The 72,089-nt window shown below is 35.6% G+C and overlaps 3 protein-coding genes across 4 annotated transcripts; 1 reads left to right on the top strand and 2 right to left on the bottom strand.

Moving 5' to 3' along the window:
• Positions 1–25,674: 25,674 nt before the first annotated feature.
• LOC141718497 (uncharacterized) lies at positions 25,675–26,292 on the bottom strand. Its single transcript, XM_074520879.1, has one exon. The coding sequence runs from the start codon at positions 26,290–26,292 to the stop codon at positions 25,675–25,677; it is 618 nt and encodes a 205-aa protein (XP_074376980.1).
• Positions 26,293–27,547: 1,255 nt separating this feature from the next.
• LOC141717943 (uncharacterized) lies at positions 27,548–42,285 on the top strand. 2 transcript variants are annotated; one of them, XR_012573860.1, is made up of 8 exons: positions 27,548–27,740; positions 27,894–27,992; positions 28,603–28,924; positions 29,014–29,148; positions 29,719–29,801; positions 39,635–40,147; positions 41,790–41,895; positions 41,967–41,984. XR_012573860.1 is itself a non-coding variant. In XM_074520219.1 (7 exons), exons 1-7 carry the CDS (start codon positions 27,604–27,606, stop codon positions 42,048–42,050), a joined length of 966 nt encoding a protein of 321 aa, XP_074376320.1. In that variant the 5' UTR covers positions 27,551–27,603; the 3' UTR covers positions 42,051–42,285. The 2 variants fall into 2 exon arrangements, 1 of the variants encoding a protein (XP_074376320.1); XM_074520219.1 differs by lacking the exon at positions 39,635–40,147 and having other exon boundaries at positions 27,551–27,740; positions 41,967–42,285.
• A 162-nt stretch (positions 42,286–42,447) lies between these two features.
• Positions 42,448–44,567, bottom strand: LOC141717942 (NAC domain-containing protein 54). The gene is made up of 3 exons (XM_074520218.1): positions 44,372–44,567; positions 43,807–44,087; positions 42,448–43,027 (listed from the first exon to the last, which is right to left on the bottom strand). The coding sequence occupies exons 1-3, from the start codon at positions 44,526–44,528 to the stop codon at positions 42,719–42,721; spliced, it is 747 nt and encodes a 248-aa protein (XP_074376319.1). The 5' UTR covers positions 44,529–44,567; the 3' UTR covers positions 42,448–42,718.
• Between the last annotated feature and the right edge of the window lie 27,522 nt (positions 44,568–72,089).

Below are 72,089 nucleotides of genomic sequence, written 5' to 3'. Positions count from 1 at the left end.
AGTTGAATTGGTGGAGCTTCCAAGTACAAAACCTCAGGCACAATCAAGTTATGAATATCAATTGCAACACTTGTACCTGGGTATGTAGTATGTACTTGTTCAATTATAGGTAACAGAGGAGGTGTAGGTACTTTGTCTTGAGCAGTTTCTAATTGTGCAGAAGGAAGTGATTCAATAACAATTGGTTCTGTTGGGATCAGAGATTCCTGACCCCCTTCCTTAGCTGCTTCCACATCTTCTGAATCTGACTCAACTATGTCCCTGTGAGCTCTCTGTTTTTTTAATTTCTTCAAAGGTGGAGACATTGTAGGAGCTTTATCATCAGAGTTTAACTTTCTAAGCCTTTTGAGGGGCCTAGAACTCCCAGTTATAGTATCTTTCTTAGAAGAAACCTTCTCAGCTTCTACAACAACAACATCTGATATTGGAACCTGTTCCTCAGTTATTTTCTCAAAACATCAAAATTTAATCAAAACATTCATCACAAATTAAAATTAAAAATCGATGAAGTAAAGATTAATAAATTACAATTAAACCTGCACAGTCACATAATTTAAGAAACAAAGAACAAATCTTGCAATTAAAGAAAATTTCATTGATATATCAGATGATTACATTTCATGAAATTTATCAATTACAAGTAAAAATAATGACCCCTCGACTCCTTAGACTGATGTGTAATAATAACAGTCAGTAAAAGATCTAAAGCCAGAGTTAATGGGCATGGGATATAATAACAATTACTGTGCGCATGCAGTTTTTCAAGACATACACTCTAACCACTAACCCATAATGATTATGACTGTTTTATCTCACATAAACCAATATTCTATAAAAATATTATCGTTCAAGTAATGACCAAAAATAAACCAAGTAAATAAATATTGCCACGTCAGCATCAGAACTTGATTATTATCAGGATTTAAAAGTCATTAGAATATGGCTCCTTAACTCGAAAAGTGAATGTTTATTCATGTAATTCTTCACACAAATACTGATATGGTTATATCAGAACTTAATCATCAGAACTTCCATCAGAACTTGTCCTCAGAATTTATGCAATCTGACACATAAACTGTTAATCTAAAACAACATTTATCACCACAGTAATTTTCATCATTCATATGGATTGTAAGTGTGTGCATTAAGCTAAATATCAGACAAAGAGTAAAGTCTGATTAACTTCAGTACGTCTTAGAAATATGGCATAACTAAGAACTTTGCTCAAAATCTGTCATTATATTTTACAGTGGCTTCTCAGTGTAAGTGAGTCACGACTGCTTATCAGAATTTATGCTATTATCAGAGTATTTCTTCAGTAATCATAGAGTGTGAAAAGTCACCAAGAATTTTTTTTTTTTTGTTTTTCTAATGCATATTACTTAATACCAGCAATGCACTTGGGTCTTCCCTTCCACATTTTTACTCTATATCTCAAAGGAGTACCTGATTTTTATTTCTTTTCTTTTTCTTTTGATAAGTGAGGCTTATCAGCACTTAGTACATTCATCAGATTTACTAACATCAGAGCTTAACAGATAAGAAGCACTATTCTAGTTTTTGACTTAGTAATAAGATACAAAAAGTAAACTTCAACTAAGCTCGATATCAGAATTTGCTTGTGTTAAAAGATTTCCACATAAACAATTACTTCATACATGGGATCTTTAGTATATTAAAGACTACTGGGTCAGTATCTAGCACAGTTATCCTCATTGGATTGAATAGTCACAGAAACATTCATATCACTATCAGAGTTTAGAAATTCACATCAGACAACAATCAGCACTTAGAAAATTTCAATTTAAGCACAGAATACACAAAGATAGTAATATCTGTAAATACTGATCATAAAGTCTGATGTATCATAACATAAACTAAGCAGATTTAGAGAAAGAGCCTGAAACCATTCCAAGTTCATTTACCAATCTTGTAAAAGTAGCTTCACATAGTGGTTTTGTGAAGATATCTGGTAGTTGTTGATCTGTTGGAACAAAATGCAATTCCACTGTACCTTCATCCACATGTTCCCTTATGAAGTGGTACCTAATGCTGATGTGCTTTGTCATTGAGTGTTGAACTGGATTACCTGTCATAGCAATAGCACTTTGATTATCACAGTAAATAGGGATTTTAGAAAATTCTAACCCATAATCCAGTAACTGATTCTTTATCCAAAGAATCTGTGCACAACAGCTTCCTGCAATAATGTATTTTGCTTCTGCAGTTGATGTGGAAATTGACTTCTGTTTCTTGCTAAACCAAGAAACCAATCTGCCTCCAAGAAATTGGCAGCTTCCACTTGTGTTTTTCCTGTCAATTTTGCATCCTGCAAAATCTGCATCTGAGTAACCTATTAGCTTAAAGTCTGATTCTCTAGGATACCACAATCCCAGATCAGATGTAGCCTTAAGGTACTTAAAAATTCTTTTCACATCTGTTAAGTGAGGTTCTCTTGGATCTGCTTGAAATCTTGCACAAAGACAGGTATCATACATGATATCAGGTCTACTTACAGTTAGATAGAGTAGTGAACCAATCATACCTCTGTAATCAGTAATATCTACTGATTTACCAGTATCCTTATTCAATTTTGTTGCAGTGGCCATAGGAGTGGATGCATTTGAACAATCTTGCATTCCAAACTTTTTCAACAAATTTCTGGTGTACTTAGATTGACAAATAAAAGTTCCTTCTTCATTCTGCTTGACTTGAATGCCCAGAAAATAGTTAAGTTCTCCCATCATACTCATTTGATATCTTGACTGCATCAGCTTGGCAAACTTCTTACAAAGTCTGTCATTTGTAGAACCAAAAATGATATCATCAACATATATCTGCACCAAAAGTAAGTCCTTTCCATGGTTGAGATAGAATAAGGTTTTGTCAATAGTCCCTCTGTTAAATCCACTTTCCAGAAGAAACTGAGCTAAAGTCTCATACCATGCTCTTGGAGCTTGCTTAAGGCCATAAAGTGCTTTATCAAGCCTGTAGACATGATTGGGAAATTTGGGATCTACAAAGCCTGGAGGTTGTTCAACATATACCTCTTCTTCCAATTTTCCATTGAGAAAAGCACTTTTCACATCCATTTGAAAGACTTTAAACTTCTTGTGAGCAGCATAAGCCAAAAATATCCTTATGGCTTCCAATTTAGCAATTGGTGCAAATGTTTCATCATAATCAATTCCCTCATGTTGAGAGTATCCTTTTGCAACCAGCCTTGCTTTATTCCTTGTAATTATGCCATCACTGTCAGTTTTGTTTTTGAACACCCACTTTGCACCAACAACGGACCTGTTCTTTGGTCTTGGCACTAGGGTCCATACTTTATTTCTTTCAAATTTATTTAACTCTTCCTGCATTGCTTGCACCGAATCAGCATCTTGAAGAACTTCTTCCACTTTCTTTGGTTCAGTCTGAGATAGAAAAGAATGATAGAGACATTCATTTGATGTAGTTGTTCTAGTTCTGACACCTGCATCAGGATTTCCAATAATTTAAGTCAGGTGTATGTGCTTTAGTCCACTTCCTTGTAGATGGAAGGTTATCTCTAGAACTGGATGCTCACCCATAATCCATGCTGTCTCCATCAACATTTTCTTATGCTCCCCCTGAAATTATGCTCTCTGAGTTGGATCCTTCAGAATTTGAGTTTCCAGAACTTGGCTTATCAAAACTTGATGAATCAAAACTTAAAAAGCCTGTTGTAGGTTTTGATGCTTCTTGAGATGTGGTTGGATCTTTAGTATGCTCCCCCTGCATAGGTGCATCTTCCTTTGGTGTAGTCACCACAATTTCAATAACATCAGAGTTTAATCCATCAGAGTTTGCAATATCAGGATTTAGACTGTCAGGATTTACAGAATCAGAATTTAACACTTCATTTTTGAATCTCAGTTGATCATGTTCATTGAAATCTTCAAGTCCAGTAATATTCTTATCATCAAAAGAGACATTGATAGATTCCATGACAACTCTTATTCTTAAATTGTAGACTCGGAAGGCTTTTATGGAAATTGATATCCAACAAAAATTCCTTCATCAGCTTTTAGATTAAATATGGATAGCTATTCGGGATGAGTCTTAAGAACAAAACACTTGCATCCAAATACATGAAAATACTTCAAATTTGGCTTCTTTTTCTTCACCATCTCATATGGTGTCTTTCCATGCTTGTTAATGAGTGTAGAATTCTGAGTAAAACAAGCAGTCTGCACAGCTTCAGCCCAAAAGTAGGTTGTCAACTTTGCTTCATCAAGCATAGTTCGTGCAGCTTCAATAAGAGTTCTATTCTTTCTTTCAACAACTCCATTTTGCTGTGGAGTCCCAGGAGCAGAAAATTCCTGCTTTATTCCATGGTCTTTGCAGAACTCTTCCATGATCAAATTTTTGAACTCAAAGCCATTATCACTTCTTATGATCTTCACAGAATCTTTGACCAATTTATCCAGTTGCTTGACATGATCAATCAAGATAGATGTAGTTTCACTTTTTGTGTGCAAGAAATACACCCATGTGTATCTGGTGAACTCATCCACTATGACCATAACATATTTCTTCTTTACAATAGACATGACATTCACTGGACCAAATAGATCAACATGTAGTAGGTGATAAGGCTCAAGAATTGATGATTCAGTTTTGCTCTTGAATGAAGATTTTCTTTGTTTTGCCTTCTGACAAGAATCACAAAGGCCATCAGGAGCAAATACTGATTTTGGCAGTCCTCTCACAAGATTTTTCTTGACTAGTTCATTTATATTGTTGAAATTTAAATGAGAGATTTCTTGTGCCAATTCCAGCTTTCTTCAATTGATGCTCTACTGAACAGACAGATTGCAGAACCATCAGTACTTGTTGAAAGCTTGGCTTCATAAATGTTACCATACTTCTATCCCTTCAGAACAACTTTGCCTGTAGATTTGCTTACAACTTCACAGTGTTCTTCAAAGAAATCCATATGATAACCTCTGTCACAGATTTGACTAACACTCAGCAGATTGTGTTTAAGTCCTGAGACCAGAGTTACTTTTTCAATGATGACATTCCCAAGATTGATATTGCCATATCCCAGAGTTTTTCCCATATTGCCATCTCCATAAGAAACACATGGGCCAGCTTTCTCCACAAAGTCTGATAGCAGGGCTTTATTTCCAGTCATATATCCTGAACATCCACTGTTTAGAACTCGGATGTTCTTCCTGTTGCCCTGCAATCACAAAGACCACTAATGATTAGTTTTAAGGACCCAGACTTGCTTGGATCCTTTGGCCTTATTAAGTTTTTTAACATTTACAGTGGATTTAGCATCAGAGTTTATGTTAACAGTTTTCTTATCAGAATTTGCAATATCAGACTTTGCATCAGAACTTACACTAGAAGGAATAATGCTAACTTTCTTTACAGAAGGTTTTATTTGATAATAATCATAGTACAAACTATGATATTCCTTACAAGTATAAATGGAATGCCATAAACTACCACAATAAAAACAAGGATTTTGTGGCATATATCTAACAGACTGACTCTTAACTCCTGACTTTGAGGGTAAGGAGTTTATGTTCTTATTCTTCCTGCAAAAAGAAGCCAGATGGTTAGAATTTCCACAGTTATGACATGTTTTTCTAGGAGCATTAGGAACAGGCTTATAATTGTTACTTTTGTTCACACCTTCCATTCCATTCCTTTTTTTCCTAGGTGGCTTTACCTTGTTTACATTTTTACCCTGTTGCAGCTTATGCTTAAGCTGCTTCTTAGTTATTAAGCCTATGTTAACTTCAGTTGGCTTATCATGTTTAGGTTTGTCAGAAGTTAATTTCTCCTTAACTTCTGATTTCTCAATATCAGTCTTTGCAGTTACAAATTTAACAGGATTTACCTTTGGTTTTTGTTTAACAACTATAGGCTCAGTTTTTACAGTTCCCTTACTGTTCTTATCATCTCCATAACCTAAGCCCTCTTTCCAGTTTCCACTACTAAGAATATCCTGAGTTGTTTTACCAGAGTTAGTCCAAGTCCTGATAATCTCTCTTTCCTTTTCTAACTCAGTTTTTAGAGATTCATTCATTTTTAGCACATCGTCCCTAACATAAAAGGCATCATCTCTATCTTTCTGAGTTTGATGGAACATGACTAACTCTTTTTCTAAATAATCATTCCTCTTTTTATAAGCAAGATTTTCAGAAGTTAATCCTTCACATGTTAAAGTTTGATCTTTATAACTAATGAACATGGTTTTAAGATATCTTCTCAACTCAGTAATATCATCGGTATGAAAGGCATAAGTAGTTGAGGTACCTTTAAGTCAGCAGTATCAGAACTGCTATTAGCATTTTCCATCAAGGCATAGTTTTCCTCATCCTCAGAATCTGAAGCATCTGACCAGCTTTTCTTCTTTGTGATAAGAGCCTTGCCTTTGTCACTCTTCCCTTTTCTGCAATCAGGAGATATGTGGCCTTTCTCACCACAGTTGTAGCATTTAACATTTGAGTAATCTCCTATGTCAGACTTTCCTCCTTTGCCTTCAAATTTTCTGAAACCTTTTTTATCAGAACTTGCACCTTTCCTGGAAAACTTCTTTCCTCTCCTAAATTTCCTGTATGCAATCTTTGTGATTCCTTTCACCATAAGAGCACACAGCTTCATCATCTCTTCATCAGGGTCCATCTCTGGTATACTTTCAGTTTCTGAGTCATCATCACTATCAGAACTTAATGACTCTGTATCAGACTTTGCGATGAGAGCCTTTCCCTTGCCTTTCCTTGAGGCAACTTCTTTGGGACTTTCCTCCTCAGCCACAAAGGCAACTGTCCTTGACTTTCTTCCATTCCTCTTGCTTTTTTGTTCCATCTCAAGTTCATGAGTCTTGAGCATCCCATAAATTTCATCAAGAGTTGTTTTATCAAGATTATAGTTGTCTCTTATTATTGTGGCCTTCAAATCCCATCTTTCAGGAAGAGCTAACAGGAATTTAAGATTTGAATTTTCAATATCATACTCTTTGTCAACTAGTGACAAATCATTCAAGAGTTTGACAAATCTGTCATATAAATCAGTTAATGACTCATCAGGCTTTGAGTCAAAGTGCTCATACTCTTGAGTGAGTATAGTCTTCCTGTTCTTCTTGATTGAATCAGTTCCCTGACACCTTATTTCCAAAGCATCCCATATCTCTTTTGCAGTCTTGCATTGAATTACCCTGTTTGACATGACATTATCAATGACACTATGCAGCAAGTGTCTTACCTTTGCCTCCTTTGCAATCGATTAGATATCTTCAGCAGTGTAATCATTTTTCTCCTTTGGTACAGACTTTTATGGCTGACCTACAACTTCCACAGAGAGTTTGGTTGGCATATATGGTCCTTCATTAATCCTGTCGAGATATTCAGGATCTGTAGCTTCCAGAAACATAGCCATCTTCACTTTCCATATGGAATACTCATAAGGTTTCAACATGGGAACTCTTATAGTCTCATATCGACTATGGGTTATGGTTTTTGGAGGTTCTTCAGTTTTGGTGGGCTTGGTTGGAGTTTCTTCTTCAGAAATGATTGTTTTTGGATCTTAAACTATATATGTGTGTTAACAAATTGCTCTGATACCACTTGTTAGGTCACACACACTGTAGAATGGGGTTGAATACAGTGTTTACTACAATCAAATCGAATATAAGAACTCAAGTAACAGAACACAGATTTTATTCAACACAATAAACTCTGTTACAATATGGAACTGCCCTCTCTCAGTGATGAACAAATTATCATGAGAGCTGCTAGGGTTATATTGAATAATAACTTCGATTAAGATAACACCTATAGTGTAAACCCTATGCCTGTGTTTATATACTACACAGTTACAAGATAATGTTCTAATTGATATGGAATATAATTCTGCTTCCTAAAATATATCAACTAGTTATCTTTTCTTCCAAGTATTCTATTCTTCATAGAATTCTTTCTTCATGCATATTTCTTTCTATCTTCGTCTCGATCTTCTTTCCTTTCAATCAGCCGCCTGCCTTATCTGAAAGTCTCCTTAAGTCCTGATATTATCTCCTGATAAATATCTTCTGATAACTTAAGTTCTGATATCTTAAGTTCTGTCTTCAGTATAAGTGTTGATTTCCAGTTAAGTACTGATTTGTCCTGTTAAGTAAGATCTGAAAACTTAAACATAAATCATATTAGACATGACATCACAAATATATCTAACACGACAAGTCATTTTAAGACTTCTCGAGTGAGTTATCGATAAGTCAATTTACTGACTTCTCGAGTGACTTCTCTATAAGCTTTATTATGACTTATCGATAAGTCATTGTAGAGTTCTCTGTAAGTGTTAACTCACAGAGTTCTCTACAACCATAATTTTAGACTTATAAATAACTCAGAACTGAAATAATTTAATCCAATAAATTATTTCAGTAAAATACTTTTGATAAAATTATTCTGATTCTATTTTGATTTATTCAAATAAAAAAATTTGGAAACAATTCAATCTATTTTTGGACAAACTGGGTATTTATTTGAAATCTCGATAAGTTATTTTTTAGTTCTCTAAAAGAGTAAATTAAAATGACTTCTCGATATGTAATTCACTTTCAAAATGACTTCTGGATAAGTATACTCCAAACGTCTATTTTTGATTTCGATAAGTCATCTGCTTTTACTATAAATACCCAGACATCTCGATACACATATACTTACGCCTTCGAGAACTCTAAGTGATCTAGCTTTTTCAATTCCAAACCTATTTCTCTCTTATTTCAAACTCTTTTTCACTAATTTTTCTTACCCATTAACTTTTACTCAACAACAATGGCACTCAACAATGTTAGAGTTGTAATCCCAGAGAAAGGAACCACTACATCGCTTTCACTAATGCTAACCAAGCCCCTTATAGTTTCAAGGGGTTTGTGAAATTCTTGTCTGAATCCTATCTTGAAGGTGCTTTAACTGCTAACCCAGTCCTGTACTTGGATGTTCTTCATGAGTTTTGGACAACAGCTGTGGTGAGAATTGTAATGAATGACAACTCTGTATCTTTGGTGATAACTTGCATAATTGGAGGCCAACAGATAGAGTTTAATAAGCAAGATGTGAATGCAGCTTTAGGTCTTCCAACTGCAAATCTAGTGGACGTGCCAACTCAGGATGAACTAACTGAGTTTATGGACTTCATCAACTATGGTCGAAGAATCAACTTGGCAAGTTTGAACAGAACAAACCTAAGGAAGGAGTGGTCCTTTGTGTTTGATTCTATAGTGAGGGCATGCAATAAGACAGGGTATAACAACATTTTAAGTATGGTGCAGAAGCTGGTGTTCTCAATAGCCCATAATAGGCACTTGAATGTTGGTCTATTGATCTTGGAAGAACTTGCAACCAGGCTGACCATGCCCCAATCTACTAGAGGTAAGGAAATTTTCTTTCCTAGATTTATTATGTCTACCTTAAATCATAAGGTATCAGACATACATTTGTTGAATGGTATAGACAACACTAAAATAGGTAATTGTAAGCAAGTGTCCAAAATTATATTTGGTTCACTTACTACAAAGAATAAGGTAAATGTGAGTCTAAAAATCACTCCATTCATGATGGAGAGGTTTAGGACTTACCCTTACCCTATGCCTGATATAAGATCAAATGCTCAACCTAGTACAACTATGGTCCCTGAACCTATAGAAGTTCAAATACAGGAAAACCAACATGGGCCTTCCCAAGCTGAGACCATTTCTTCAAAACAAATAGCAGCTAGGAAGCCAACCACTTCATTCTCTCAAAAGGATGAAGTGAGTAAAAAAAAGAGAAAGGAGATAACCCTTACAGTAATGAATGAGAGTGGTGAGGAACAAACACCAATTGAGTCACCTTTGGTCGGAAAAACAAAGAAGACTAAGAAAACTGAGTTGACAACTCAAGCCACCTCTGTATCATCCCCAAAGGATGCAGTTGTATAAATAGGGATATAACAGATTCTAGAGATATCCTCTCAACAGGGTGTTTCTATTGAAAAGAGCATTCTCCCCAATGCACCTTGTAAGGAGTCTATACAGTCAACACTTGAACAAATCCATGTATATGGTAGGAGAAATAAGGATGGAACACGCAAGGAGAGCACATCTCTGGAAGCTCCCTCGTCCATTCAGGGGGAGCTGCCAACACTCAGTCCTAAACTTCAAATTCTTATATCTAACATTTCTTCATCCTATACTAAAGCATTTGAATCAAATCCTCAAGTGTTGCCCCAATCAAGTGACTTGGTTCAAGAAACCTTGCTCACCACCCAGAAACCACAATTAGTTGGTGAGAGGCTACAAGCTCGGGTAGACCTTGATGACACCAACACAAACATTGGGGATTCATCATTTTTAATGAAGACCCCATAGAGATCATAAATGCACCTTCATGTGCAAATCAGTCTTCATAGACTGTTAGGTTTGAGGGTAGTAATCCTGAGGGGGAACTATCTAAATCCTCTCCAATTCAATTGGAGGTTCCTGTTTCAGGAACAACTCCCCTCAAAATCCTCGCTAAAATTGATTTGACAATTGAAGCTGGGAGTACAATTGCCAATAATCCTGTCATAGAGGAGGCAAAAATAGCACATTCAAGTGACAGTGTGGTGCAAGACACACAAGGGTTTGAGGCAGTTGCAAATAACAGTAACACAGTCAAATCCCCTCCAATTCAAATTAAGGTTCCCACGGCTGGTGAGGAACAACACCCTGTCATAAACACAGAGAAATCTGTGAGTCAAACTGTGACTCCTGTCACAGGTGGCTCTGACCCTACATGTAACTCCCCCAAATCCGGGGTCAGGGAATTTGGTCGTCACTATGAAACCTCAATCCAAATCAACCTGTTTAAATAATAAATAAATACCAACCGAAGATATTTAGCATCTATGACCCCAATTAATCCAAGATCTTTTAAGGTTACAGTTCTAGAAACAAGATATCCAGTTTCCATAAATAAATTTTCACTTTCTTTTAAAACTCTTTTCAATAGTTCCAAATCTAAAAACTCAACCCACTAGTATAACTTCGAAAATAAGTATACTAGACTAACAATTCAATACATAACTAATATATATATATATGTAAACACAACTTTAAACAATAAAACTTACACTAGTCCGCAAACCCTGGACCAACCACCTTCCAAAAGCTTCTCCCTTGCTTCCTTGAATTACGCGGCTAAACAGCGCAAGCTAATCCCCACTGGAGGTTAATTTAAAAATAGGCAAGTATGAGCGAAAGAAATGCTCAACAAGTTCATTATAACATATATAGGGTCTTTTTGGTATAAAACCGACGTCTACAATAGAGCAGAATCTTTAAAATCATAATTGCCGAATCAGAAAATTTTCGTTAATGAACCCCATAATTGGTTCTTTAAATGTATTCAAAACCCTTTTGATATTTTCGAGCGAAATGCTTCAGCAATACTTTGAATCTTGATGAGAATCAAACTCGTAAAACAGTGTTTACGGAAATATCCTAAACAACAATAACATGAAATAATGACTATGAATTGAATCATAAACTCGTTTAAAACTCAACTCTTGATATCAATACTTATTTTGGTGTCATATCAAATTAGATATCAATACGAACTTTGATGCTCACAACATCCCATACTGAAGTCAACATCAATCATCTCTATTAATACCACTTTTGATATTTAACAACAAATTAAGTATCAACATAAATCAGAAACTGAATCAAAAATGCATTTCACCTTTTATCCAAAACCCAAATACTTGACAATCATTTATTATAGAATTATAAAAATTAATATGATAATTTAGATTGAAATCTTTCTCCGACGGACGTACTATCACATGCTGATCAGCCCGTGTGATAGCACTTGATCATAATTCGTAGAAACATGTCCCAAAATACGAGTACTCAAACAAAAGGCAATATATCTTCCTGTGGCACAAGTTGTATCATAATATTTTATATAATACATAGCCATCCGCTGGACCGTCCGCCCCTGTCACTTACGCATTCATCCAATCTTAAAACCTTTAATTGGAAGGGGTCATAATAATCGACACCCTAAATAATTTTATTCCCCCATTCACTTGGGCAGGAATACTCGCAACCAAATCATTTTTCTCAAAAACTAAAACATTTATAAATCCATTAATTTTGATAAGTAAAACCACTTAACTATTCCAAACATAGAATAAACAAAAGGGTACTTGCATGATAAACATTTAATTCAGCGATATGTAAAATATTTATCTATTCTGAACTGAGAATAGGGAAAACAATACTTGCATAATCATAAGCAGTTGGATATGAAAAATATTGAACTATTTTGGAATTAGAATAGCGTAGAAAAGTTGCCTTTGGTTTTTAGCAGTTAGTCACACTCGCAATAACATAATTATTCTGTCATTTTGTCTAAAGACATCACCATCATTTACTTTGTCAATTCGCCGGTCTGCTGCTCATGCTGTTGGTACAAGATTGATATGCAATACCATTCCATTTCACTTTTTATCCAACGCCTAGTCCTGATCAACTCGAATGATCTGCATCTATAATTAAAAGATACATCTTAATCGCTTAAACAATAATTACTCGATGAACTGTGCGTCAAAACCCTATCATCTACCCATACGATAGCCCACACATAAAGGAAACAGTCAAACACAAGACTATTGACCCACGTACGCACGTAATTCACATAGCACATAAACACGTAACTCGCATATCATATAATTCATATAACACATGACTCGATTTGTTAAAAGATTCGACTCGGTATGTTTAAAACTGGAATCGGGTCAAAATATAATTTATCGATCAATGATCGACTAATAACCACTAGCAAAATAAGAAACCTTTTAAAACAAAAGAATTTGGGTCTCAAAAGTATTTTTAATGAAAGCAGAATAGTTTTCTGAGTCTAGACGCGTTCGCTTCGTATTAAACGGACAAATGGTCTATTTTCTACGAATAAAATAAGAATAAATTAATTAATAATAATGTTAATTGAATCTTCAATATCTTTATATAATTTTAAAAGCTCAAAATAATATTAGAATATTATTCGGCTCAATTATAAATATTTACACTTCATTCAACTATTTATAATTAAAATTAATCGATTAAATGAATTAATCGATCAATTACATGAATAAATTATTAATCAAAACAAATTATAAATAATTGAATCAAATTATGATTTTAGAAAAAAATAAAAGATAATAATTTGAAATTGAAATAAATATTCTAGAATTATTTTTTCGAAATAACGTCTTTGTAAAACAGACTTTTCCTATGGTCATAACCCCTCAAAATCACTCCCAAACAACACAATCCAACTATATTCTAATAAAATTTATAAATTTAAAATACATGATAATTTATATTTGCACGTATAAACACACCAGAAACAAAAAATATGGCCAAAAGCGACTTCTACAAAAACTTCTAAAAATTATGAAATAAATATGTAAATACCAACATGCTATAATATAACCAAATGCAAAAGCAGAATCTCAAAATCCTTACCCAAAATAAATTCTGATCACCTCAAGAGATTATTTGATGTTCGGAAAATATCTCCAGAAAAATCCGAAATTAATAGCCAAAGACATATACACGCTGAGATGCCATGTCGAGTAATCAACGCCGTCAAACTCCTTTTCTATGCCCCGAAAATAAATTAAAACGGAAAATATGCTCCGGAAATTTTCTTCTCAAAACCTTGCAATATATATACGTTTGCGTAGGTATCGAAGCGTTGATCATTTATATATATAATAATTGAAATTTGGACGGACGGTTGAGAATATATGAATTTTTGAAAATTAAAAGTATAAAATAGGAAGAGACATAAGGGAGACGGAGGGAAGAGGGGAGAGATGAGTGAATAAGGGTGGTGGTGTCAGGCGTGTATTTTTGTTTTATATATATATATTTTTAGCACCAGCTGCGTGTTCAACAAAGGAAGGAGGCAGTTGCCACGCGTTTCTTCCCCATTTGTAGCCTTAATTCTATCCCATATTTTAATTTCTAACGATACGATTTGCAGACGAAAATAATTTGAAAATTTCCCAAATATTCAAAAACTAGTAAAATATAAATTTAGTAATTTTTTTAAAATATTTTTGAATCTAACATCAGACCAGCATTTTACGATTTAACGAATAAATGCGCGGGTGAATTTAATCCGAAACAATTTTAAAAATTCTCGAAATACTCAAAATTTAAGAAAATATGAGTTTCATTATTTTTGAAACATTATTGAATCTAATATTGAATTTACACTTATATATCGGATCCAAAAATAGATTACTTAGCCGCTAAGTAACTATAAAAACGATACAATTTAATACCAGATTTAGATAATTATGAAAACCGAGCTTCTTTTAAAACACCCTATGAGAAAATAATGAAAAAATATCTCGTCTCTTGAGAATACGGGTTTTATTGATCTACCGAAATGATTATCGTATCGAAAATTTTGCGCCGGGACGCGCACGGGTCAAACCGTAATCCGGATCGAAAAAGTCAAAACACGGAAAATGTCCGGAATTATCAGATTAGGTTAAGAAGGAGTTTTTCAAAGAGTTTCGGGTCGTAAAAATGCAAAAACGGTTGAAGTTGGATGATTCCCGGCTTTATAAAATAGTTTTATAATTACTCAGAAAATAATTGTATAAAATAATATAATAATCCAAAAAATATCAGAAAATACCATAATTATCTATACTTTATTCTGGACATATAAAAATCAAAATACATACACTTTACCACATATAAACACCCAAATATAAATATCAATCATTAGATGATTCACCAAAATTCCCATAATAATCACATAATAATTATTTATTGATAAAAATAATTGCACGATATTTCTCGTATATTACAAAACAATTTCAATTTACCGATATCAATAAGATCGGCTTTCAAATAATTTTGAAAATAATATATTTAAGTAAATATTTTCAGAAATTAACAAGGATCGATACAAAACTAAACAATTAGCACATAACCATTTAATAACACAAACTCGTCAAACAGGAATAAAATATCCACCATTTTATTCCTTCCAAATTAGAAAATCACATAAATATATTCAAATATTAATAATAATAATTCCGAAAATACGGGATATCACACTACACTCCAACCCTCAACCTCACAACCTCAACAACCACACCTCATCTCACAATGGCTGCAATTAACTGATTCTCAACCTACATCTATAGATGATCTTCTTGTTGAGCAAATTTCTGGATTAGCAAACATCTCACAGCATCTACTTACTTCTAATATGAGTAATCAGGACTATCAAGCCATTCTGCTAACATATAATGAAGAAGTTGAAAAACAGAAGGATAAAATTGTGAATGATGCAGAACAAGATGGGAATGTAGATGCATGGCTATCTAAATACTTTGTTTTGGAGATGGATCAAGTCTTGGCTAGGTTTAGGGATGAATATGTCACTATTTTTGGAAGCAATGCCAAGGCCTTGACTCTACAGGATGTTTATGATGCAGTCACTGAAGTTTACAAAGCTCAGCTCAAGGCTTTTCACCTCTTTGGTAAAGCTCTAAAAGTAAAGATGACTGGTCATGAAGAAATGATAAGGAAGCTGGTGAGGGAGAAAATGGATGAGATCATACCATCTCAAGTCAAGATCACCTCCAAGAAACATTTTGATGATCAAATGGCAAGGCTTGATTAGACTTCTGTGGAAAAATATGTCAAAAATCTGAGACAATCCTTCATTGCTCTTCATGAAGTGGTCCAACAACAAATCACCAATTCAAATGACACAAAGATCAAGCTAGACCAGCTTCACCATACCAGATATGAGCCTTCTGCATTGCTTATGGATGGTATCAAACAAGATGTGGAAGCAACTTTTGGCTCTTCACTATCTACAAGCTCTCATCAACCTATCTCAACATCTACAAACCTTCAAATCAAGTCTCTTCAACAACAAGTCTTAAACTTGCAATCTTTAAATGACTCACTCACAGCACAAGTGAATGCTCTCACCTCATTGGTGCAAAGTCAACAGACAGATATACAAACCTTGAAAGACTCCCACAAGCACCTACAAATGCAAAATGTTGTGGCTTTGGGATCTATCATGGGCAAGCTTAACATTCCTCTGTCTACACTTCCATAAGCTGTGAGGCCTGAAATTCCTACTCCCCTTCTCATGCCATCCAACAAGACTAAGGGGAGATAGAGGCTAGGCTGTTAAGATCATCATCTACTCAAACTGTCCAAGCTGCTGAAAAGAGCAAATTCAAGAAGTTGATATTGGAATGGAGAGGCTTATTAGAGCAGCTGATGGTCCTAGTCCGAGCAGGAAATTTGATAAATTGCTCAAGGCTCTCAAGCTTTTCTCAATAACAATTTTTTCACCTACAAAAAGGCCTTGGACATGACAATAAACTCTATAAGGGTGGTCTTAGTGACTAAGGACAGTTTTCAGGAGAAAATAATTGTGATCAACATAAATGACTTAGGGGTAGACAGGTGTATGCAGGTGTCCCTTAATTATCTTATCTCTAGAAGGGCATCTGAGTTGGACATCTTGATAAACAAAGTCAAAAGGGTGATTCCTGAAGACACTTAATTGCTAACTGAATTAAAAATGCTCAAGTGGCTTCTTTTCTGCAACCAAGCAAGGGAGTGGCATACATCCGTCCTACCACCAAATATTGCAAACACTTTCAGATCCCTAAGCAATGTGTCATGTCCAATAAAAATCTAATCATGATTCTGGAGACTGGGTTGAAGGTCAAGCAAAACAAGACTGTTGAAGATGAAGAGATGATTAAGATGTTGGGGAGGTATTTGAGAAATTCTGAAGCCAACTCGCCTAAAATTCAAATCAATAAGAATAACTTAGATGATGATGAACAGAAGAAAGATGATCAAAAACCTTCTGGCTCAAATGCAAGTCAATCCTCTAAGGCAGCTGGAAGTAAAGATAAGAAGAAGGAGGAGAAGAGGAGAGGTGAGAAGAGAAGGAAAAGAAAGAGGACAATTCAGGACCACAACAACAAACCCTAAAAATCCAAATAACAAGCCAAAAAACTCATATACCGAACCTCATCCTACCTCAAAGCCTAAATTCTTATACAAACAAACTGCTAACACCTTTCTGAAAATACCAATCACCACAAGCCAAATATTTCTCCAAAAAATCACAAACCTACCTTCTATCAAGCCATCACTCAAAGTTAACTACAAGTCTGTTGGGAGGAAACATAAGAAAGCTAAACATACTGAAAAAGTACAAGTTACTAAGAGGCCCATCTGGAATTGTTTCAATCAAAGTAATTTTCTACCTCTAAATTGGTGCATCTCAGATAAGATTATTTTCAACAACTAGCTGAGAAAATAGTCAGAGTTTGGGTTGTAACACTAAGGGAAGTAAGAATCTACTATGAGGATGAGTCTTTCATATTTCGTGGTTGCAGCTTAATGGACTCCTTCTCTCCCACAGAATTCAAAAGAGTGATAAGTTTACTGAAGGATAAGGATACTACTACAAGAGCATAAAGATCTGTTTTAGTTGAATGGTTGATTGTAAGGGAAGAAAGAAGAGCAAGGAATAAAGCTGAATATGAGGATAGGAAGAGGAAGTATGATGAGGAGATTGAAATGTATATTAAAAGATCATAAGAACTCAAGGTAAAAGGGATGAGCAGAATTTCCAAGGATGGAAGATTTCTAAATGTCAAAGCTGACACATTCTCAAAGTTTAGGATTGATTTGCTAGATGGTTATCCAAAGCCAAACATACTCAAACTTGTGGAAGCTCTAAGAGGGACACCAATCATAGAAGAACTTGAAATTCTTGTTTACCTAAATGACCTCATTAGAGAAGAAACATAAGCAAAAACAGTCTTTGTCTGATGCATGTAACTATTTAAACTCAAGAAATCACCTAATGTATAAATGTTGTAATTGTGTCAATTTTTATGTATTAGTCTTATTTTCCATTGTAGCTTGGGGTTAGTCTTGTTAACAGGCATGAATTTGTGTTAAGCAATCTTCTCACAAATTGGGGGAGATTGTTGTGCAAGACATGCTTGTACAATAACATGACTAAGTCAAATTGAGAACCCTGAGTAAGTTGTATGATAATCTATGTTTACATTATGTATTGTAACACTTAAGTCTGTAAAAATGTTCAAGGGCAGACTGGAGTATTTTTCTGTAAACATTATCAAGCCTAAGAATTCTATATGGAAGAAGATGAAGAAGATCATTCCTCAAAAGAATTGTGAAGAAGTTTGGAGTTGAATAAATCTGTTTTGGGAAAAATACTCTAAGTCAAGTTCTCTACAAGTCACAGATTAAGTATTATAGAGAAGTCATTCAAGAACTCCAGAATGACTTATCGACTAGTCAGGAAAAGCTACTAGAGAACTCAGAGATATCGACAAACCAAATTGAAGACATGAAGATTGAAGATATCGATAAGTCATTTCTTCACCAGAGAACTCTGAGATATCGATAAGTCTATTTGTCATTAGAGAACTCAGAGTTATCGATAAGCCAACTTGTCATTAGAGAACTTCGAGTTAGCGATAAGCCAAAATGAATACATGAAGATGTGAGATCTCGACAAGCCAAATTCTCTTATAAAGAACTCAGAGACTTCGATAAGTCAAGACATCTATAGAGTGATTAGAGATCTTGGTAAGCCAATATACTTATCGAGATGTCAAGTTCTCTATATATTAAACTGGAGATCTCGAGGTAAAACTCAAAGTACAAAGTGCAGACCAGTTCAAAATCCAAGATTATCAAGTAACAAACAATCTAATCAGTTGGATTGACAAATCTACAAAAGCAGCTTGAAGAGTACAAGTTCAAAGGCCAAGATTAACCGGCAAAGTAAAGTCACAGGCGTGCAAGATTAGCAAAGATACACTAATCCAAAAATAGAAAGATTTGATTATCCAAAAATAGGGTTTAGTACATGCTAATGCATGCTGTGTAATTACCAGTGTTTACTGTTCTATAAAGTAAACACTGGATGCTTTGTTAGAAGTAACAATTTATATCTGAAAAATCTTGTATTCTCTCAAGGAAGAAGCTAAGCTCTTTATCAACAAAGAACCTAGAAATTTTGTAGCAAAACATTCTTAATTTTAATATAAAATTAAGTGAGTTTTGAAAGATTTATGTTCACTGTTTTATCTGTCTAAATTCTGTACTAACACACTTAACTACAAGATTTTAATTTACTTTTTCATAACCATAAACACTTCAAGAAAAGTAGAAAAATACCAAAACACATTCACAACCTCTGTGTATGATCTGAGGTGAGTAAAAGAATCTTTGAAAGAGAAAATCCTGGAGTTGATCTAGAACAGCTAAGGAAAATGGAAGAAGACTTTAAGAATTCCATGAAGACAACAAATGCTGATATTGTTGTTATCTCTCAAGAACTTTATGAAGGTGACCCTTCTAACATACCAATCAAATGTGTAGTTATAAAGGAGGTAAGTCAGGCAGAGGATGAAACAACTTTCAGATCTCAAGCTATTTTAACTGCTGACAGGAAGCATAAAGGAAAAGAGAAGATATGAGAGAAGTCAAAGATTTCAAAACCTAAAGCCAAAGCTGTTGTAAAGAAGAAATCAGTATCTAAAGCAACTAAATCACAAATATTGATAGATCCAATCTATACATTGCTCAATCTTTTGATACTGATGAAATTACTGAAGAAGAAGAAGAAATCAGCCAAACTCACCAAAGAAGGAAGATTTATGGAGCCGACTGGGCTGATAAATTGAAATTAACCTCTGACATTGCTCAAGTTAAAGAAGAAGATGTTATTGAAACCAATCACAACCTCTGATTCTACCCATGTTGTTGATTTCTCAAATCAAATTCAAGCAAATTTATCAAATTTTTGATTTTGAAGACATAGTCTCTAATAAGCCAGAACTTACTTTTGAAAAAAGAAGAAGCTACTATGGGGAAGCAAGAAACCAACACCTTGAAGAGATTCTTCTGAAACATTAAAGAAGATTTACAGTGGAAGTTCTCAATCTAGAAAACCTGGAAACACAAGTGGTCTTGGAAGACAAACTGCTGATCCATTTGTAGGAGATGCTTTGACTTTAAGAAAGCATTCTAACTTGACAGAAATTGGAGACAATATGATGCTTGAAGATTTACAGAAGATTATATCAGTGCAAATTGTTATTGATCATGCTGAAGAGAAAATAATCTATTTTCTGGAGTCTGGGAGAAACTTAAGGTTGAATCAAGAATAGTTTAGAGACAAACCATGGCAGTAATTGGAACTTATTGCTACAATTCTCAAGGTAACTAATTCTGTAACTTCTAGATGGTCTGTATTCATAAAGAACCTGATACAGTTAAAGAAAAAAGGAATACCTTACGAATTAAACTACATTCTAAAGTACATTGATCAAACTGAATATGTTGTTGATATGCCTATTGGAGGAGCCAAGATAGAAATGAGTCTAGGGACTAAAGTTTTAACCTTTAATCCTGATGGAAAGAAAATTGGGTTTCTGGAGCTGGATGATCTATCGCTTGGAAATTCAAAGTTACATAATCTCAGGGCTGCCATATATCAGAATAATGAATCAATGGACGAACTAAAGGAACATAAATAGAGGATGCAATGGTATTTTTATGTAATGGAAGAAAATCTAATTAGAAAGTTTCTTGAAGATTTTCCAGAGTACTGTATTAGAGTTCAGAATGAAGAGTAAAGTCTGATATTCACTAAAGTAAGAAAGAATATGCTTACTTGATTTATGTATTTAGATAGTTTTGACATCATCAAATTAGAACTTGTACATATTGTCATAATGAACAAGTTGTGGGAGATTGTTAGATATAATTGATGATATTAGCAGAAACCATCAGAAGTTCATATCAGTACTTATATCAGCATTTACTGAATAGTGACATCATCAGTACTTATATCAGTACTTGATGATCAGCAGATGATGTCATCAGGATTTGTCACTTCAGTAGATATTCAATATGGAAAAGGAAAGTAGGAATTCAAGGCGGTGAAGGACTTTATCTCAGAAGCAATCATACATGGATAGGTTTCCTTATTGTAATTGAATATGATTCCTTATTTGATTGTGTAGCTGTACTCTATATAAAACACATATTAAGTTCATGCTATATGCATTGCGAACATTGTCATATCATTCGCATAACTTAGAAATTCTCAAGGATATTTGTTCATCCTTTTGAGAGAGTACGTTTGTAAACAATTTTTATCAATTAATATAAAAACTATTTGAATATGTTGAAACTTTGTCGAATTGATCGCATAAACTGTATTCACCACCTCTACATTTGATTACGGGCCTAACATACCCCAACTAAAAATGCATATTTCTAGTAATTTTCTGACATAGCCAGTTTTGAGATGCGTATTACAGTTGACCAAATTAAGAAATGCATAAACCAAACGATATGCTAAGCCATATAATTTGAAAAGGGATATTTTTGTTATAAACCTTGACTAAAAATATGAGTTATGTTTAATGTAGAGGAAGTATAGGAGAATTGAAGATGGAGAGAAAGTTGTGTTTTATTTCACTAGCTAAATGAGCTATTTATAGTAGTTGGTTTACAAGGCTTACTAAGTAAGCTATTCAAATCTTCTTCATTAAGTATTACAAAACTTCCATAATAAGCTTTACAAGTCTTCTTCGATAAGCTTTACAAGTCTTCCTCGATAAGCTTTACAAGTCTTCCTCGGTAAGATTTGAGAGACTTCCTCGATACGCTTTGACAATTACTTTATTTTTATTTAAATATTTTAACACTCCCCCTTGATTGTCAAATGCGAGTTATTGTAAAGATTAACTGCCTCGTTAAAACCTTGCAAGGAAAAACCCAGTGGGATAAAAACCTTGACGAAGGAAAAAGAGTACAGCCTCCCCCTGAATAAAATGTCTCACATTTTGACATTTTGATGTAGCAAACTTTTTAACCTCCGTATACCCATATTATTTCTCAGCTTCTCAAATGTTGATGTAGGTAGTGACTTTGTAAGTATATCCGCCAGATTATCGCATGAGCGAACTTGTTGAACATCAATATCACCATTTTCTTGAAGTTCATGAGTGTAGAAGAATTTTGGCAATATGTGTTTTGTTCGATCCCCTTTAATATATCCTTCCTTAAGTTGTTTGATGCAGGCCGAGTTATCCTCGAATAAAACTGTAGGACTGTCTGAAATACTTGATAATCCACATGATTCTCGAATATGTTGAATGACCGACCTTAGCCAAATACATTCTTTGCTTGCTTCATGAATTTTTAGTAACTCTGCGTGGTTTGATGAAGTTGCAGCCATAGCCTGTTTTGTAGACTTCCAAGAGATAGCAGTATCACAATATGTAAATAGGTAACCTGTTTGTGATCGCCCAAAATGAGGATCTGACATGTATCCAGCATCTGCATATCCAACTAGCCGTGATCTTGAATTGTTTGAGAAGAATAGTCCAAGATCGATTGTCCCTCGAAGATATCTGAATATATGTTTTATTCCATCTCAATGCCTTTTAGTAGGGTCAGAACTAAATCTTGCCAACAGGTTCACTGCAAATGCAATATCAGGCCGTGTGTTGTTTGCAAGATACACGAGAGCGCCAATTGCACTGAGATATGGAACTTCAGGTCCAAGAGTCTCTTCATCTTGTTTTCTAGGACGGAAAGGATCCTTTTCAACCTCGAGTGATCGAACAACCATTGGTGTGGTTAGTGGATGAGCTTTGTCCATGTAGAACCGATCAAGAATTTTTTCAGTGTAGTTTGATTGATGAATAAATATTCCTGAAGATAAGTGCTCCACCTGTATACCTAAACAAAATCTTGTCCTTTCAAGATCTTTCATTTCAAACTCATTTTTCAAATAGTTAGCAGCATTAGTAATATCTTCAGTAGTACCGATAATATTCAAATCATCCACATATACAACAATAATAACAAAACCAGTTGATGATCGTTTAATAAAAATGCAAGGACACACTTGATTATTAACATATCCATCATTCAATAAGTATTCACTAAGCCTGTTGTACCACATACGACCAGATTGTTTCAAACCATACAATGATCGTTGTAATTTAACAGAATATAAATGTCGAGGCTTAGTGTCCTCAATATTTAACCCTTCAGGAATTTTCATATAAATATCACTATCAAGTGATCCATATAGGTATGTTGTCACAACGTCCATCAAACGTGTTTTCAGTTTTTCCATACAAGTTATACCCATTAGAAACGAAAAGTAACTCCATCCATCACAGGAGAGTATGTTTCCTGGTAATCAAAACCAGGTCTTTGAGAGAATCCCTGGGCTACTAGCCGGGCCTTATATATCACAATTTTATTTCTCTCATTTCATTTTCATACAAACACCCATCTATTCCCGACAGGGACTACACCAGCTGGTGTTGGACTGTAGGTCCAAATACATTTCTCTTGCACAAGGATTGTAATTCTTTTTGAATCGTAATTTTCCATTTTGGCCAATCATCTCGGTGTCGACACTCTTCCACACTTTGTGGTTCAGGATCGGAGTTCATAATAATATCATATGCCACGGAAAAAGCATATACATCATCAACCTCAATACTCCCACGATCCAGTAATTTTGCGTTATGGACATAATTCATTGAGATCTCATAATTTTCAGGTACATTTGCTTCTGTGGAAGCATTTGCCACTTCTGGGGCAACATTCTCTTCTGGAGGCAATCCCACGTCTGGGAGTTTTGTTATAGCCACTTCAGGGGCTTGAACCTCTTCAAGAGAAAATACCACTTCTGTGGTATTTTCTGAAACTTTTACCACTTCTGGGGCAATTCCAATCAATTTCCGTTTTCGTGGTATAATATCTTTTGCACCAATAGGTCTACCACGCTTCTAGCGTGACTTTGAATCACCAATCAATTCTTCAGGAATTGATTTCTTAGTAGGGATTTCAACTGTGCCGGAGCATTAACAGCAGGTATATGTGACCTTATAATATGTCTAGAGTCACTAAAGGCATCCGACATTTGATTAGCAATATTTTGCATATGAATAATTCTTTGAACTTCAGATTCACATTGATTAGTACGTGAATCATTAGAATTTAATCCTGATGCATTCCATGATATTTCAGAATTTAATTTATGCAAATCATTATCTCCCCCAAATTTAGGGAACATGGATTCATCAAAATGACAATCAGCATAGCGAGCAGTAAAAACATCACCAGTTAATGGTTCCAAATATCTTATAATAGATGGAGAATCAAAACCAACATATATACCAATTCTTCTTTGAGGCCCCGTTTTATTTCTTTGTGGTGGTGATATAGGAACATACACAGCACAACCAAATACTTTTAAATGAGATATATTAGGTACTTGACCAAAAACTAATTCTTGAGGGGATTGTTTGTGGTAAGCAGAAGGCCTTATTCTAATTATATTTGCAGCATGAAGTATTGCATGACCCCAAACAGATATAGGTAACTTTGCCCTCAAGAGTAAGGGACGGGCAATAAGTTGAAGTCTTTTAATTAAGGATTCTGCTAAACCATTTTGTGTATTTACGTGAGCCACCGGGTGTTCGACTGAGATTCCTACTGACATACAATATTCATTAAAAGTTGCAGATGTAAATTCAGCAGCATTATCTAGTAGGATTGATTTAATGGGGTGGTCAGGAAATTGAGCTCGGAGTTTAATTATTTGGGCAAGTAATTTGGCAAAGGCTGTATTTTGGGTTGTAAGCAGACATACATGAGACCATCGAGTTGACGCATCAATTAAAATCATAAAGTACCTAAATGGGCCAGAAGATGGATGAATAAGACCACAAATGCCACCTTGAATTCTTTCTAAGAATTTCGGGTGCTCAGTTTGAGGCTTAATTGGGGATGGTCGGATAATCAGTTTTCCTAAGGAACATGCTGAATAATGAAGTTCATCTTGGGATATTATCTTTTGAGTTTTAAGAGGATGTCCCACATAATTTTCAACGATACGACGCATCATAGATACTCCTGGATGACCGAGTCTTTCGTGCCAAAGGGAAAGTAGTTTTGGGTCTATGACTTTGGGGATGTTGACACTATGAGATTCAAGAACTCGTATACTCGTAACATATAATCCTGAAGAAACTAAGTGGAATTTTTGTAGGACCCTTTTATTGTCAACGATGTTTGAGGTGATGAGAAGGTATTCTTTTTCATTCTCATTAGTAGTTTCAACGTGAAACCCGTTAAGACGGATATCTTTAAAACTCAATAGGTTTCTAGTTGACTTGCTAGAGTATAGAGCCTCTTGTATGTGTATGTGTGTCTTATTTGGTAGAAGAAAACTAGCTTTCCCAAAACCTTCTATTATATTTGATGTACCCGATACCGTCCAGACATGTGAGTTGGTTTTAGTCAACTATGAGAAGTATTTCTGACTCTGTAAAATAGTGTGTGTGGTTGCGCAGTCAACAATACATATATCTTCCATCTCTATACATATATAAACGAAAAACATCTTAATTAAATATACACCGAGTACATAGAACAACAACATGAAATAAGTACATAAGTAAAACACAAAGAAAATAAGTAAAGCAAGACAATACATATGAAGTCTAGTCGTCTAAACCATAATAAAAATTATCACCAAAGTCTATTTCATTTGAGGCCTTATTGACTGGTTCATTAACTAGATTATAATTAGCGAAGTTGGTTTCTACTCTCTTTCCATTATTTCTTTTGGATGACTCGTAGAGATCAACAAGATGTTTGGGTGTGCGACAAGTACGTTGCCAGTACCCCTCAGATCCGCACCTATGACAGATGCCTCGGTTCTCTCCTTCTTGGGGTGCCTTTCTTTTATTTGGAACTTCATGTTGCCATTTCTGGTGGCCAGAGTTGTAACCATCATGTTGCCACTTCAGGTGGCCAGAATAATATTGATTGTGAAACCGACCACGAAAATTTCCACGTCCACAGTTTCGTCCATAACCCTGTCCTCCTCTATGCTCTTTCCCACGTTCATTCTTCAAGAATGACGTGTTATGTACTTCAGGTAACTGGGCAGAGCCCGTGGGACGTATATGATGATTTTTCAGTAGCAACTCATTATTCTTTTCATCCACAAGAAGGAGAGATATCAGCTCGCCATATTTCTGAAAATTACGCTCCCTATATTGTTGAGCCAGGATCATAATGTTGGGGTGAAAGGTTGAGAGGGTCTTTTCAATCATTTCAGCATCAGTAATATTCACCACATAAAATTAATTTTGAGCTTATCTTGAAAAGAGCAGAATCATATTCAGCTACAGATTTGAAATCTTGTAACCTCAAATTAATCCAGTCATATCGGGTAGATGGCAAGTGAACAAGTTTCTGGTGATCAAATCTATCCTTGAGATTATTCCAAAGGGTGAGTGGATTTTTGATAGTGAGGTATATTCGCGGATGTGATGCCTAAGAAAGATAATCGCTTTTGCATTTTGTTCAACAGTTGGGATTTTTTCTGGGTCAATAGTATCTTTTAGGCCATTAGCACTAAGGTGTAATTCCGCATCAACGACCCATGACAAATAATTATTCCCCGAAACATCCAAGGCAACAAACTCTAATTTTGCAAGATTCGCCATTCTAAATAGATTTTAAATAAGATATAATATGTCACAAAATATTTAGGCAAGTTGAAATAATAACTTTATACAAAAGTTATGACGGCATAGCCGACCAGAAAACTTTTGATTATTACTTGACGGCAGTGCCATCTTTATAGTAGTATTACTTGACGGCAGAGCCATTTTTATATTATTATTTGACGGCATAGCCATCTTTATATATTTCAATCAGTAACATAAATATGTAATAATATTTAGAAGAAAATGAGGAAAAGAAAACGTACCTCTTTTATAAAATAGTTTTAGTTGATAGGGACTCGTGGGTCAGAATAAGTCGTAACTTTTTCGAGAATAAAGCTTTAGTTGGCAGAGACTCGTGCTGATAACATGTTATAAACCTTTGTTATAAACCTTGACTGAAAATATGAGTTATGTTTAATGTAGAGGAAGTATAGGAGAATAGAAGATGGAGAGAAAGTTGTGATTTATTTCATTAGCTAAATGAGCTATTTATAGTAGTTGGTTTACGATGCTTACTAAGTAAGCTATTCAAATCTTTTTCATTAAGTATTATAAAACTTCCTTAATAAGCTTTATTCAAATCTTTTTCATTAAGTATTACAAAACTTCCTCAATAAGCTTTACAAGTCTTTTTCGATAAGTTTTACAAGTCTTTCTTGATAAGTTTTACAAGTCTTCTTCGATAAGATTCGAGAAACTTCCTCGATACGCTTTGACAATCAATTTTATTTTTATTCAAATATTTTAACAATTTTAAACAATTTTATAAAAAAAGAGAGTATTTTTTACCGTGAAGCCTCTTAGAAATGGGTAAAAATTGCGAGAGCTGTTCTAAAATTTTTAAAACCTCCCTTCCTTTCTTAAAAAGAGAAAAATAAAAAACAAGCTGTAATTGTTCCTGTTTGTTCTGGTATGATGAAGAAATCGGCGGTGTTGTATCACTATCCATGCCCTGATGGCGCATTTGCTGCTTTGGCCGCTCATCTCTATTTCTCTGCTACTTCCACTCCTGCCCTTTTCTTTCCTAATACCGTCTATACCCCACTAAGGTAGCTCTCTCTCTCTCTCTCTCTCTCTCTCTCTCTCTCTCCCCCCCTCTCTCCCTCTCTCTCTCTCTCCCCCCTCCCTCCCTCCCTCCCTCGCTCCCTCGCTCTCTTTCTCTCTCTCTCTCTCTCTACTTACAAGTGTAGGTCCTTTCTCAGGGTTGAACAGCTTCCTTTGCCTGATATTGACATTGCTTATCTTCTTGATTTTGTGGGCCCCCCTGGTTTTCTCAGCGACCTCTCTTCCAAACTTCAATGGTTTGTTCACCCCCTATTTGCATATTTTGATTAAAAAATTGAGATAAATTGTCTTTGCTCCTTACTTTCAAAGGATGAGAGCAACATATGGATTTACTTAATACTGCATTATAATTTTTATATAAGTCCACAATGCCATACAATCTTAACTTCTTTCTGATTTTTATAATAATTTTATTCACATCGTATTTTATGTTTTGGACATTTTATAGAGATATCACTGAACAAGCGCTATTTGTATCTAGGATCTTAATCCCTAACAGTCTGTGTGCTAAACAAGCCTTATTTAACACACTGTTCCACAACCCTTAGATCTTTATTTTAAGGACCCAGATTAAAGTATTTCTTTTTTACCTTCCGTAAATCTCCGAGGAAAGGACTTTCCGTTCCACGGATATTTATAGCGGCAAGGAATTTTTTTTTTTAATTTGGGCCATTGAAATATAGATCCGACGCCCCTGAAACACAGTGTGTTGTTTAAAGCTTAACTAGCCCCCAGATGCCAGGGAACAAGACCCTTGTATCTATAGTGTGAACTACATGTATTGTTTAGTCGTCTGCTATGTGTATCTATTGATTACTTGATTTATGTTTTTTCTACACTATGTAGCGTTATTGTGTTAGATCATCATAAAACTGCATTGGAGACATTGAAGCTAGAAACTTCTGTGGGGGAGAATGTAACCAAGGTGATCGATATGAATAGGAGTGGCGCTACAATCGCTTACGATTTTTTTAAGGAGAAGCTTCTTGCCATAGGTGATAATGGCAAAACTATCCGCAAATTTGAATGTGCCCGACCATTGTTTGACTATATTGAAGATGCTGATTTGTGGAAGTGGAATCTTCGTAATAGCAAAGCTTTTAGCAGTGGTTTGAAAGATTTGGATATTGAATTTAGTGCCAGCCTGAATTCATCATTGTTTCAACAGGTAATGTAATCTATCATTATAAGTAATATTATAATTTTCGTGCTTTTCGGTGTTATCTAATATCATGATAAACGACGGACCCTTTGCAGTTACTTTCGTTGGATCTGGATACTGTCATTAAGCAAGGCATGTTGAGCTTATCACACAAGCAGAAGTTGATAGATGAATTTCTTAATCAGTCATATGAGATAGCGCTTGGAGGGGGAGACTTTGGACGATGCTTGGTAAATTTTATATCTGGTTAAAAAAATCTTTTTTTAATTAATTTAGTTTTAAATAACTTGTTTGACACATAAATCACAGCTAGATGTAGTCTCTTCAGCAGTAGGATAATGACTAGAAATTTTTAAATTTTTCATAATGTGCTTAGCTAATGGTCTTCTAACCTCCTGATGTGTTTTAACACCAAAATACGTTGTATAAATACCGTCCAAATTTTTTGTATAACTATAGATATAAATTCTCTCAATAATAGAAAATAGAAAATTAGATACTCAATATGAATTTCAAATAGAGAAACAATATATTTAGATTAAGAACTTCGTGTATGCAAATTTACCTATTTTCGATATAATTTTGTTTCAGTTATGATGAATTTGGGCAACACCTATAACAAATAATAACAGATTGACATCTACACTGGAACTTTAACAAGAATATAATGGATTAGTTTCTTGAGAAAGTTGATGCATTTTTCAAATCATCGCAGTTTACTGGTACACGGGCTTGGAAAGTCTGAATTATCTAGTGCTTGTATAATTTAAAAAAGAAGAAGAATGTTCTAATAATTGCAGGCTGTCAATGCTGATTCTGTTACTGAGTTGAGGAGTGAACTTGGACACCAGCTAGCTAATAAAAGCTGCAAAATGAATTTGAGGTATGTATAATGTCTTAATTCTATATTACATGATAGAGACATCATGGAATCTTGAACTCTAAGTTTGTATCTCTAGTTCAAGTTTCCTTTTCAAACTGCTGATGTAGTTTTTAGCACATGTTATATAAACACATGACTAAAAATAACTTTTTTAGCTAAAAGGCCGACTTAACATCTATTCCATGCATATATTGTTCAAGCACTTAAAATCGCATCGATTAGCAAATTGGATCAGCGGCAGCGAAGTCGCCGAGAAACAGTTTTCTAGATCTATGTAGTTTCTCTTGTATTCATGAAGAAGAAACAGAAACATAGATGATATAAGTAGGGAAAAGAATGCCGTGGGCTACATATGTAGACTTTTAGATTGCAATGCGACCGTATGAACTATTAACTACAAAACTGAAATGGTGAATAAAGCTGAAGCCTTATCAGTATTATTTATATAAGCTGCATTCCTGTGAACTTTTCATCACTCTAGGTCTCAGGTCTTTTAGCCTCTCATTTGTGATAGTAATTCCTTCAAGCTAAGAGAAAATGTAGGTGCTGATGGATAGGCTTAATTGGGAATTGAATTTGACCGAGTATTGGGCCAGTAGTAAGACTATAGTTCCTCTGAAAATCTGTATTGTTCAACAATTAGTCATTTTTACATTTTATTAGTGCAAAATGAGATAAGGTGCTCAAGTACCTCATCATAGTTTCATTATAACAATATAATAATTCCTTTTCGGGATGTGGGATAAAAAAAGTATGAAAGTTACAAGCCAAGTAGTTCCATTATGTTAATTCTAGTAACTCCTTCAATACAGGTAAAACTCTGCTAATATGATACTACTTCACCAGCCTTAACAAAATTGTTAACATTATTTGACATCTTAAATATGTTTGAAGCCCTTGAACTTCCAAAGATGTTTCCAGTTTCTTTCCCACTCAACCTCAAAGTAAAGTTTGTGACATAAAATAATAACAAATTTCCACCTTTACATAACTGTTCTCCCATCTTCTAAATGTTATCTGAATCTCTTTAGTTTGACTTCTAAATCATGATTTTACCCGGTATAAAGGTAAAGGTAGGCTGTGGACGGACGAGGAAGGTCGGGATAGGTTGTTAATGATGTATTTACTCTGTACTCTAATATGGTACTACTAATATGATACTACTTCACCAGCCTTAAAAAACTCTGCTAATATGATACTACTTCACCAGCCTTAAAAAAATTGTTAACATTATTTGACATCTTAAATATGTTTGAAGCCCTTGAACTTCCAAAGATGTTTCCAGTTTCTTTCCCACTCAACCTCAAAGTAAAAGTTTGTGACATAAAATAATAACAAATTTCCACCTTTACATAACTGTTCTCCCATCTTCTAAATGTTATCTGAATCTCTTTAGTTTGACTTCTAAATCATGATTTTACCCGGTAGAAAGGTAAAGGTAGGCTGTGGACGGACGAGGAAGGTCGGGATAGGTTGTTAATGATGTATCTGTACTCAATGTAATAGCAAAATCACATGCCTCTTTATATCAGTTCGTTTCTTTGCTCTTTAAGTGCACAATGCCTTGGGAGAGACAAGAGATATGGCCTTGGAACCTCACACTACATATCTGGTTTTCAAGTGAGAATGGTGCCATCTTTAACTAGTGAAGCTTTACAAAGTCGGAGAGAATAGAAAATTTTGTATTGATAGATGAACCAACTGGTTCAATATATACATAACAATCTGCATCGGATCCCTGTAATTAAGGGATTGACTTGCACTAAATCAGGTTAGTATTTACAGCTGTATACAGAGAGAGGATGTTCTTTTCCTAATTGTGATCTCCTCTACTACAACTAGGAAACAATATATTCTAATACATGTGACTAGTTTGACTTCCTACACTCCCCCTCAAACTAGCTATTGTAGATACTCATAAGACCAAGCTTTGAAATCAGCTGAATAAAGTTTGATCGAAATAATGCTTTTGTGAGTATATCTGCTGTTTGTAATCGGGATGGTACATAGGACAGAGTTATGGTCTTGTATTCTATCTTCTCTTTGATAAAATGTTTATCAATTTCAATGTGTTTTGTTCGATCGTGATGGGCGGGGTTCTTTGCAATGGCAATTGTTGATTGGCTGTCACACATCATATTAACGGGAGCAGAATATTTTATCCGCAATTCCCTCATCAGTCTTCTTAACCATATCCATTCACAAGTGCCTTGAGCTAAAGCACGTAATTCTGCCTCAGCACTACTGCACTTGCTGCTTTTTACTCCGCCATATCACTAAATTTCCCCATAAATATGAGCAATACCATGAGGTAGATCTTCGATCAATAGGTGATCCAGCCCAGTCTGCATCTGTATACACTTCTAAATCACGGCTTAAAAACTTGGTAAATAACAACCCTTTTCTAGGATTTCTTTTGATATATCTAAGGATACGATATACAACTTCGAAATGATCTTCTGAAGGATTGCTTAGAAATTGACTCACGACGCTTACTGCAAAGCTGATGTCTGGACGAGTATGTGTGTAAATGAGTTTCCCCACTAGCCGTTGATATCGGCCCAAATTTGTAGCTGGTTCCTCTGTTCTAAGCTTTAATTTAGTATTGGGATCCATTGGTGTTTCAGCTGGTCTGCATCCACTCATTCCAGTTTCATCCAGAAGATCTAGTACATATTTTCTTTGAGATACAAAAATTCCCTGTTTGGATCTTGCTACTTCCATCCCCAAGAAATATCGTAAAGGACCTAGATCTTTTATTTCAAATTCCCTGGACAACAAATGTTTAAGCCTTTCTATTTCCTCATCATGATTTCCAGTGAGAACGATATCATCAACATATACTATCAACATTGCGACCTTGCCATGATCAAAGTGTTTGATGAACAACGTATCATCTACTTGTGATTGTATGTACTTATCACGTTTCAACACCTTTGTAAACTTTTCGAACCAAGTACGTGGAGATTGCCTAAGTCCGTATATAGTTTTTTGCAATTTGCAAACCTTCCCTTTTGTGAGATTTGTTTCAAAACCTGGAGGGATGTCCATATAAACTTCTTCCGATAAATCCCCATTCAAGAAAACATTTTTTACGTCAAGTTGGTATAAAGGCCAATCCAGATTAGCACCAATAGACATTAGAGCATTTACGGTCTTTAGTTTAGCTACTGGGGCAAATGTTTCTTGATAATCAATTCCGTAAGTCTGACTATAGCCCTTGGCGACCAGCCGTGCTTTATATTTATCAATGCTACCATCTGGCTTTTGTTTAACTGAAAAGATCCATTTGCAACCAACTGTTCGTTTTCCTGGTGGAAGAGTGGCCAGTTCCCATGTACCATTTTCCAGAAGAGCTTGATATTCATCTAGAGCGGCAGCCTTCCACTCTGGGATTTCTAATGCTTCAAACACCGTTTTAGGAATTTGGACATTGTCAAGAGTACTCACACATGTTCGAAGTCTCTGAGATAGCTTTGAATATGACACAAAATTTTTAATAGGATGCTGAGTACATGATCGAGTACCTTTTCTCAGTGCAATTGGCAGATTAATAACTGGAACATAATTTGTTGTGACACCACCACCTAATTCCAAGTTTGTTTGTGTCTCACCTTGTGTAATTTCAGGATTAACTTGCTTTTGAGTTGAATCATGCCTTTGCTGATCTTGTGCAGATTGTTGGACATGTCTTCTCCTACTGTATACCTGAATAGCATCAACAGGAAGGCTGAGATGTTTAGGGTACACTAAGGACTGGGGAGATGAAGGTTTGGAGGCGTATTATCATCAACTTGTGATGGTATATTTGGAATGGTGGGATTTGAGGTGGCTGGCCAATCTAGATTTGAAGTACCGGATGGAATAAAAGAAGAAATATAGGGTAAAGTATTGGATTGATTCAAGATCAGATGTGGTTCGATTAAAGAATCCCAATCCCAATTAATTTTGTTCTGAATCGTTTGCATCCGTCTCTCCCTCGACGGTAGAATTAGAAAAAAGTGGTTTGTTTTCAAAGAATGGGACATCCATGGTGTGATATATTTTCTTGGTGTCAGGAGAAAAACATTTATATCCTTTCTTATTCGGGGAATACCCGATCAGGATGCATCGAAAAGCTCTTTTATCAAGTTTGTTGCGGTTCTGAGAGTGGACGTGAACAAAAGCTGTGCATCCAAACATTTTAATGGAATTTCGGTAATTAGGTGAGTGTTGGGAAAATTTTTGGTAAGTAGCTGCACTGGGGAATGATAGTTAAGGACACGTGAAGGCATACCATTGATTAAAAAAGTTGCAGTGAGGACAGCTTCACCCCAAAACTGTTTTGGCACATGATTTTGAAAGAGTATTGCTCGAGCAACTTCAAGAATGTGTCTATTTTTGCATTCTACCACACCGTTCTGTTGTGGGGTATCTACGCACGAACTTTGATGAACAATACCATTTGATTGAAGATATGTGCCAAGGATTTAATTGAAAAAATCTCTTGCATTATCCGTTTTGAGTACTTGAATGGATGTTTCGAATTGATTTTGGATCATGGAATGGAAGTTTTTAAAACATTGCATAGTTTCAGATTTGTCTTTCATGAGGAATAACCAACTCAAACGAGTGTGATCATCAACTAATAATATAAACCACCGTGTCCCCGATATGTTAGAAATCCTACTTGGTCCCCATATGTCCCCATGGATTTAAGAAATGGAGTTGTTGGTTTGTATGGTCGAGGTGAATAAGTGGTGCGAGTGTGCTTTGCAAATTGACAAGTTTCACACTGATATAACCTTGCATTTTTATTGATAAACAATGATGGAAATATTTTTTTCAAGTACATGAAATTTGGATGTCCAAGGGATGTCCAAGACGGTAGTGCCATAACATAATAGTACTGTTACTATTTAACTGACTTATTGACTCACAACTATGGGTGGATTGACACTGAAAGCTGGAAATAGACTTATGGATAGAATGGTGTACTTTAAGGAGATACAAGCCTGCACAATAGTGTCATGGTCTATGGGAAGGATAGTACTATGCTAGTATAACTGTATGTTTTGTTTTGTTGTGTGTTTTGTCCTGTAACTAGCAGTATAGTGGTGTGTGGTTAGTAAGGGTAAGATTGTCTTTGTATTAGAGTTAGTTGTTGTGGGATGAGCCTATAAAAGGACTTGTGATGTCCTCTGTTGTTATGTTGAATATATGAAAAGGAATCTATTTCCACTAATCTCTTTCTCTTTCTATAACTGTTTTCTCTCTCTAGGGTTTCTACCTCAATTCTCTCTCTAAACTCTGTCTCTCTCCCAATTTTGATCTCAATCTCTCCGTTTCTCTTCTATTCTCTCTCTGATATCTATTCTATAATCTCCACTTCTAGTTGTTTTACTTACATTTCTGCACTTATAAACCAGAAGATACCAAAAAATACAAAAAACCTCTAAAAACACAAGTAAACCATGACAAATTGGTATCAGAGCTCTAAATCTAGATCAACTACTGCTTCAAACAGCACTCAATTCCGAGCAAATCGAGCCTAGTTACTCAGTAATCACAGCTCAAAGTTTAGAATTTGAATTTTACACTCAGTTCAGGTGTATTTCAATCTCTACATACGGATCTGTGTTTAAATTGTTGAAATCAGTAAGTATAACTGTTGTTACAGTTAATTCAGTTGTATTTGGAGATAAAATAGTGTAGTTGATGCAATTTCTGAAGAATAGTACAAATATTAGGTTAAGCTTGTTGTACTGAGAAAGTTAATTAGAACAGAATTTTGGTGCACACTAAGTGTTTGTTGAAAGTCAAGTAGAGGATTGCGGATTTATTAAAGTTGAAGGATGACATATAATACTAGGAGTAACAAACAAGCTGAAACCTCTCAGCAAGGAGCTATGAGGACAATACAACCTGGGATAGGAGTGAAGGAAAGCACAGAGGAAAGGATTGATAAACTGCAAGTAGCAATTGAGATGCTAGTATCTGGAATGCAAGGAGTTATGAGCTTAAAACCTCAGAATTTGAATGTATCTTCAGAAGATGAAGAAGAAACTCCAGTGGTGGCAAAGAATAAAGGTGTATTCAGAAATCCAGCTCATGCTGCCTGGGAGAGACAAAAGCTAGAGCAACAACAGGAGTTGTTGGATGAAGAGGAGAATGAGGAGGTCCCTGGGAAGTATAACAGGAAAGAACAAGAGAGGAAGGAATTTCAAAGCTTGAAGCATCTCAAATTAAGTTTTCCAGTTTATAAGGAAATGATACTGTGGAGTGGTTAAGAGATTGTGAGGAGTATTTCACCATTTTTGAAGTCGATGATATAAGAAGAGCAGCCATTGCTACAATGCACTTAACTGGAACTCCCAGGTCTTGGTACAAATCTTTCATGATTGGGAGAAGTAAGGCCATTTGGAATCAATTCACCCAAGCTTTCCTAGCCAAATTTGATGAAGTAGATACATAGTTAGTCTTTGACAAATTCAAGAAGCTACAACAGACTTCTACAGTGGAGGCTTATTTTGATGAATTTGAATAGTGCAGAGGGCAGATCTTGCTCAAAATTTCAAGCCTCACATCTGAATATTTTCTAGAGAATTTCATTGGAGGTTTACAAGGTGAGATCAAAGGAATGTTGAGGTTATTGGAACCTACTACAGTGGAGCAAGCCTTAAAGTTAGCTAGATTCTATGAGCAGACCTTGAATACTCAACCAAAGAGGACATCTACTTATAGTAGTGTGTTTAAGACTAAAACTACTATGAGCAATGCATCAAGAAACTTTCGGAAGTAATGTGGTGATGAGCAATAGTGGAGGTACATCTGTGTTGGTACCTAGCAAGACTACAGAAGTTGTAAACAGTAAGCCTAGGCCACTCACGTACTCTCAGAGGGAGGAAAGAAGACAAAAGGGCCTGTGTTTTTATTGTGATAAGAAATTTGTCAAGGGCCATGAATGTAAGAAGCCACAAAATTTTGTGATGATTGCTGAAGAAGAAATATCAGCAGAGTATGAGGGGGAGCCTAAATTTGATGAGTGTCTAGGGGCAAGATCAGAAAATAATTCTAGCAGCCTTAGGCATGAAAGTGAGTGGAGTTGATCAGCCTTTACAATCCAAAGGATTAATAAAAGGAATTGAAGTGGATATTTTAATTGACAGTGGTAGTACTAAGAACATCATTCACTCTCAAGTTTGTCAAGATTTGAACATTGAGACTCAAACTCAGGAGTTGGTACACTTGCAGTTAGCTAATGGTGAGAGTATTATTAGCCAGAAGCAATGTCCCAAATTGTAATGGAGTTGGAATGGAATAGACTTTGAAACAACAGCTCAGGTTGTGGATCTTAAAGGGTGGCAAATGATATTAGGAGTGGAGTGGCTTACTCAATTAGGTGACATTCATTGCAATTATTAGGACCAAACCATGCAATTTAGCTAGCAGGGAAGGAGTGTGAAGCTTAAGGCAGCTGATAATGGCAGAAAAACTAGTATCAATTCTCATATATCTGTTATGACTCCCTTATGGATGACACAGATCAGTGAAAGCTATGAAGGAGACTCACAACTGCAGGAAGTGATTGCTGAATGTACAATCAATAAAGAAGGACCTCAGGAATATTATATGATCTAAAGATTGTTGCAGTACAGAGGTAAATGGGTGATTGGCAATCAAACTGAGTTGAGGAAACAAATCTTTGAAGAGTTGCACAGCAATGGCATTGGAGGGCATTCTGGGAGACAAGCCACTCTTAAGAGGATCAAAAATTATTTCTACTGGCCTACTATTAACCAGAACATAGGGCACTGGGTTAGGGAATGTGCTATATGTCAGCAAATTAAAGGGGAAACTGTAAAAAGTCCAGGGTTGTTGCAGCCTTTATGCATACCTAAATCTAAAGGATCTGAGGTAATTTGGGTTATTGTAGATAGATTTAGCAGATATAGCATAAATCTTCTTTGAGCAAGTATATAGACTGCATGGACTGCCAGAGTCCATTGTGAGTGACAGGGACAGTTTGTTTCTTAGTGAATTTTGGCAAACCTTGTTTAAATTGTCAGGAACAAGACTACACTTAAGTACTGCCTATCATCCCCAGTCAGATGGAAGTACTGAAAGGGTAAATCAATGTTTAGAACAATATTTGAGGGGCATGACTAGTCAGAATCCTAAGGAGTTGGCATCTTGGTTGGCTCCAGCAGAATGGTGGTACAATACTCCTTATCATACCACCCTGAACACTACTCCATATCATATTATGTATGGTAATAAGCCAAGGCATTTGGCTTGGTTAACCAGGAAGCATACCAACCTGAATAGCTTGGAGGAGTTCATGAATGCTAAGCAATTGCAGTGGAGTAGTCTAAAAGACTTGTTGGAAGCAGCTCAGGAAAGAATGAAGCAATTTTCTGATGCCAAAAGGTCTGAAAGAACTTTTCAGGTGGGATGCTAAGTTTTTTGGTCCTTATGAAATTGTGGAGAAGATTGGTTCTGTAGCTTATAGACTAGCCTTACCCAATTCCTCTAGAGTTCATCCTGTTTTTCATGTGTCCCAACTCAAAAGGCTGTTGGCCAGCACAAAGGTATGCAGCAATTGCCTCATGTGTCTGAGCAAGGAGTTTTTGAATTGACTTCTCTGAGACAGTTGGATACTCGACAAATTCTCAGGGATGCTAAGGTAGTATATCAACTGCTCATTCAATGGAGAGGATGTATTGTGGATGAAGCTACCTGGGAAGATGAAGACGTGATCAGGGTCAACTTTCCTGCATTTTGTCAACCCTGAGGTCATGGTTGAATTTTAAGGAGGGGTTGTCATGGTCTGTGGGAAGGATAGTACTGTGCTAATATAACTGTGTGTTTTGTTTTGTTCTGTGTTTTGTCCTGTAACTAGCAGTATAGTGGTGTGTGGTTAGTAAGGGTAAGATTGTATTTGTATTAGAGTTAGTTGTTGTGGGGTGAGCCTATAAAAGGACTTGTGATGTGCTGTGTTGTTATGTTGAATATATGAAAAGGAATCTATTTCCACCAATCTCTTCTCTCTCTATAATTATTTTCTCTCTCTAGGGTTTCTACCTCAATTCTCTCTCTAAACTCTGTCTCTCTTCTAATTCTCATCTCAATCTCTCTGTTTATCTTCTAATCTCTCTCTGATTTTGTCTGATCTGTTCTATAATCTCTACTTCCAGCTGTTTTACTTACATTTCTGCACTTATAAACCAGAAAATACCAAAAACATACAAAAAACGTTAAAAAAAAGTAGACCATGACAAATAGTCAGCACTGCCAATCATCTTCCCCGAGGCTAAATCCTGGAAAACACAAGATTTAGGATAAAACTTAGTTTCACAATGATGATCACGATTTAGTTTGCTCACTGATATTAAATTACAGTCAAGGTCAGGCACATAAAGAACTGAATAAAGAGTCAGTTTTTCGGAGATGCAGATTGTACCAATTCCAGCTACATGAGACCTTGACCCATTGGCTATGTGTACAGTTTCATTTACCTGACAAGATGTATAAGTAGAGAATAAAGATCTGTCACCTGGCATGTGATCAGATGCTCCTGAGTCCACTATCCATGATGTGGTTGGTGGATGGGAGACATGAAGGGCTTGGCTAAAAGAAGGTTGACCGACTACCTCAGACAATTTTCTTTGCTGAATACTTTTTGAAGAATATCCATCTTATCCTTTGTAAAGTTTGCAGTAGTTTGTGCTTGAGTTATATCTGATATAATTAAATTAGCACGACTGTCACACTCTGTACGTGATGATTTTTGGTCAGCTGGTTTTCCATGAAGCTTCCAACATGTTTCCTTATAATGACCTGGCTTTTTGCAGTGTTAACACCACGGGCGTCCTCTGCGTGGTCTCAAGTCATTGGAGCGAGATGCCAAGGCAGTCAGGTCAGCAGCTGCCAAGGCTGAATTATCACGACACCTTCCACTGATTAAAATCTTCATCGATTGTGACCATTGAAGATAGTTATGGCCATTGAGTTTGTGTGGACAAATTGGGATGAAGGTGTTGTCAGAGGTGGGATAAAGATGCCTGGTATTTAGTTGAGTGTCAGATTGAAGGATGATAGGTTCTACCCTTGATGATGAGTCCTTAGAGTTTTGCTCAGATTCAGACATGGCTGTCAAATGATTTTGTTGAACAGTGATTCAGGACAGAGACAAATATAATTAGGGTTGATTAGAGATGGAAATTGTAAGCTCTCATACCATGAAGCTTTACAAAGTCTGAGAGAATAGAAAATTCTGTATTGATAGATGAACCAACTGGTTCAATATATACATAACAATCTGCATCGGATCCCTGTAATTAAGGGATTGACTTGCACTAAATCAGGTTAGTATTTACAGCTGTATACAGAGAGAGGATGTACTTTTCCTAATTGTGATCTCCTCTACTACAACTAGGAAACAATATATTCTAATACATGTGGCTAGTTTGACTTCCTACAACTAGTATAAGAGTGATTGTTTAGTTCTACTGCCTTCATAAACAAATGAAAAAGGTTCTATATAAACAAATTGTCCCATATAAAATGACGACAATGGTGTTAAAAAATCACAAAATGGGATATCTTTGACTCTAGGCAGTTGGTAATAAACTATGCGCAAATTTGAAATACTTGTTCCCTACTGGAATAGTACCTTTTATTTTAATATTGGATAAGTGATAAGTAGTACTCTAGGTTTGCAATTTAAATTGCAGTATCAGAATCTTGCTTGTGAATTTTTGAAACTAAAGCTTCTACTTTAGTGATCATAGTTCTTGAAGAACTATACAGTTAAACAATTTTTTTAGCAGAAATTGATAAATTTATGTTACCTTTGAATAATGGGACTCCTATTCAGAAGACTGAAACAAGTGGAGGATCTTCTTCTTTTAGAAGCTGGCTCTAGGGCTGAGCAAAACCGAACCGAAATCGAAAAACCGAACCGAACCGTGCTAATTCGGTTTGGGTTCGGTCCTATTTTTTCCAGATATTTGGTCTATTCGGTCCGGACAGAATAGACTGAAATAAAATTCGGTTCGGTTCGGTTCTTTTAATAAATATTTCGGTCCGGACCGAATATACCACGTCATAAATACTATAATTTCATGTTATATACATTTTACATATATCTTAAAAATTATAATCATAATTTTTAATTTTTAATTGTATTTACAGACTATTAGAACTCTACATGTCACATTACTTCAATTATATTTTAAATTTTTAAATTTATGATTTAATTTTTTATTGAATTTTCTTTTTGAAAAAAAATCGGTTTATTCGGTCCAAAACCATTCGGTTCGGTCCGGTCCGGTCCATAATATAACTTCGGTCCGGTTCAGTCCAAGAAAAAATGACTATTCGGTTTTTCGGTCTATTCGTTTTGGACCGAACCGACCGAATGCTCAGCTCTAGCTGGCTCTGGGTTCTACTGATTTGAAGTTGTCTTGTAGGACCGTTTATCTTGCTTGGTTCCATTTCATTTGAGCAGAATGGAATGGAAAGTGGGAATATTGTTACAAATTTATGAAATGGATAGAGCAGGTTTGAGATGAAAATGGACTGTAATGGTATAATGTTTGGAAAGGATATGATTATATGGAGGGAGAAATGGTCCATTATACCTAAACCAGTAGGTGCGAGCTTTATTTAAACTGGTGGAATGAATTATAATCATGCAAAAATGCGCGGATAGAGTATCATAGTCCATCTACAGAGTTACTTGAATTCTACAAAAATTGGAGTGATCACGATGAGAAAACTTTTTGTAACGGAAGATTTTTTTTTTTTCGTTTTATTCTTTACTCCATTTTTTCCCGCCTGTCTTTATTTTTCAATTGTTATCTTTGTAATTCATCCAGTATTATCTACACAAACATCCTGCTTTATTAAGAATTAAAGTCATGAAATGAAGCTGCTCTATAAAGTCTCTAGTCTCTACTACAATTTGGTAATAACACGGTTAAATTTTTTTTATGATGCTTATAGGGGTATCGGAGCTGTTGTATATGGAGTGCCTGAGCTAAAAAATGACCAGATGTTAAAAATAAGCCTTAGAAGCATTGACAACGAAGATACAACACCCATATCCCAGGTAAGGCTGTTTTTAACTAGTTTCACAAGAAATTATTGGTGCACATGTTAACATCTTCTGGATTGTTTCAGAAATTTGGAGGTGGTGGCCATCGGAATGCTAGTTCGTTTATGCTAAGGGCTGATAGTTTTGAGCAGTGGAAAATATGTGGGTAAGCAGAGGTTTGCAGCACTCAATCTGGGTATCTCAACTGAACTTGTCACTTCAATTATTTAAGGGGTGACAAACTAGAGGGATTGATAAGAAGTACGTCTGAGAGCTGGCGTGTTTTTGATTGAATTTGATTAAGGCTCCCTTCAAAATTTTGTTTCTTGTTGAGATAATTGTGTACAAAATGACATCTAAGACTATGCATATGCATGTATAATTCAGAACAGGTTTTGAGCTGTATGCTTGCACATTCCTCACGAACTGTATGGTTCCAAACTTGTTCGACTTTTAAGTCGAACAATAAAAGTGCAGATAGGTTAATTGCGAGCTATACTTTAGACCGAGTAATAGTTTAAGAACCATTTTCTGAAAAAACAGGAGAAATTAAAAATGCAGTGACACTTGCATAACACATGCATATCCTTTATTAAGAAAAAATTAACACCAAATTAAATTTAGTAAAGTGATAAAAAGCTTTACAATCCAGTAACGCAATATCAACAACAGAGAAAGAAACTAGATACAATGAAAACTGATGCGTAGAGATCAAATATCAAAAATCACAAGCTTAAAATGGTTATATATATATATATGTATGTATATGATGTAGTATATATATTATTGGTGAAATCACAATATCAACAGCCCAGCCTTTAATGAATTGGAGTTGTATTTAATTAGTTTGGGTGACCCGAGAAATTTCTTCACCGGGAATGGGATTGTTAAAAGAACACCATGCATCATCTTTGATGAACTGCATCCAAGAATCATCTTTATCTTCATCGTCATTATTAATGCATGTACTTGGTGCTAAAGGAATAACAGTTGAAGAAGTTGACAGTAGTAGTGTTTCGTATTGATCGGTAAGGATGGGTTGCGAATAATCTTCAGATGAAACCATGCTTAATTGTCCTTGATCTTCCACTACTTCTGATCCGCATATACCATTTTTCTTAAACACACGGCACAATGCATATGAGTCCTGAAAGTAAACACAATTTTGATAACTGAGCTAATTATACAAGGCATTGTTACACAAAAGCAGTGATTGTGATGATATTTATGTGATATTATTAAGGGTTTTGTGCAAGGGATAATGTGGACAAAACAAATGGAATCAGAAGAACATATGAAATAATTCTAATTTTGTCTTATTATATGATATAGGATATAGGATAAAGGGTGGTAAAGTGATAACCTATATAAGCTGCTTTTTGTTTTTCTCATACCAAAATCATAGACCAGTATTGCAAGCAACGAATAAGAAATTAGGTTAATTTGGTCCATCTATATCTCTTGAGTCTTCTTCACACACAACGTGAATCATGAATTAATGATATATGCCTATCAGCCTATGCCTATGCAACGCACCCCCTTACATTTTTATGTAATTCAAGGGCGTGACGAGTGACGACTAACTTTTCATCCAAGCTTCCCGCCCCATGACAACATGCAGAACCTCATAATTCTTTTCTTCATCCCTTTTCCACATGATACATACACTCCCCGTTAATTAATATATATATCTACTCTTCCCAGTTATTAGTGGATGAAAATATCAGGGGATACGAAAAATCCTAAAGATCATAAGCTGACATTTTTTCAACACAAAAAAAATACATTATATGATACAGTTCAAAACAATATTGTTAAGCATATATATATATATATATATATATATATATATAAAATAGGATGTTTAAAGAGTGAACACTGGTTAATTGGTGCTTCAACCCTATTATCATTAATTCAATGAAATACCTGAATTCCCGACGTAGTTTCATCACAATCCTTATCATCGACCCGATATTCATGCATTACCCAGTCAGTTCTGATTCCCTGAGGAGCCCTACCTCTGTAGTAAACTAATGTTTTCTTCATTCCAATTGCATAGTTTTGGGACAAAACTTTTCTGTCTTTGCCTGTGGATTTCCAGTATCCTGCTCGTGTTGCTCTATTCGTTCTAAATCCATTTGGATATTTTCTGTCTCTGGGGCCGAAAAAATACCATTCCGGATCTCTACTAGGCAAAAATGATTTCTCTGCATCCACTCAGGGTTATAAAATGTAAAATTAATACTAGCTAGAGGTTTCTACTTCTTATAAATTGCTGAATATTTACAACCTTAAAATCAGACATACATTGACGTTTTTCATTGAGAAATCATCATGATGAGACATGATTCATTTATAAACAGGTTGTATAAATTCTATAATTAAGAACTCACTCTTACGAGGATATATATGATCATAGGATAGAAACCTTATGCCAGAACTTATTAGATGGAGTAGAAAAATTAGATGACGATGACTAATTTATACAAACCTGCCAGATCCCATGGCTCACATTTGTAAAGATCAACCTCCGGAATAATGTCAAGTTCGATCTCCAGACCATGGATTTTCCTCCTGAGATAATAATTTACAAGCTCTTCATCAGTTGGATGAAATCTAAAACCTGGAGGCAATCCCACCGGAGACATTTTTCTCCAAGTTGATTTGATGCCTTTCTTGTTTTTAAATGTTTCTTCTACATACTAGTTCAGTACTATTATATATATGCATGCATTATAATTAATGATTCAAAGTCCCTCGTCTTTGGGTCATTTTCCACTTTTTCTTTTACAGATTCTTATCTGAGACAAACGTTTCTTGCAAGCCCTCACTAACTGCATCCTATCACTTGTTATGTACTGACACATCTGCCTCTTTTAGAGATGCATGGTCCCTCTCTATATGGGATTTAGTAACTTAAACTCCTCTCTACTAGGTTTACTGACTGTTCGATTTATCTGTTAAAGTACAATAAATGGGATCCTCTCTTATGTCTTATTACAAGAGTATTTATAGCCTTTTAAGTGGACTTTCTAGTATATGGGCTTAGGCCCAACACTCAGGACTTTTACATTGAAACTGTTTGTTTTTTATTATTATTATTTTTGCGTGTGGACGTAGCCCTTCTTTCCTTGGTAACTGTTGGCTTGTCCTCGTGAGGATACATGTGATCGTGTCTTTGGGAACTGAACAGGTGAATGCCTCTTGCTTTTCTGTTGTTTATATTTCTTTGCTCACTTGACTCTCAACGTCATATATCAGTTTAATCATCAAAGTTAACGGAGTATCATTTGAATTACTAAAGTCATAATAAATATCATACAAATAACTCAAAATATGTGCTCGAGAATTAAAATTTATTTTATAGAGTTCTATATATTTTTCTTCAATCCTATTACAACCACATGAAAATGTATGAATTCTAGTATTTTCTATAATATAATAAGATTTTTTAAAATTTATCTACTATTTATTTTTAATTTTATAGTCATTTGCTTTATTTAAATAAAAATAGTTAGTAGATAAATTTTTAAAAATCTCAAAAAATCATCTAAAATACTATGAATTCATAACTTTTCAGTTGTAATAAAATTTAAAAAAAATGTTTAGAACTCCATAAAATAAATTTTAATTCTCGAGCACATATTTTGAGATATCTGTTTGATATTTATTATTATTTTAGTGATCCAAATGATACCCCGTTAAGTTTGATGATTAAACTGATATATGACTTTCAGTTGAGTGACCACTTTGATATTTAACCCTTTCTTTTTCATCCCCCAATTGTCTTCTCTTCCTCCCCGCTAGGTACTCTTCTCTTTTTGTCCTTTTACTTTGCTGACTTTGTCATTTCTGTTTTATCAATTATGAAGCCCGTTGTCATTTCCTCTTCTGGTAGTGAGAGTAGTGGTAATGGCGAGACTGAGAGTTAAGAGTGCCTTGGTCGTATTGACTCTACTATTCGTCCTGTTATTACCTTCGTAGTCCTCTTTTTGTTAAAGCTGAGCTTTATTCTCCTGGTGGGGATAGAGGTTCGGTTAACAAACCTTTTTTCGATGCCGGTTCTTCTTCTTTTACTACCTTTGTGACTGATGTGTCGGGACCTCGTCGGGGTGTTAGATTTGAGTCGAATAGGTCTTTTAATCGTAATAGTGAGTATTCTAAAAAGCCTCTAGATCTTCATCGGATATTGAAGTACTGTTCTTTTTTCGATGGTTTCGCCGTCTTTTCTCCTTCCGTTACTGACCGGATGTGGGTTCCTTCCCATCCTGGTCGCCATGCTATTCCTGATATTTATTTTGAAGGTGGGTTTAGGTTGCCCGTGCACTTTGAGTGTAGTCTTTCTCAGTTGGTTCCTAATGCCGTTCTTACGATTAACGGTCTTATTGCTAGGTGCCATGAACTTGGTTGGTTTCCCACCATTGACCTTTTATTTTCTATTTATCGGGTGAAGAGTACTGAGACTCAGTTGTATGATGTCAAAAGCTTGTTGAGGTCCCTGGATCTAATTCTGGATGGCATGATAAGTGGGCTTGGTATGAGGGGCCAGGTCTGGACCGTGTTGGACCGTGGAAGCCTCTCTGTCAAAAACTCTTACAGAGTTGACTGATTTTCTTGGGTCGTCTATTAGATATCAACTTGATAATTTTATAAGTGATAAGTTTCTCAATTTCCATTGTTGTAAGCATTTGTCTTCTGTTTTTCACCTTTGTTGTGCAATTGTTTTTTCCTTTATAACTTTTTTGTTTTGACTTTTTCAACTGCGTTTTTATTTCTAGTGCTTGGACCTGATTTGCGTCATTTGTCAAGAAGGTTTTTGATAATGCCTACTGATGAGTTTCTTGCTCGGCTTGTGAAAAGTAAGGTTGTTGGTGCTTCTGTTGTAGTCGATTATGACTCTGAGGAAAAGGGACCTGCGGTTGTTTCTCAGTCTGTGCCTACCACGTCTGGTACTGCTGGAGTTGCTATCGATGCTGTTGTGAAGGACAAAGATAAAGAGAAAAAATGACATCGTGATACTCACTCTTCTCGTGGTCGTCACTCTAAGAAGTTTAAGGAGTGTGCCAAGCATCCATTCTCTGATGACTTGGAGTTAACGACGCCGGTGGGAGGATCTTGTGCTTGATATGCTACCAAGAGTGATGGTTCTGTACGATTTGTGGGCAAGGGTTTGCGAACTTGTAAGAACTATGTTGATAAGTTAAGCTCTTGTCGTATCTTTCTTTGTTTAATTTTTAGGTAATGAATTGATCGTGTTATTGAATTTTTATCCTTATCTGTGTAATAATTTTCTCTCCTTTTACAGTTTCTGTTTGCAGCTGCTTGTTGAGTTGGAGAGGCTATTGAAGATTAATGATGTTCCTGACCTTGATGAGATTTCTCGTCTCCGAAGTGAAGTTGGTGAACTCAAGATTGTGAAGTCTCACTTGGAGAGATCTTTGGATGAGTTGACCAAAAAGAATGATTCTTCTGCTACCCAGATTTTTACCCTTTTGACCGAGAAGTCGGAGCTGCCTTCCAAGTGCAACCCTTTGGAGGTTGGTTTGCGAGATGCCAAGATTGAGGTGGAAGGTTTGAATGCTGCTCTGGGAGCTTTCAAGGACAACCTTGCTGAGAGAGAGAGAGAGACTGCTTGGACTGTTGACAAAGCTGAATTGATTACTAAGTTAGATGAGATGGGGGCCAATCTTGCTCGGTGTGAAGATGAGGCGCTCAAGTCATTTGAAGAAGTTTATGGCGAGTGTCTGTCTCATTTGGCCAGAGTTAATATGGATGCGAAGGATCATGATTTGGATTCCTACCTTGCAGATTGGGAGAACAAAGTTCAAGTTGGAAAGACTGCTTCTTCCTTGCCATTCTAGTGCCGCTTGATTTGCTGGTTGCCTGGGGTATGCCCCTAGAGGTTTTTTGTAACTGATATTTTAAGATTCGGGTTTTCTAATGTGTGCCCAAGGGCACACAATAAGCACTAACTCCGATGAGTTTGGTGCATTTTGATTGATCCACTAATCATAAATATTGATGAACCCCCTGCATTTACAGATAGACATTATTAAAAATTGAGAATTTTTGTGTATGTGTGCGGGGATGTACAATAAAAGATTTTGATAAAGGGGAAAGTTTTTCATATAAGTAAAATGAAGGCTAAGACATATGTCGACTTATTTCATAGTTAGGCTTACCCTCTGCCTAAACTGTGAAAGCGACTTGATTGTAAATAAAAAAACTGCTTAGCCCAAACTGTGAAAGCGACTTAATTGTAAATAAAAAAACTTACATGATTCATAACTTAATAACTTAAACTGGAGGCTCTGTCATGGAGATGTAGGGTAGAATTTCGGCGTTCCAAGCATTCACTATTGGAGTACCATCAGGCTGATCTAGGCAATAGGTGCCTTTGCTGATGATCTTCGTGACCCGGTAGGGACCTTCCCATGATGGAGATATTTTACTGATTTTCGCTTGCATTGAGGCTGCTGCTTCCCTGGGAACCAGGTCATTTATTTTGAAACCTCTTGCTTTAATTTTGAAGTAGTAGAGCCTTGCGACCTGTTCTTGGTGTTTGAGTATCTTGAGTTGTGTGGAGTCCCTGAGTTCTTCGAGAAGGTTGTTGTTTAGGCGTAATCCTTCTTCTGAGCTTTTAGGATCAAACCTTTCAATCCTTAGAATTTGGTCCCTATTTCTATTGGTAGAACTGCCTCTGTACCGTAGGACATTCTAAAAGGTATTTATCCTGTGGATGCTTTTGGACTGGTTCGTAGACTCCAGAATAGGTTTGATAGTTCATCGACCCAATTTCTATCTGCGTCCATCAATTTCTTTTCACTACAAGAAAAAAGTCCATAGACATCGCTTTTTGGCCGATGTCTATGCTGTTTCCCAGCCGATGTTGATGTCGGTGATGTCTATTCTAGACATCGGTGAATACCCGATGTCTATACTCGATTAGACATCGATTTTAGTTAAAAAACAGATGTCTATTTGTTATTTATTTACATAAAATGCTATAAATAATCATTTAATAACTAAATTACACCTAATTAAACATGTTAAACATATCATGAGCTATGTTTATTGTCACAAAAACATCGATTTTAGTGAAAAACACTGATGTCTATGTGATGATTTTTTATAAAAAAATGCTATAACAAAATTATTTAATAACAAAATTACACCTATTAAAACATATTAAACATATATTGAGTTATGTTTTTTGTCACAAAAACATCGATAATTTTGAAAGAGGTGATGTAAAATGACATATTAAACATCTATTTCTTCAATGAAAGGTGATGTCTAATTTAGCGTATAGACATCAGTATTTTCTAGAATGAAGTGATGTCTATGTATCATTAAAACTTGAACATGTTAGTCTTTAACATCAGTTGTTTGTCTGAAACTGATGTACATTGTGTTTTTTGACATCAGTTTTGTTTGGTTAAAAATGATGTTTATAATGTTACTTAACATCAGTTTTATCTTAAACAAAGTGATTTTTATGTTTCATTTAGACTTGAACCTGATTTCTTTGACATCAGTTTTTTTACCTTAAAGTGATGTACATTATCTTTTTTGACATCAGCTTTTCTTAATTGAAAGTGATGTATAAGAAGTTTACAGACCAAATTGTGTAGAGTTTTAAAAAATAGTAAAACATATGATCTGAAATCTAAACTATTACATTCTCCAGAAAAGACATTCAGTCTAATGAAAATTGTAAGATAGTTTTTTCACTATCCTGTTTTGAACACTCTTCAAAATATGAGACACAAATCCTCTCTACACAAGACAGCAAAGGCCCATATAAGTTCCCATTATTTAGATATCTCAACAACTGGAAAGGATAAGATGAGCAAGCCGCTTTATCCCAAGCAAGCAAGTACGATCCCCCACTTACTGGACATATGCCATGTGCACGATCAAATCAACCACACGGGTGCTGCATTAACCACCCAAAATGACATATGTAAAAGAATTTAACAGTCAACTTTGCTCATAAGAGAAACAACTGAACCGCAAATCACAATTAGATGAGAACGACTCTTTACCTGTATCCCCATTCATTGTCATACCACGAAACAAGCTTGCCAAAGTTATCATTTAGAGCGATTCCTGCTTTGTCATCAAAGATGTTTGACCTGAAAAAATTTAAATTCGACCAGAAATAACAATTATTATATAACAATTATTCCCAAAATTCAACCCCAACAGTTCATCAGAACATATTTGAGAATCAAGAAGCTGTTATATAATTATGTTCAACAAATTATATATTTACATGTCTAGCTCAAATTTAAACACCGCCATACATACATAAGGTTGTTAACATCTCAGTTGCATTTATTTGACACTGGATTATTTATAGATAGCTCAATAAAAATTCTTTCCAGGTTTATGAATATAAATATACATAAACACCCACACTCCCTTAAATATTAATTTACCTACATCAGATTTATGGAATATCACCTAAAAATATCACTCAAAGAAAGCGGGATGAAAAGGATCAACCTACTTACAGGGTTTTGTATACTTAATATGTTATCTTGCAAAGCAGAGTTAATTCAAACTTACATGGCCAACTTTAAATTTACTTGGGAACTAATGATGAAAATAAATGATAATCCAGATCTTCTTATGGTACTTCACGTAGCAATTTACCATGATATGATTCTCTAACTGCATTGATGACACAATATTTTGGCATCTTAACTTCTATGCTCTGTTTGATTTGACGAAATGTATTTGGGAAATGGAATGTACTATTTGTAGGTGAATATTTATTTATTCATTCCTCCCTGCACCCCCATTCATACAAATTTAAAATTGGCCACAGTCCCAAAAACTGGTAAATGTACGCTTCATTCCTACTTTTACCTATTTTGCTCGCAAACCTTGACAGAAATTTCGCACTCTCTGTTTTTCTTTCAGCCTTCCTTCCTACATTCTTTCTTTTACTTTTAGATTAATTAACAATATGTCCTTGCGGTACTCCCTCATTCCAACTCTTCAACCATAGCATTTATACCACGACAACTAAACGATAGCTGGTGATCAAAATCAATGTTATTGCAGATAATGTATATATGATAGTCTTAATTTTCTTTAATCCCATGTCTCTCCTATATATATGACACTGCTATTGAAACAACTTTATACAACAAAGTAGAAACCAAATGACAGTGAATGCAACTTGCAAGTATAGAATCGGAAGAAAGTGGAGTGCGTACAAAAACATTTTGCATATCTGTGAAGCCAACAAGAATGTATTGGACAGAGAAACTTGTCTAGATTAAGCCCATCTTACAAACAAATCGTGTTTTGGATATACAAAAAGAGATTGCGTGCAGCCAAACATATATAAGTAAAAGCTAAAGAAGCACTACACCTTTGGTGGCTTGAATGGATAATCTGGAGGGAAATGTATGGTCACCAGAAAAACCCCGCCTGAATAAGGACTATCTGGAGGGCCCATAATTGTAGCTTGCCAGTGAAACATATCTTCAGCCGCAGGACCTAAATAATCAAACACAACAGCAAGAAAAACATAGGTTACAGAAACAACAACGAATTTTATCGAAACAACGTAATTTAGGCTAGAGGAATGCTAGGAAATCTCTTTAATTGAAACTTTTGATATGCTTGTCCTCTAAAATATACTGGATGTAAACATTCAAAACTAGTGTACACTCACTGAGAGAACAATGTTATCAAGATACAAAAAAAATTAATATTTTTAACGGTTCACAAAGGCTATGTCAAGAGGTAGAGGGATGAATGGATGATAACAAAATTAAATAGGTAGAGTTCCAATTAACAGGTACACAGTCCCAGCTGAACTCTTGAACACTACAATTATAATTAATCAAATTTGAAACTAAAAGTGCTGTAAATTTATTTAGTAAAATAATTAGGTACTTGGTTCTACAACATGGAAAAGCATATTACTATATAATTTAACAACATAAAAGATGACAAGAAATTTGAATGCCATAACACATAATCAAGTCATACTGCGAAAATATTTTCGCCTATTTAATGTTATAAGACTAAAGTATCTGTTAGGGCTGAAATACCCAAACGCTAAGTCAGTGAAGCCATTGGCCGAGTAGTTGAATTAGTTGCACAACAGTCAAACAACTTTTTCGTTCAGCTGTCAAGTATTTGTGTTCTCTGTAAAAATTTGTAATTCATATGTTACATATGATGGCGAATTTTAATTTCAGCAAGGCCACTAAAACATTGGTTTTAACCTTTAAATATTTGACTATATGACTATATTAAATCTTTAGCAATTAAAATTTGAATGTCATGCCGTCTCATTTATTCTAGAACCTGGTTATCTCAATTTTATAACATTTTACCTTAATAGCAATTGTATAAAACCTGTTATCCAGACAATGCTCTGCAAAGGTGAACCACTTTCTGTATGAAACATGTAGCCATGGGTTACTACTCGATTTCACCTCCCTCTGGACCAAGTCCTCGTATCGTAGAGCCAAACAACTCTATCAGAATAGCAGCAAATATAAAATTCATCAGTATTTAACCACTCAAATAGCATCATCACTCATATATTCGTAACAGTTACACACAAATAAATAAAAATTTCACAAATAATAGAACTATCCACCTGATTCAGTAGCTCAATCGATAATCATCTATACAACAATATAAACCACTTCACATCCAGAAACGGCCTCATAAAATGACTAACATCAATCTAGACCACTGAACAACTAGACTCACTAACGGAAAAAGAATTGCTCAATCAGATTTTAATCAACTATAAACATATTAAACAGATGAAAAGCATACCTAACACATGGATCGTCTAAGATGTTCTAACAACTAAAACATGCTTCAACTTCACCAGAACAAGCAATAACACGAATGAGAGATATTAACTTATCGTTATGATGCTGCTTCGTAAATTGCCCAACTTCTCAAACTAAATTATCGAAATTACCTAACTTATCAAACTACATTATCGAACCAGCACATAAAATTTAATAGATAATTTGCTCGAATCAATCATAGATCAATAGAGACATATCTATTATCTAACAAACAAAATACGCAACAGAAGGACAAATTAAACACGGAGCAGTTATGCTGTTGGATCGAGTAAAACCTAACTCTCTTATCTATCTATACACTATAAATGTACATATGTGTGATTGCGTCAATGTTGTTCAATACTGTACTTCAATATTACATTTTGCACACGGTTGTAGAAATATTGAGCCATCCATGTTACCATTTATAAAACTCGAGTATTTTTACAAAATAAATACTGATCCAAGAGTCCTGCCATTATCTATAAGGAAATCAACAAAATAAGATTGAAGCTTAACAATTATACTATACTTCTACGAAAAACGGGTGATTTTACGACATCTTCTCTTTACGAGTGTCATTGTGAGTGCTGCTCCACAATTGTGCTGAAGCACTCAAGTAATGTCCTGTATCATTAACTTTACATAATTTACAAAAAAAACAAAAACAAACAAAAATACAAATGAACAACTAAAAACACCCAAATTACCTAAAGCTTTAAATCTTTTTCTCAGATTAGGTCCTGTATACAACAAGAAGAAAAGTATTAGCAACAAGTTTAGACACTAAATTAATAAAAAAAAATAAGGGTTTCGAATTAGAAAAAACCCCAATTTACAAAATTAGGGTTTTGAATTCAGAAATCCTCAACTTTTAAAACCGTTCTTCTCTGCCAGTTCGATTCAAGTAGATACAACACTTACCGAAGTAGAGAGGTTAACTGAAAGAGGCTTAACAGAGAGATTGAGAGCGGAGAGAGGTTCGGAGAGAGGGAGGGGTTCCATAGACAGGTTCGAGAGAGAGGTTCGAGAGAGAGAGGTTCGAGAGATTGTGATGGTGAGATGATGGCCGGAGTTTAGAGAGATTGTGAGGGGAGAGAAGCTCGATCGAGAGAGAGAGAGAGAGAGAGAGAGAGAGAGAGAAAACAGATTTCTGTTTTTTAGTTTTTAGTTTTTAGTTTTTGTTTAGATTTTGTGCTGAAGATTGATTTGGGGGGAACCAAAATTTGGTTAAGGAGGGAGAATTTTGGGATTGGGGGGGATTTAGAATTAAAACTGAATGAAAATTTGACTAAGGGGGGAAAGAAAAGGTGGGCGCGATTTTTTTTTTTTGGTAAATTTTAGACATTAGTTTAATTATAACTGATGTCTACAAAGAACAAAGACATCACAAAAACACGGGGTGATGTCAATATTTCTTTTAACATCAGTGGCAAAGTTAACCGATGTCTAATGTGTGATGTCTATTGATATTATTCTTGTAGTATTTTTAGGCCTAAATGAACTGCCCTATTCGTGATCTCTACGTGACCATTAACCCGGGGGTAAGCTACCGAGGACTTGATGTGTTGAACTTCGAGTTCCTCGAGGGCATTTTTCCAGCTTTCTCCTGTGAACTGGGTTTTATTGTCTGTGATTACAATTCTGGGAAATCCAAATCTGAACATAATATTCTCCATGAAGAAGTTGATGGCGTCTACTTCTTTGATTCTGGCTAAGGGTTTTGCTTCAACCCATTTGATGAAGTAGACTACGGCTACAATGATATATTGACATTGTTTGGAGCTTTTTGGTAGCGGCCCTACGTTGTCTATGCCCCACATGTAGAATGGGCAAGGCGTGGATATTGGGTTGAAGGTCACAGAAGGTCTATATTTCATTAAGCTCTAGAACTGGCAAGGCTTATACCGCTTCAAGTACTCTCCGCAGTCCTGGCGCATCGTGGGCCAAAATACTCCGTGCCTTAATATTTTTAGTGCTATATTTTTCCAAGCTAAGTGATTTCTACAGATTCCCGAATGGATTTCATTCATGGCCACCTGTGATTCATTTTTGTCGTTGCATCGGAGAAGTGGTTCAATAAATGCTAGTCTGAAAAGCTTGTTATCGATGAGGCAGTAGTGTCACACTTTCATTTCTATTTTCCTTCACTTATGTTTATCACTTTTGTCAAGAGTCCTTTGGATATATCTTATGATGGGAGTTCTCCAATCTTCTCATTTACTATGCAATTAACTTCATGCTGAACGATGGAGGGATGTAATACTTCTCTGAAGTATATGGGGTTTATGACCTGTCTGGTATCAACATTGGCTAACTTAGATAAGGCATCTTCCCAATGGTTCACAGACCTATTGATATTGTTAATGGTCTATGAGGTGAATGCTTGCAGAAGCTTTGTAGTGATTTACATGTGTGCATCCATCTTTTCGTTGGTTGTCTTGAATTCCCCCAAAATCTGTTTTACCACTAATTGGGAGTCACTAAAGATATCAATCACTGATGCCTCAAGTTATTGAGCTAACTTGAGACTGTAACGCCCCCAAATCCGGGGTCAGGAATCTGGGTCGTCACGCCATCCTTCACTCATGTGTAACCTGTATTGATTCAATAATCTAATAGACCCCAATCTCACGCACACACACACACACAAGGTATAGCCTTAGAAATGATGTACAAAATGTAATCTTCTTTTATTACTCTCAAATGTACTTTACAGGATCTTAAACAATTATTCGTAACCTCTACATGAAGTTACAATAATTACTACTAACATCTTATACCTATCTGGATACTCTGGTCCACCTGAGACAAAGCTGTAAGGGATTCTTCCCACGATTTCAAGTGACTAAGTCCCATGCCGACATACTAGTAATCTGTTGTGTTGTGACATTTAAAAGAAAGCAAGAGTTAGCAATAATGCTCATCCATAATAATCAACGGTATAAAAAGACTGTTAAAGGAAATTATATTACTCCGTACAAGGATACGTATTTATTCAAAGTAATTTTCTTGGTGATACACACCTCTTTTCAAAACAATTCTTTGATTGACTTATTAGTTTGTAAATACCTTAATGGTAAACCCAACACCTAGGCTTGGGTTATGGTATTGCATCTCAATTCCAATTGGAAGAATATAGGACATTCACTGCAGCCATCGCATACGATGATCAGTCGTACTACGGAAATAGTAACCTTTTCTACTAGTTGAAGGACGACACCATTGTATCCCGATTATCACCCTTGCCGCATTCGGGCTACGTGTCCCATTTTGGGTATACACATACTTCACAAGTTCCTGAGTACACAGAGTACCTTCACCTGCGGTACCTTTGGTAGTCTCCCTAGTACACAGAGTACTCAAGTCTACCCCTCCCTTGTCCTTTAAAAGAATTCTATCACATCTCGAGAACTCGAACCATATCGAAGTTCCCCCGAGTGTTTTGCTTGTTGATAGAAACAACTTATCTTATTTGGGTATATATATATGTATACGTACTTCCGAAATTTTCGGAGGAAGTACTAAGATAATGTGAGTTGACCATTATCAACAGATAGATAAATGATGAGGTGTTTCTTTTGAAACTATATTCAAAAAATTTAAAATATGTCAAGATAATATTCTTCGACGATCTGGAATTATTCGAATGATTTTCTGAAATTCAGAAAGTATTTTAAATCAGGTTTTATGATTTTTAAATCATACTAAATCATTTTATTAATTATTAATAATTAAATAATAATCATTAAATAATTAAACCTCGAATAATTATACTTTAAAAGAATATTTGAAATAATATTCCTAAACTAATTTATGTTTAAGAAATTTAAAGTAACCTTTAATAATTGGTCGAGTTTGAAATGAATATTCGTTGGAGAATACTTCTCCTATATTAAATTAATAACCGGAATAATATTCGTTGTTCAAGTAAAATATAGTTGAGGGAATACGATCTTTGGAAATCGTTTTAATAAAAGTTCGAGGTATTTAATATTTCGCAAATGGACATCGAGTCCCTTGGAATAAAATAAGTACGGACTTTTAATGGTCCAAAACATCTCCGAGATGATTCCCGAGTTTATACTTTATAAAAACTGAACGACTCTCGGTCTTATGACTTATATATCACGCTTTACTATAGCGTTTGAATTCTTAAATAAAACACCTCCGGAATACTTCCGGGTTTTTATAAAATTATACTAACCGATCCTCGGTCTAAAATATACTCCTCATATATACAACGCTACTCTCTAACGTTATCGATTGAAATTCGGTAATATTCATATACCAAAATCATTATCATATCATATGATATTATACAACATAATTCGTAAAACATCGTAAATATAACATCATGTATATATCGAAATTATTTGAAAACAAACACAACACAACAGTTTCAAAAAGGTAGGGTTTGAAAACTTGCCTGGAGTCCAAGATACATTTCCCGACTTCCTCTCGTTCCGGGTTTTCTAATCAACAAACATCATAATCTTAATCAGTATTCCTACTCTCATCACCAACTTATATTTCTAATAAGTTCAATACTTCATAATTTTCATTATTCGACCGACTCGAAATAAGTATCACTCCTTGGTCGAAACGGACAGTCAAAGTGGTCTTCTAGATTTGACTTTACCGAATATTACTATTACGCGACTCACACTCTATCATTTTTAATAATTCTTAAAATTAATCTTTTAATACAAAACCACCTCGAGGAGCTTTTTGAGTGCTTGTAATATTTATGCTAAAATTTTCATTTTGATAAAATGAATTTAATTAGGTGAAAAGCATTTCAAAAGTTCAGTCAACTACGGAGTTTTACTATTCAAACGACTTTCACTAAAACATTGATATATCTCAAACCATTAACTCAATTGACACAGTGTTTTCACGTGCGCGATCTAGAAAAAATTTAGAACACATCATTTGAAAATGGTTTTCTGGTAACAGGGGTGAAAATCCCGAAGTGACAGTTTCCTAACAGGGGGTTGTTTTTGACATTCGTTCTCCGCGCGACCTGGGCTCCGACATTTTTATAAAATTGAAATATCAATATTTTTACTTGAAATTTTTATGGAAGTTAATAAACTCTATTTCTCACTCTCTATAAAAAGTTCATGATTTTTAAATATTGTTAAGTTGATCATTTATATTTGCAAAGTTTGTAATTTGTAGCAGTTTTGTCGCGTAAATCCCTTTTACTAAAACGGTCATAACTTTTGATCCGTAAATCGGAATCAAGAGATTTAAGCGCCTAAAAGATCCCTATAACATTTTATATAATAATCAAGTGTTAAGTTTTAAGAAACTATAGTTAATACATTCGGGAACTTCTGCAAAATCTTAAGTTGAGTTTTGTTCGTTTTAACGAGGTTACGATTACGATTCGAGTTTCATTTATGTCTTAAATCATTATACCACCATCAACAATCATCAAATCATCATCTCAACAATAACTCCTCTAAATAACATCATGTTCTTGAGGCAACAATCATCAACCTTAAAACTAATTAACTAAACATCAAGATAATATCAAATCAATCATCAAAACCATACTTATATCCAAGATCCTTACTTTTAATTAAACTTAAAACTTAAACAAAGTTTGGATGAATGTTTATACCTTCCTTGAAGCTTTTTAATACTTAATAAAATCCTAAGATCCGTGATGAAGCCTTGGTCTAGCTTTAGGAGCCTTAAACTTTCATGAAAAATCAAGAAAATAAGTTAGTGATTTTCAGAGTTACTATTCATCCTTAACTTCAAACATTTTTATAAAATTGAGAACTTCATGGATGGGAATGAAATATGTTGCGTGACGTACCCATGATATGAAAGAGGTTTGGTAAAAATTTGGTGATTTTTGAATGAGTAGATCATGAGATATGAATTTTTCTTTCCATGGTGTTCTTGAAAATCAACATTGAGTTTTTGGAGGGAGAGAGAGAGAGAGAGAGAGAGAGATTTTGTGAGCTTCTTGCTTGCTTCTTGAATAAGGATTGTGTTATATATTTGTATATCTTTTAGTATATAACCTAAGCTAGTATTATGTTGGCATATCTTGGACAAATCTTACTAGCTTTCCTAGGTTACAAGCTAATCTAGTTGGTTTTAGCCTTTAGCTTCACTATTCCTTAGCTTTAGGTGATCATGCCTATATAGCTTAGCTTACTATTTGATAAAGTAACCATGATTACTTTTCTACCATGGTTGGTTAGAGTGATACATTTATTTATTCGTTTACGCGTTTGTTCGGTCGCTTAATCGTTTTTGTAATGATTTCTCATAAGCGGTTCGCGGCGTAAATCCTTTCGTATTTATTTTTTATGTTTTGAAGTATCGTTCTTGGATATAAATCTGTAGGGTTTTAAATTCGTAATTATATTGTGATTTCTGTAATCCTCGATGGTTCGTAAATATGGTCATTTTTCAAAGTTCGTTTTCTTCGAAAACTAATAGCGTTTACATACACTCATTTTGTATATATAATCATGTTATCAACTCCGAAACTCAATTTCTCATGCACAACATAGTGTGGGATAAAAAGTTTTCCACGTCTGCCAGGGTTACTATTCATTAAATGTTTTTACAAAGTCTAAAAAATTCGAGTTATTACAGTCTTCCCCTTTAACAAGGATTCCGTCCCGGAATCAATTAGAAAATAGGTGGGGATATCTATTCCTCATTGCATCTTCTAGTTCCCAAGTTGACTCTTCAACATTTTGATTTTTCCACAAGATTCTAACCCGCTTCACAGTCTTGTTCCTCAACACTTGTTCTTTTTGGTCCATTACTCTTACTGGTTGCTCAACGTAGGTCAGGTCTGGTTGTAAATCAGCCTGCTCGGACTCTATCACATGTCGTGCATCAGCATGGTATTTCCTTAGCATTGACACGTGGAACACGTTGTTCACTTGTTGCAGATTAGGAGGCAAGGTGAGCTCGTAAGCTAGAGGTTCTATTCTCCTCAAAATATTAAAGGGTCCTATGAAACTGGGACTCAGCTTCCCTTTTTTTCCAAACCTCATTACTCCCTTCCATGGAGATACCTTCAACAACACTGAATCCCCTACTTCGTATTCTCTATCCTTTCGAATCTCATCACTCCCTCCCCGGGAGGCAATTTCAACAATACTTGGTCTGTTACTTCGTACTTCCTATCTTTATAGTTTTTGTCCGCATATCTCTATTGTTTATCCTGGGCTGCCACTAGCCGGGTTCTGATAAGTTCTAGGAATTTCTTTGGTCTGTTGACTCAATGATGGTCCAAGTATCCTCCGCTTACCAACTCCTTCCCAACCTAAGGGAGATCGATTCTTTCTTCCGTGCAAGCTTTGTAGCCGTTCCAATGCCCGCGCAATAACTCGTGATTATCGGTATTCGATTAACGTCAATTGGTCACTTTATTTTCCTTAGAAATCTATAATATGGACTATTAGCGCATCTTCTAGTGTTTGGAATGCTCCTTCAACTTATTCATTTCCCCCTCCATCACTCTTACTAGTGCTAGAGTTTCGTTCCTTAACATTTGCTCATTTCGGCACATCATCTATGTCGATTATTTTATGTAAGAAGTTCTCATTGCATTTCTGCACGCTCGTCTCCTGTTATACGTTTAGCGCCAGATTTAACATTTCTTCCCGTAGTAACGTAAGGCACGTCGGGTCCCGCTGCCATCTTGAAGGAAGCACCATTTCATATGCAATTGATTGACACGTTTAGACTCGTGGAACGCTCAGCTTTCGTTATCATTCGTACTTCTTTAATCATTCCCCATATAATATCTATATTACTTACGATACCTTCTGGGTCGTACTTGTTATTCTCACTAGCGCCTTAGACGTATTCGCATTTATTGGTACCTGCTACCAGTGGCCTTTATAGGGCGTGTACGATCTTCTTTGCCTTCTATCAGCTCTGACAATGACAACCCTTATTCTTTCACGTTGTCCTTCGTAAGGGATATCGGTGACTATTTTTCGTATGCTAGCGTGGTAAGTACATCTACACGAATTATCTGTCAACAATAGGCGATTTCCCAAACCGTTCCAAATAAAAGGTAAGTCACTAGACGTATCTTTAATGGTCAAGATAGTCCTCTCATTCTACTTGTCGATTTGAGAACTCTAAGTTGTGCCTCTGTTTGTCCTATTTCGTAAAATATCTTAGGAAATAGTCCCGTTGTGAAATTAAATCTTGGGTCCTTGCGCGGCGCATTCGTCACGGGGTCTCTCTGTACCAATTTTCTCTTCTGCGTTCATAACAATTTTTTAGAGTGGACATCTATTGTTTGCATAATATATAAGCGATCTTATTTAATCTATCACTCAAAATCCTCAAATAGCACGACGACTAACTTGGTTCTTGATAATCCTCTTTCAAAATTTATTATAATTAACTCTTACTCCCATTCAAGTCATTTACAGGCCGCAATCGCCAAAATTTTAAACCTCACCTTTCCGTTTTCACTTTCAACCATGTCGAGTACTTACTTTCCTAATCAATGACATCCCTTTCATATTTGGTCATGACTAATATCCTTGTAAGTTTTTAGGCATCATCAAGTCTTCCGGTTACCTAATAAAGGGTTCTATTCACCTTGTCTCGACTTCAAAATTCATTCATGCGATCCTTTTTATCAGTTGTCCTGAAATTTATTAATCTCAATCTGTCTTTTACTACTTAAAGTGTCGGCCACCATATTGGCCTTTCCTTGATTATAATAGATTTCTCAATCACAACTCTTGATCAATTTGACTATAGCCCCTACCTCGTGTTCAATGTAAGAAAAAAAAAATTCGAAATATTCTCATAAGTTAAACTCTTTGTCCCTACCAGTGCGAACCTTATCGCGGTTATTCTATATTATTATTAGAACACCTTATGTACCGGTCATTAAGCCGCATAGACATATCATGATACTTCACACAAAATCCTCTTCTTATTGTCGAGTATTTCTAACACGGGGTTGTTACTAATCTTACCTTCACTTTTTTAAAATCCTATACATCAATTTCATACATACTTGGTGTTTCCCGAATTCATTAGTATCTATCGATAATATTCCATAGAGGCATATCATTAATCACGTTGGTATCTCTATTATTATTCTTCTATAACCATGTTAAAGATCCTTATCATAATAACTAAATATGATATTTTCTTTTTAAAACAACTTACTCATCACGATCCTCCAATTGCACCATCTAAGCACTTAGTCTTCAATATCATAGTACAACAATTGGTTCTCAACTATACCTCTCTTTGTTCGGAAGGCAATCAGTCTTGAAACAAAATGATTCTCACGATATCGATGTAATTTAGACATTCTTAACAAGATTTCAAAATCTAATATCTGAAGAAACAATGAGCTCTGAATAAAAGAGTCGTAACACTCAAAAGATTTATTACTTGGAAGGAAGAATATAATAAGGATTATCCTTTCATGTCCTTAGAATTTTATATTATGATGTTATATAGAATATTTGTAATAACCCCAATTTTTGGAATCCAAATCCGAACACTTTGATTTTTCCCGGAAATCCAATAGATACGGAAAGAATTGAGTATAAGGTAACAGGATAAAAGGATTTAAATTAAAGGATTTAAATTAAAGGATTATAATAGAGGATCATAAAAAGGAATATAATGTATTGAGAAAGGTTAAGGGAACCTAAGTAATAAGATCCCGGGTATGATCCCTCAAACGATAAACGAAAACGGAAGTTAAGCGAACCGTATAACAGATCAGCGGTCATTAGGCAAACAATTAGGAAGTTAATCAAAGGGATTAGAGAGGATGATGTCACCCAACCAATGAGAAGAGGACGAGGGGAGGATGACATCATGAGGATGACACAAGCATGACATGGGAAGGAAGGAGGTATGGTTGAATGAGAACCACACAAAGTCCAAAGTTAATTAGGTAATTAACTAAAACAAAAACAAAACCAAATCAACCAACCAAAAGCAAAACAAAGCAAAACACAAAAAAATCTCTCTTTCTTCTTCATGCTCTCGGCTTCTTTCTTAAAAAATGAAGATCCAAGCTCCACCACTTACTATTTAGCAAGGTAATTATCTAAGCTTCCCCATGGATAGTTACATACTTCCTATAAGTTTAAGCTTCTAATTCCAAGCCAATCTTTTTCTATAAATCATGAAAGAAGATGGTGAATAGTGTTTTTCAAGAACTAAAATTTGTGTTCTTGAAGTTTTGTTTAGATTAAGCTTGGATAAGGACTTTAAGGGTGATTCCAAGCCATTCTCTTGATTCTCCACTCTCCAAGGAAGGTATAAACTACAAACCCTAGCTTTAGTTTTGAGTAATTAGGAATGAATATGTTTGATATAGTATAAGTGAAGCATGATGCTTGATTGTTTGAAGTTTGGTTGAGTTGTAGAGATTAGTTGGTTTTGTGGTATTGTTGGAGTTGTAAATCTTGATAATTAGTTAAAGAACCTAAGTAAAGCTTTTAGTTCATGTGGGGAATAAGTATAAATGGTTAATGTGGAGTTGTTGGGGCTGTTATGATGTGGTTTGGATGGATGTTGGTTGTATGATTGATTTGGGGTTGAATTGTGGTTGGTTTTGAATGGTTTAAATTTGGGAAATCACGTAAACATAGCCGTCGTAACGTCCGATTTTCTTTAGACTGTTTGTGTGCATAACATTAGGACCCGAGAACCCCCTGCTAGATTATGACCATTGCCATGTCTAGATAGCTCGTGTTACGAGCTTCGTTTTGATATGTAGTTCGTTCGATTCCGATGCACGGTTTAGGAGAAACGACCGTTTCAAGTAACGGCGTTTCGCGAACGAAACATTTCCCCTTGCCTTACTTTGAAACATAGGTTAAAGACCAAAAAGGGTTAATTAATGTATGAAACAATTATGGTAAGAGTGTTAGGCAGTTGGTAAGACACTCGCGAAGGAATCGCTTTAAAACTCATAATGGTTAATTTATTAAAAATGGTGGAGCCGAGGGTACTCGAGTGACTTAAGAGAATCAGTAAGCGCAAAACGAGCGTTAGAGTCTGAGTTGGTTAGAGTATAGATTTACAAGTGACTTTGGTTTAATTCTAACTTACTTGTTGTTTATAGGTTACCAGACTCGTCCCGAGCCATTCGTAACCCCCAGTCGCTCAGGCAAGTTTTCTACCCGTTATACTGTTGTTGTGATGTATATGTGTATATGCATGATCTTGCGATAAATGCATATTTGTTATTAGAAAATTCTTGCGATATATTGTAGCATGTGATATGGTATATATGCATGCCTGTTTCGTATTCTTGCCATATATATCTGATTGGTTCAGTTGATAATACCTATGCTAGAGGATAGCGGTAACTTGCATATACCCTTAGTATAGGGACCCAAAAGGTGAAAACATTTTCTAAAACCGGGAGTCGAGGATCCCGAGTAGATTTTGTATATATGTGTATATATATATTCATATATATATATGGTTATAGTTTTCAAAACTATTAATCGAATAAGGATTATTCGATAACTTTATATTATTTATTGAATATTATTTCGAATATTATTCGAGGGCTTATGACTCTTTTATATTATTATTGGATATTACTTGGATATTCATTTGAGGATGTATGACTCCTTTATTTTATGAATATTATTTATAATATTCATCCGAGGTATTATGACTCCGCTTATTACTGCAATATATTCTTTATTTTATTAAAGAATAAGGTGTCAATAATCAAACTTATTTTCGATTATTCAAATAAAGATAGTACTTTCGTATAAGTATATCTTTGGTTATTTAATACTCGTTTCAAGTATAAGTTTTAATACTTCTACTTCAATAATTTTTATAAAGATTATTCTTTATGGGAATATTATTTAAATAATAATATTCAGACATTTTCTAAATATACTGGGGACTGATTTACTTTATTAAATCAGCTTTACTCCAAACACTCTTTAAAGTGTTTTCGAGTCTTCAAAATGATTTTTAAAAGTTAGAGCGGATCCCAAAACTCATTTTTTTTATATTTAAGATCTTCCTTTTTAAGGGGATTTAAATACTCGCTCAAAACCTGAGGGATCCGGCTCTGTGGTGTATTTTATATTCGCAACAAGGTTGCAGTTTTGGTAAATGAATTGATTACTTACCCAACGTTCGGGAAGTAAGTCCATCTATTGAGTCGGCATAAGCAACATGGACTCAGTGGGCGTCCATGATAGTGTAAGTGGCTCAGTGGGAGTCCATCAAATGCGTAAGTGGCTGAGTGGCAGTCCAGCATAAGGTCCTATTGAGACCAGGGTGATAACCAGTGGGGAATTCGTCCATCTACTAGTAGAAAAGGTTACTTATTGGTATCTTTGCCTGATCAGCAAGATATCAGGTTTATGCCAAAATTTGTTTTCTTTCCAAATTTATTGGATATTGCAATTCTGTTCATACTTTACATGACAGAGGTTTTCAGGAAACGTATGTATATATAGGTGTATATATATATATCGGGACTTAATGAAGTATATCATAACTTCATTTCCTTCAAAATATTTCAAAGATTGAATCTATTCAAGTCTTATCTTGTAGTCTCATCAGTGTGATGAACTTTTGAAACTAATTATAACTTGAACGGTGGTAGTTCAAGTAGTATTTGGAAAAGATATAAGTATATTGGAGTATCTTGTAACTTCATCTTTTAAACTTATATCTAGTAAATGATTATCTTATGCATGACAAAGATTTTCAGAAAAACGTTGAGACAAGGTTAGATATATGAGATCACCTTGCAACGATATTTTTATAGAGTTATACACTGGAACTCTGTGTGTATTATGCACGGAAGAGGACTTCCCATATTTTGAAAAGTATATGTGTATATATATATACTGAATATTTTGCGACTTCATCGCATTAAGATATCAACTTGGTTCATTTCTTTTGACCAAGACTTTCATGAATACTATGAGAAGGCTCATATACTGTAAATCATTATACATATTATTTTGGTGGGCTTGCTGCTGACCCTTGCTTTCTTCTTCCATCACACAACATCAGATAGACAAGATGAACAGGACCAAGCTCCCAATTCGCGAGCGGATAGGAAACGTTCCGCAGCTTCCTATGGGCATTGATGTCGCTGTAGCTGAGGTAGGAACTACCAATAGGCTAGGCTTCAACTTTTGATGTACCAGATTTATGTATATTTATGAATTGTAATAATGGCAAAGAAAATGTAAATTTTATTCAGAAAACCTTTTAAGGTGTATTGGCAGATAATTGTGGAATAAAATGAATTGTGATTATTTTTGGATGTTCATCTCTGAGACTATAACGTGTGGTGTGTGTGTTTATTATGGGGTCACAGTATAGAGTAGTCAATTAATTATTAAGATTGGGTGTTATTAAGGGAAACGGAACTCGTGACAACCCGGATCCCCGACCCCGGATTTGGGGGTGTTACAGAAGTGGTATCAGAGCTAAGCGTTATAAACCTCAGAGATGATGTGACGTAAAGATAATAAGTTCACTAAGATAATAAGAACTCTTACCAAGTTCATAGTCGGGCTACCTAACGTAGTACTGACAGTTAAAACCCTTACGGGAACCCTTATAAGTATCGTGATAGTAATATAGTTCGTTCTCGTATAGGGCAGCGGGGCACCGAACCCTGAGGTTCAGGAGCATCAGCATGAGGATGTTTTATTACAAGTTGGAGATCAAATTGTGAATCCGATAGAGTACCCCAATGAGGGACCAGATGAGGTTCAGATTGAGAATGTTGTGGTTGAGGATGTTATTCCGGAAAAGATTGTGGCTGAGGAGGATCTCATGGAGGATCCTGATGAGAATGAAGAGAGGACCGCTGAGGAATTGATGACCGTAGTCAGGGCGACTACCAGAGCAAGAATGGCCGCGAGGGTGGCACTAGAGGATGAAGAGTTACCAAGGGCACAAAGGTTAATGAGGGCAGAAGGAGTGGGGCCTTCCATGACACCAATTATACCAGTATCAGACCCTCTTCCAGAGGTTTCTGTAGATATCCATGAGGTTCCACCAATTCCTGTTCCCTCCCCTGTACAGAGCCCAGCACATACTGAGGAAATGCCACCTTTATCTCCTGCACCATTGTCACCTGATACCGTGCTTGGTTATCCGTTTGGATCTCCTGAGACTGCACCACCTGCACCCCATGGACTGCTAGATGCTACCACTCAGGCTTCTCTTATCGCTGATTATCATATGACTTTGGGTGGCCTGTCAGAGGCCCGGAATGTTAGGAATGATCTGTTGGATCGACTTACTACACCAAGGATTGAGGGTGGGATACTTCCGGAAGGATTAGCGTATAGCATGGAAAGGATTGAGGCTACCACCCGTGTTACAGCTAGAGGCCATCTTGAGGGTCAGGTTGATCCAGCTCTACTTGCGACTATCTTAGACCTCATCACCTCTGTGATGGAGCAGGTTCGGGATGTCGTGCGTGCTCGCATCTCTTAATCCATGGTAGTGTGCAGAGCCAGAGCAATCAAACAAGGGTTTCATGTAGCACCGCTTTTGGAGGATTAGCCTAAGTTACGGATGATTAGTTTTAATGACTAGATGATTATCTATGATAATACCTTCGGGATAGAAGCGATCAGATCAAATGATGTAATTCTCTTTAATGTGTTCAGTTGTTGTACCCTCGAACAAATGGTTATGTATATATTCGTTAATTTCAGTTCAGATCAGTTTGTTGTGATAAGATCACATTGTTAATTGCTCTATTAACACTTAAGAGAGTGTCATGAAGTTTATAGAACTTGAGAATTCATAATTCGCAATCGTGCAAGGACTGAACGAGGGAAAGACTTAAGCAAAGTAAGTAAGACAAATATCCAGAGATTCTCAAAAAAAAATTCCAAGTAATATGCCCCCACAAGGAATAAGATTAGGGGCAAACCTTGAATGTGATAATCAGGGAGTAGGAAGAAATATTTAGACTAAGAAAGCAAAAATTGAGCGAGATAAGGAGACCCGAGACGGTACTCCTATACGGAAATTCATGGACCTGTCTAAACAGAACTTATATTTTATTCCCAACCACCACCTTGAGGAAACAATGTGGTGTGAAATTCTTTCAGGACCTTTAAGTCGCTAAGCTCTCAGAGTTCCTAGGAACAAGCTGACCCAGTCGAGGCAAGAGCCTGGCTAAAGGAAATATAGGAATCATTTGAGATTCTAAATGATTGACGAACCACAAAAGACTGTTTTTGTCACTTACCCTCCTAAGAGAGAGACCACCCGCTGGTGAAAGACCAAGAAAGGCACGGAGCCAGAGGTTAGAATAAACTGATTTAAGTTCAGTCAATTGTTTTCGGGAAAGTAATTCCCAAAGATAAGGAGATAGTGTAAAAGCTTTGGAGCTAGAACAAAAGTGGATGAGTATGATGAATTATGAATCTATGTTGTAAAAGTTATCAAGATTCGTTCTGAGGACACGAATCCAGAATGACGGGATGTTTGGAATCAATACTTATGTTGTGTTAGTTCATGAAATAATGATAAGAGAAAGGAAAATAAAAAGAAACTGAAGTGGAAAGGAATATAAAGGCAATAGAGTTTGAGGAATGATAAGGGAGTCGGGTATGAGGAAACCCTAAAGACTCGTAGCAATAGAAATAGAAAAGTATGTAATCGTCAGGATGAGGGTGATTCACCATGAGTTAAAGTTGATGATTGAAGGAATAAGAGATACACATATTTTATCCCCTGTAAGTTGGGGGGATTCAAGGAAACCTTTAAATAGTTAGAAGGATAAATAATAAGACGCGGATAGACTAAGAAGACAAGAAAGTAAGAAAGTAGGAAAATTGGATGAAGGAAGTGACCTTCAATAATGTGAAATGTAAGACCGGTGGCTCGATACCCAGAAAGGGAGACGCCAGGTATGAGAGGTATCCCAACATTGAGATGACTGTTGAGATAAACAACAAAAGTAAATAAGGAATTATTAAGAAGAAGTTCACGTTGAACATGACCAATATCTTCCAGAACATCCTTGTTATCATTACCAAATTAGGCAAGAAAAGCGGGTAACCATTGTTATCTTTTGAAGGCCATATGGGTTGACCTCAGTTTGAATAAGGATGCTATCGTGAAATTGGTATAAACTATCGAGGTGGGAATGATTGATTAAGATAATCTATCAAGGATATAAGACTTGATTTATCCATGGAAGGATGCAAGTACCTTTTTAAAGGTGGAATTAAGGATAAAACATCAGTAACTTAAAACGAATCCTAGGGGAATGCATAAAGGTTGGCATTTCACCCTTAATAGGGATAGTATGAGTTTTGACAGTATGAATTAGAAAGGATTAAGGTAATAACAACCTTTAAGAATCAGTGGAGAAATTTTTCAGAAGTATATAGACAATGGTTCTAGTATTAGTAAATGGTATTTTGATATGCTTTGTATCTAGGGAATACAGGAGGAACGATTCAAGGATAACCTTAGAGGTTTTACAAGGAGAAAGGTAATATTCAAAGTTCTCGAGAATAGAAATGTTGATAAAGGAAATATGGCATAATTATAATAATGCCAGGTGGGCACGTGTTAAACCACGAGAAAGTATGGATCGAACCAGTAATGGTCGAAATTGTTCAGGGCAATTAGGACATAAGATAAAAGATGTTCTAAGTATAATTGAGAGTCAGTCGTGACAGTGATTAACCTCTAAAGACTGAGGCAATAACTTATGAAAAAAAAATTGTGATTTTTTTTTACTCATCAGATTTTAAGGAAAACATCTTCACATAAGCTGTGATTGAAATGAGGTAGAAAATTTATTTAAAGGTGGTTAAAATGACATTGACTGTAAGGAAATTTTACTATCAGGAAAGGCCAAAGAGGTGGCCGACACTTTAAAGGTAAGAGGATAATTATAGGCGCTTGTGCCAAAGGAATACAGTGATGATGGTTGAAGCCGTAAAGGTTGTATTATGGTTTGGAAGATTGACATTCCTTCTGATGACTGTGCAATACCCAACCGTAATAGTAGTTGGTAAAGGTTTAATTCGTGTAATCGCCATGAGCGGGCTATCTATATCAGAAGATACTATCTTGAGATAAGCCAGGACCATGTTTCAAAAAGGACTAGACGAACCTTTGAGTTAAGTCTTATATATAAGGCATATGATTTAGAATGGTATTAACCTGCTATCGTTGCTTTGATTGAAACTCTTCTGCAATTTTATCTGCTTCATGTCATGTATGTATGTCAGGATCAGGAGTGTTCTTCATGAATCAGAAATGGTGATTATGTTACCTCCTTAGAAGGATTTGATACGATATGTATGGACTCCGTATGGTTAGATATTAAGATTTCATGGAACATGAATGACGACAGTAGGTCAGTAGTGGACCATAGTATTGCAGCAATGATTCTGCGAGTAATGAGCTGGTTACAACCGTGATAGTTGTATTGGAATGGATGTTGAGATTGAGTACCACTAAACGGGTCGTGGTAGTGTATAAGTTATCATTGATAGACTAATTAAGTAGAGTATCTACCTATTGAATATTTATTCTTTCTTATCAATAGAGAGTCGTATTATTATACGAGGAAGGTTACGGTGCAAGCATAGAATTCAAGTAATGATGATGTCTAGAATGAGATCCCAGGTTCGATTTTCGGTATTGAAGGAGTTTCAAAGGTGATTGTGTATAAGCTCGAGGAAGAGCATGGGTCCATAGAATGATGGACGGAATAGCAAAAATATTTAGGCATGTGAAATACGATGCTATAATACTTGATGTTGATATAAATACATATATGTTTTGTTCTCCTATGACAAACCTCTATAGTTCAGAGGTAGGTTCCAAGCCAGATATTTTGTGGCAGTATATTTTTATATATATACAATTCTCTTCAATTCGTTCTTTTCTCTCCTTTTCATTTCATGTAAGCTGAGAAGAACAACCCTTCCAGAAGGGGAGGTATTGCCGAATGACTATCTATCTGTGTGGTAGAAGCCTAGTAGGATACCATCTATTGTTTAATTGCTTGTCAAGTACTAAAGGCTGGCCACCTTCTGTACTAACTATGCGATATAACAAGTGTTCATGATCATAGTGATCTCTCAATAAATTCTTTTACTTCTATATGAAGGATGAAGCTTTCGATAATAGAAACAGCTGAAAAAGGAGTAGTAAAATTTTGGTGGTATTCGGAATGGAAACACATTCGTGATACTAAGATTGACGTGGTTATTAAAAGGTTATAGAACGCTAATGAGCAAAAGTGTAACCAGTATAATATTAGGAACGGAGGGCAGTAGCGATTACGAACTGGAAAAGAATGGGTATTGAGAAGCAAAAGCTCTAATGCTAGAAGCTATAATGAGAGTCTGTGCAATAGACTTGAAAGAAATTGGAATGATCACATAACGCGGATTGAGCTTTCTCACAACAATAGATCATATGTCAGTATTGAGATATCGCCATATGAGATTTTTGAGGGAAGACAATGTCGATCTCCCTTATGTTAGGATGAAGTTGTAGAGCGCAAGATGCTCGGACCCGCAGTAGTCCAAAGGACCAGGGATATAATAGATCTAATCAGAGGACGGCTGGTAGTAACCCAAGATGGACATAAGAAGTATGTTGATTTGACACGAAAGGACAAAGAATAGGAAGTAGGGGACCTAGTGTTGTTAAAGGTATCCCCTTGGAAACCCTTGGAAAGGATTGATGAGATTCGGAAAGAAAGGAAAGTTAAGTCCACAATTTGTCGGACCCTTGGATATATTAAGAAGTATTGGGAAGTTAGCATATGAGCTAGCCTTACCCCAGAACATGTAGCAAGTCATAACGTGTTTCACGTATCAATGTTAAGAAAGTGTAATTCGGGTGCCAGATAAATAGGGGCATATGAGCGCATAGACATGCAACCCGACGTAACCTATATGGAGCAACCAGGAAGGGTTATAGAGTGAAAAGGAACAAGTGCTAGGAGAAGGGTTATCAAACTAGTAAGAGTTTGATGGTAGAACCACAATGTGGGAAAATTGACTTGAGAGTTAGAAAGTGCAATGCTAAGAAAGTATCCCTATTCATTTCTATTTGATTCCGGGACGGAATCCTTTTAAGGAGGGGAGACTGTAATAACCCCAATTTTTGGGAAATTTTGAAACCCTTATGAATAGTGTTTTTGCTGAATGAGAAAACTTTTCATGCCACACTATGTAGGGGTTCTGATATGGATATTCTGAGATTTTATTAGTACTTTATATGGGATATAAGTGTATGTAAAGATCGTCAGAATCGAAATCCGAACACTTTGATTTTTCCCGGAAATCCAATAGATACGGAAAGAATTGAGTATAAGGTAACAGG

Source organism: Apium graveolens, chromosome 4 (genome assembly GCF_009905375.1).
Source record: "Apium graveolens cultivar Ventura chromosome 4, ASM990537v1, whole genome shotgun sequence".
NCBI lineage: Eukaryota > Viridiplantae > Streptophyta > Magnoliopsida > Apiales > Apiaceae > Apium > Apium graveolens.
The sequence above is the reverse complement of the archived record's forward strand: the minus strand, read 5'-3'. Positions and strand labels throughout refer to the sequence as shown.

Bases quoted from the DNA above. Each gene is read 5' to 3' on its own strand.
- LOC141718497 (XM_074520879.1), bottom strand. From the start codon at position 26,292: ATGATTGAAAAGACCCTCTCAACCTTTCACCCCAACATTATGATCCTG.
- LOC141717942 (XM_074520218.1), bottom strand. From the start codon at position 44,528: ATGTCTCCGGTGGGATTGCCTCCAGGTTTTAGATTTCATCCAACTGAT. The intron at 44,088-44,371 runs GTTTGTATAAAT...GAGTGGATGCAG, and splicing joins TGAGCCATGGGATCTGGCAG to AGAAATCATTTTTGCCTAGT. The intron at 43,028-43,806 runs GTATTTCATTGA...GTTTACTTTCAG, and splicing joins AAACTACGTCGGGAATTCAG to GACTCATATGCATTGTGCCG.
- LOC141717943 (XM_074520219.1), top strand. From the start codon at position 27,604: ATGATGAAGAAATCGGCGGTGTTGTATCACTATCCATGCCCTGATGGC. The intron at 28,925-29,013 runs GTAATGTAATCT...GACCCTTTGCAG, and splicing joins ATTCATCATTGTTTCAACAG to TTACTTTCGTTGGATCTGGA. The intron at 29,149-29,718 runs GTAAATTTTATA...TAATAATTGCAG, and splicing joins GAGACTTTGGACGATGCTTG to GCTGTCAATGCTGATTCTGT.